Source organism: Pipistrellus kuhlii, unplaced genomic scaffold (genome assembly GCF_014108245.1).
Source record: "Pipistrellus kuhlii isolate mPipKuh1 unplaced genomic scaffold, mPipKuh1.p scaffold_m20_p_8, whole genome shotgun sequence".
Classification (NCBI taxonomy): Eukaryota; Metazoa; Chordata; class Mammalia; order Chiroptera; family Vespertilionidae; genus Pipistrellus; species Pipistrellus kuhlii.
Genome location: NW_023425584.1, coordinates 5,169,229 through 5,230,176, shown reverse-complemented (window position 1 = coordinate 5,230,176; position 60,948 = coordinate 5,169,229). Strand labels below are relative to the sequence as shown.

General features: G+C 48.9%; 2 protein-coding genes across 2 annotated transcripts; one reads left to right on the top strand and one right to left on the bottom strand.

Moving 5' to 3' along the window:
- Window positions 1-1,849: 1,849 nt before the first annotated feature.
- Window positions 1,850-8,405, top strand: CUNH5orf58 (chromosome unknown C5orf58 homolog). Its single transcript, XM_036424306.2, has 3 exons — window positions 1,850-2,132; window positions 3,363-3,456; window positions 8,189-8,405. The coding sequence occupies exons 1-3, from the start codon at window positions 2,124-2,126 to the stop codon at window positions 8,338-8,340; spliced, it is 255 nt and encodes an 84-aa protein (XP_036280199.1). The 5' UTR covers window positions 1,850-2,123; the 3' UTR covers window positions 8,341-8,405.
- Window positions 8,406-11,240: 2,835 nt separating this feature from the next.
- On the bottom strand, window positions 11,241-49,713 carry LCP2 (lymphocyte cytosolic protein 2). The gene is made up of 21 exons (XM_036424305.2): window positions 49,387-49,713; window positions 44,821-44,883; window positions 40,777-40,823; window positions 33,596-33,664; window positions 33,104-33,135; window positions 32,520-32,560; window positions 30,214-30,409; window positions 28,134-28,231; window positions 26,695-26,761; window positions 26,526-26,609; window positions 23,675-23,699; window positions 23,535-23,555; window positions 23,338-23,445; window positions 21,949-21,979; window positions 19,682-19,694; window positions 18,857-18,986; window positions 17,418-17,473; window positions 16,190-16,284; window positions 15,548-15,625; window positions 13,762-13,917; window positions 11,241-11,967 (listed from the first exon to the last, which is right to left on the bottom strand). Exons 1-21 carry the CDS (start codon window positions 49,462-49,464, stop codon window positions 11,845-11,847), a joined length of 1,611 nt encoding a protein of 536 aa, XP_036280198.1. The 5' UTR covers window positions 49,465-49,713; the 3' UTR covers window positions 11,241-11,844.
- Between the last annotated feature and the right edge of the window lie 11,235 nt (window positions 49,714-60,948).

Below are 60,948 nucleotides of genomic sequence, written 5' to 3'. Positions count from 1 at the left end.
TGGTGTGTGTGATAGTGAGGCTTGGAGAAGACAAAGACATGTATCAAAGCCGATACTGCAGGTCTGAGCTCCTCATCAAGTCGAAGGCATGTCCTGGGGGCACCACGCAAAGTCTCAGAGTTGGCCCCAAAGGCGGTGGTGGCAGAGACTCCTCTTGGAATCCAGCAAAGAAGGCCGGAATCCCAACGTCTCTATTTGTCAAGAAACCAGTGAACATATCTCAACTCATCTGTGCTCTTTGCTCATCCATAAAAATTTATAGGAACGATGACAGCACACATTTATTGGGCACATCATCTGCCAAGCCCCGTTGATGCATTCTCTCTCTTAACCCTCAAAAGACCACTAGACGGCAGTTACTATCTGGGTATGACAGATGAGGACATTTGGACTCTGAATGATTATCGCGCTTCCCAGCCACTTTATAGCTAAACAAGCGATGGAGTAGGATTCAAACTCCAGCACTTTCAGTCCAGAGTCTGTCCTTTTAACCGCCCTCCTAAGCTGTGGATATTAAATGCAGAGGAGGTTTGTAAAGCACCTAGCACAGTGCAGGGCACATAGAAGGGAGGGGTGTCAGCACCTTCCTGCCCGCCCTCTCTGCGCACACCACAGCGCCAGCCACTTTCAGCCTGGCATCTAGAGCTTGCTCCTTGGTCAGGCCATTCCTCAGACAGGACAGTCTCCCAGGAGATGGGAGGTAGAGACCAGGCTGGGGTGGAGGGAAACATGGTGTGAGGCTCATTTTTCTTTTTCTTTTTTTTAATTTACATTCCTTCCTCATTTTAAATTCCTTCCCCACCCGCCCCCTATATTTTTGTATAATCTCTCCTCCCCTCCCCCTCCCCAACCTGAAGGTAACGGAAAACGTTACTACTTCTTGCCTGGGACTACAACTCCCAGAATGCATCAGGCAGAGAAGCTGGCCAATCAGGAAGCCCTCTCCCTTTCAGGGCCGCTCGCCCCACCCCTCTAGGGGTCAGAGCCGCAGTGACCCTGGGCCTGGTGGGCTGTGAGGTGTGCCAGGTTGTGGGCAGGCCAGGGTTCCCGGGTTTTAGGTCACCCTAATCCGGTGTGGGGCTTGGGGCCGGGACGGTGGAGGCTGTTGAAATGTCCAGGCTAACCTAGGGTCCATCTTCAGGGCCGGGACTAGTGTCCATGGCGGCGGAGCCCCTGGTGGGTGGTTGCGTGGGGTAGGGTGGTTGGCGGCCCAGACCGGCAGGGCCAGGGGTTGTCCGCAGGGTCACGTGAAGGCGGTTCACGGGGTCCCTGTTGTCCCCATCCGTTTGCCTAGGGCTCCCAAAAGCCAGGGGTCCTCGAGGGTGTCAGTTGGGCCGAGAAGCAGAAGGAAGAGGGGGAGGGGGAGGGGGAGGGGGAGGAGTAGGTGGTGGTTAGAATGCAGGTGCGGGCCTAAGTGTGTCTGCCTCCAGCCAAGGGATTGGTACCTGTGTGTAGGTGTCTGGCCTCATCACACGCTTCCCTCTGCCGAGTCCTGTCTCCACCTCCCACCTCCTGGGAAGACTGCCCACTTCTCCTGACAGGAATGGCCTGACAAGCTCCCAGGGAGGCTGAGGCAGCCCCGCCTCCATCCAGTGAAGCGGGGTCTCCTCGCAGTTCTGCACGCTGACCCCACCCATCGACCCACCCATGGGTCAACTTTCTTGGGCATTTCACTGTCCATTTAGTGAAATCTAGTTCCTCCTTGTTCTTTTTTTTTTTCTTTTTTTTCAATTTACACTCATTCTTCACTTTTAAAGTTAATTTCACTACCCCCAACCACCCCCTATGTTTTTGTATAATCTCTCCTTTCCCCCTCGGACCCGAATCCTTCGGTTTGCCATCCCCAAGATACAGCTGCCATTCCAGCTGTGGCACGCAGGGGCTTGTGGGTGGATGCCACGTGTGTTTTATTCGTTGTCCTGAAAACTAAAATGTTGCTTCCTTTGCAGTGGCTCTGCAGTGAGCGTGAGGAATCGGATAAATCCCTCTGACTCAGGGAAAGGAGGAGGCAAAGAAATAACTGTTTTCAAAGACCTCTAACCGCCCACCTTGCAACGTTGCTGGCGTGGGGTGTGCTGACTGCTGACTGCGGCTTCTTTTTCAAGTGTTTTTGAGAGATTTGAATGGCTCAGGTTAGTTTGGTTTCCAGTGACCCACCTACGTTTTTGTTTCTGGCTCAATTCTTTAAATATATGTGCTGCATACATAACAGTAACATGTTGATTTATGGATTTCACTCAACCAATATTCAGAGGTGGAATTAGGTTGCCCTGATTTCCTTTGCTAAGATAAAAGTAATTATTTTGCTGTCCTCTTAGTCAATGAATTATAATTGAATCTTATTTTGAATTTTACTATCTCTTTAAAAAAAATTTCCGGGGATCTTGTCACTCAAGAATAAGTTAGAAAAAATAAGAAGTTAGAAGAAGATAGTGACTTCCATGTAAACAATGATGGCTCAGGTGTCAAGGAGTTTATGAGTGTGTAGGCTTGCTGAGAAGGGGATGTCTGTATTTCCCCTTTAAGGGCTCCATCTTGTGGAAATGGTTTGATTAAAGAAGAAACTTCATCCTAAGATTTCCAGTTAGAGGTGTTTTGAGTTGAGAAAATCTATAATAAAAGTGTAATATGCTAATTAGACCAGACAGTCGAACGACCTTCTGGACGTCATTCGAGATGTCCTTCCAGATGAAACCGAAGCAGCAGGGGCCGAGGCAGAGGTGGTTAGGGGTGATCAGGCAGGCAGGCAAGCAGTTATGGGCAATCAGGCAGGCAGGCAGAGGGTTAGGGGCAATCAGGCAGGCAGAGGGGTTAGGAGCAATCAGGTAGGCAGGCAGGTGGTTAGGGGGAGATCAGGCAGGCAGGCAAATGGTTAGGGGGGATCAGACAGGCAGGCAAAGTGGTTAGGGGCAATCAGGCAGGCAGAATGATTAGGGGAGATCAGTCAGGCACAATGGTTAAGGGCAATTAGGCAGGCGAGTGGTTAGGGGTGATCAGGCAGGCAGGAAGGCAAGCGGTTAGGAGCCAGCAGTCCCAGATTGCAGAGAACCGTGCAGGATGGAGCCTAAACCAGCAGACAGACATCCCTCTAAGGGTCCCTGATTGCAAGAGGGTGCAGGTCGGACTGAGCGACGCCCCCCCCCCTTCCCTGAACAAATTTCATACACTGGACCTCTAGTATTAGCATAATAAGTTGATATCTTTTTATGTTAGAATTCTAACTATTTATAAAGACTACTATTTCACAATTACTTGTTCTGAAATAATAGGTTTTCCTTTTAGAAGTATTAAAAATTTAAGTATTTTAATAACATATAAATGTGTCTGATTTTATACTGTTTTTATTTCTCTTTTAAAATCAGATGTTGAACAGTGATGTTTCTGACCATGGGCTAAATGTGGAAGCCATAATTAAAAATATTAATACAATTTCTTTGGAGTTGAAGAAGATGAAAGGTAAGTATGGAATCACTAAAATAAAATGTTTGCATGTCATTGTTATAAAATAAATAGTAGAGCCATTTTGGCTTCTGATGGGGTGTTAGTGACCTTTGCCCACTATTTAGGACTTTTTTGTTTAAGAAATGCTTACATTATAGTGTGAACTAGATCTCTAAAGATGAATTATGTTTAAGCATTGAACTTGGAGTTAGCTGGCTTGAATTCCCATCCTTGACACTAACAAGCTTATGATAGTCTAACCTCTCTAAATTACTGCCTTTTTTCCTTTCAACAAACTATTAAATGACAGTGTCACATTCTACAAAATTCAGTGTCTTTATCCATTAATCCTTTCTAAGCCCCTAAGGTTCCTTACAAATTAAAAATTAGAAGTGTGTTTGATTCTGTGAGTTAAGGGCTCTTCATTTTAAACAGACTCATAGAGTTGGATTCGACCTCACAGGGCACAATGTTTGGGCACTCACCTCACAGACATGTCCTGTTTTAGCCCAGGCATGTGAAATTTCCATGACTGAGCATTTCTGGGGGTAGTCTTTCCCTGACCAAACTTTCCCCGTGTCAGGGAACTCCCTGTCCCACCAGTCACCCTGTTCCATTTTAAGATTGCTGCTCCTTATGGACTAGCTGCAACCTGTTCCCCATTCCTTCACCTGCTGGTCCTACTTCTAACCATGAAAACTACATAAATTATGTAGTTCTTTTCACAACTCTTGGATATTTGAAGGCAGCCTTTTGTCAGTTATGAGGCCTTCAGCTACATGTGAAAAAATACCAACTTATCATGCTTATATCTAAAGAAAAGAACAAGAAGATCCAAGGTGGGGCAGCCGAGAATGGATTCAGTTTTAGAAACTTCATCGGATACTAGGTTCCTTCTCTTTTTTCTCTGTTATATTCACTCTGCTCATTACTCCTCATGGTCATTACCTGTAGACTTGGCCAGACACTGCCTCTACCTCTTCTCTTTACATAAGCCTTTCCCAGATCCCGCCAGCACATTTCCCCTTTTCTGTCATTGACCAGATATGCATCAAAGGCAACTGTCGGCAGCAGCTGCTGCTGCCAAGGGGTAGGGGTCTGCCAAGACCAGTGTGGACCAGTCAGAACTTCCTGCTGAGGCTGAGGAGGAGAGGACGGGCACACGTGGAGGCAGAGTGTGCCACCAAGAAGAGGAGGAAGGTGGCTGTTAGTTAGGACCAGATAGTGAGTCTGTTATGCTATTTCCACCTGTTCCTCCCAGAGCAGCATCTCCCACACTTTGCTCTGTGAACCCTGCTGTCCTAAGAGATGCTAATAGATGGGTGCAGTAGCAGCGGATTCCACAGTCTTCCGGGACTTAAGTTTGGGAAGTGCAAAATGCTCTGTATTTCACAAATTTACAGTATACATTAGCAAAGGCACCGAGGAGTCCGATGTAAAGAAGTCTGGTTAGCTTTGTTTAATTCATTCTAAAACCAATCTCAATTTACAGCGAGGATTATCTTCTAACATGTAAATATGCTGAAAACTCCCATTGGTTCACTTGTCCTCCCTGAATGGACTATAAGACCTTTTGAGACCAGGCCCCAGCCCATCCAATCTCTCGTCTCGTTATTTCCCCCCTGCATGTACTGTGCTCCTCCCATGCTGAACTGTGTGCATCTCTACACACGTGTGCTTTTTTTTAAAAAAAAAAAAATCTGTGTTTTAACACATGCATCTCCTTCTGAAATGCCCACTGCTGCACCCCCACTTCCACCCCCCAGGTTAGCTGCTATTTACTACACTGTGTTAGTCAAGACTAAGTAGGTTGGAAAACTTCCTTTAAGCCAGCGTGTTACCTCTTCTACTTTTTCATACCATCTACCACACTGTGTTGTAATTGCATGTTTACTTCCTTTCCCTGTCCCTGCTCAACTGGAAGCTTTTAAAGGTATTCCTAGCAGTTAACAGTGCCTTGATATAATGGTTCATGGAAAATGTTTACTTAATGAACAATTGGTTCTGGGTGCTTGCACTTTTAAAAAATTCTTCCCACACTTGATTATCTAACTGTTGTAGATAATCCTTTCATGAGGTAAATTAGAAATAATAAACAATGATATGCATGTCCTGAAAAGTTGTGGGGTAGGTCAGACAGCTAGGATACAAGGGCTTAATGTAGACCTGTAGGACGGTAGGCTTCTGGTAAACATTGAAGATTAAATAAACACTCTGTTTACCCTACTCTCCCCCCAAATAATAATGTCAATAAATAATCATAACATTTACCATAATCCAGATATCTTTCTAAAAGCTTTATATAAGTGGTAGGAAATATTACCATTGGCATTTATAGGTACAGAAACAGACATGGAGACATTAACTAACTTTCCCGAGGACAGATATCTAATCATTGGTAGACATGAGAGTTAAAGTGATGTCATACAGACAAAAATTAATAAGACAAAGAGCTCTCAAAAAGTGTTAACTACAAACAGAGGTATTTAAACCCTGAAGTCCAAAAATCGAAACTGTGAACTGGCTGGGTAAAGCAAAGAAATAGCCCAAAGACAACACACGGTTGTACCAGGATCCTCTGGAAGTAGTGGGGGAGGGAGGAGGAGGGGGAGCTAAGAACAGGGGACTGGTTAAATGTTTAAGAAGTCATAAGCCCCTAAGGTCGTCTCCTCTACAGCACCGGGCAGCTGTTTCTCTGTGACAGAGATGCGAGGCTTATTCCATGAGAGGGTAAAACCAGGGTCCCTGGCCTGCAGCCACTGGTCACAAGCCAAGGGGGAAAGTACTGTACTAAAAATGAGGGTATTAAGGCCAAATTGACCTCTAGCTTTCTCTTGCCACTTGCCTATAAAACACCAGAAGCCTGATTTATACCCTTGAGCAGATTTTTCATCCAGGAATATGACCACCCTAAGAGAAAAGACCTAAAAAGACTGATAGCACAGGTTTCCCCATGAGCCACCCAATCAGACCAGCCTACAATATCGCCTACCATGGCCTTTATAGTCTTTATAGTACCATGGCCTCAAATATGAGAAAACAGATGTGGCACAGACATATGAGGAAAGCATCTACTATAAAAAATAGAGACAATAAATAGATTCAATCAAGGAGGAAGAAAAACAAATTATGAAGGGAAATAAGAACTCCAAGAAACTATAATATCCACAGAGGAGATGCTATGTCTATGAAAAGGAATATGAAACTACAAAAAATATTTAGAGAACAGAGGGAGTTCTTGGAAATTAAAAATGCTATAATAGAAATAGACTCTGTAGAGGGTTAAAGATAAAAATGAAGAAAATACCCTAGAATATAAAGAAAAGAAAAAGTTTTAGGGGGGATATGACAAACCAGGCAAAATGAAGTCCAATATCCAGTAAATAGGAGTGTTAGAACATAGACAATGGACAAGGAGAAATTCATTAAAGAAACAGTCTGAGGAACTCCTCCAGAGTTGAAGGGTATGAGTTTTTACAGTGAAACAGCCCAACATAATGGGTGAAAATCAGTGCACACCAAAATACGGTACTGAGGCTTCAAAACACTGGGAGAACAAAAGATCCTCCAAGCTTCTAAAGAGAAACGAGAAGCCTGAAATATCTCAATAGTGACACTGGGAGCTGGAAGAAAATGCAAAAGCACCCTTGGACATCTGAAGAAACATGATTTCCAACCTATATTTCTCTATTCGGTGTAGAGAGAGAACTTCTCAGACATAGTTTTCCCCCTCAGGAAGTTACTAAGGTTGTATTCCACCCAACAAGGATGCAGACCAAACAGAGAAAGAAGTGAGATTCTGGAGAAAGGATGCTCCACATGAGGGAGGATGAAGGGAGTCCCTAGGATAATGGTGAAGGGAGCTCCCAGGATGCGAGCTGTGCAGTGGTCCAGGAGGGCCTTGGTCCAGTCTAGAACAGGTCAGAAGGCTCTGGAGAGGAGAGACTTTCAACTGAAGAATAGGTAAGCGTTTGTACTAGGAGAGGAGATTTACCCAACTGGAGGGCATTTGAGATATGTTCATGTGATTAAGCAATGAAAAAAGAAATTAACTGTGGCTGGGTGATAACTTAAAGGAAGGGAAATATCATAAGACTCAACTGTGAAGAATATTTATATAATGAAAAAATTTAAGCATTAAATACTGAGAAAAAATTGTATTCAAGTATATTGGAGATGGCATGAATAAAAAGTTATCTCTTAATCTTCTGTAATCAGAAGCAGATAGGTAATACTTGTAATCTTGTTATTTAGAAATATGGAGGTAATTCCAGCCCCCACCTCAAAAGAAAAAAGAAAAAACTATAGAACTCCACAGACACAAAACAACAAAAGCAAAAAACAAAATGAGCTCCAAAAGTTAGAAGTGATTGCTTTTGGGAGGTAAAGCTGTTAGTTGTGTAACATGCCTTATAGACCTATTTGATTCTTTATACTATGTGCATGAAGAACACACAAAATTGATTAGTTTAAAAAGTGTAAATAAAATTTGCATAAATCAACTTGCAGTTCAGTAAGATAGCTGACAATTTGGGCTAAAAAGCCCTTCTAGTAAACTTTTGTCATGCTTATTTTATAGTATAGAAATTTGACTTGAAGTTACAATAAGCACACCTAAATTGTGGTTTGATCAATAATTACTTAAAAGAAAACTAAATCAAGAATTGGGCAATAGCTACTGAAAGCAACAATAGTTGTCTAGGACTTGTGTGCTACAATATGATCCCTTCTGTTATGTTTTACACAGAGCACTCCCAGTTACTGCTTTGTGACCTTACTCTACATTTTAATCACCCTGTGAAGACGGATGACTTCAAGGAAACAGAAAGAAGCAAGCCCCTCTTTGAAGAGTTTAAACTATCAGATGTATCCCTTGCTTCTAGCCGTTTTTCTTCCTAATTTCTTACTTATCTGTTGTGAATTTATAACTGTATGTAGTGTTGAATTAACAAGTATCTTGGAGAACTGAGTTTACTAATATATTTAATATAATAAAATAAACTGAGTTACAAATAATCATTTTATGTTCCTGAAGGCTGTGGCATTATTGTTTTAATATTTCAAAGAATGGCTAATCTGTTTCACTAATGGCAAGGGTATGACATGGGAAATTGGCCATGTGACTCTCATCATTTACCTTATGCTTGATCTTGGCTCAGGCTGAAGGAGGGTCACTAAATTATAAATGGGTGGTATGAATTTATGTTAATAAGATGTCTCCTGGTAGCAGGTGCCCAAAACAACTCAAGCTAACTGAAGCATGTATTGGATCATGTGACTTGGAAATCCATGGTGGGAGTAGATGTCAAGGACTCTGGTAATTTACCAGATGTCTCTGTCCTGGTTCTGTTTCTGTGCATCAGTCTCATCCTCTCCTGTTATGGACTGATTTCCTCCACAAGACAAAGGAGGGTAGAGGCATGGCAGCAGACAACTCCAGGTATGCAGACCACTCCGGGTGTGCAAATCCCTGAAGGAGAGAGACCCTCTAACTCAGCCTTTGTGTTTAGCATTCCAGGGAAGGATGCCAGCTTTGATTAAGATTCTTATTCCTAAGCAACGTCCTAAGCAACTGTGATTGGCGAGGCTGGGTCACATGCCAGGTCTGTGGCCAAAGGAGGAGAGGCCCTACCAGAACAGTGGAGTTGCCGTTGCCTGAAGAAGGGGAGGAAGAATGCTAGTCATGAAAACATCAGGTACTCACCGCTGATTTCAGTCATAGCCATGGGATAGCTTTTAGTTTTATACTATCTTTACTCTAAACTTCCTTACTTTGTCCCTTTCCACCAAAGAAGTCTTAAAATAATAGGTTTTGGTTTATCATGTAAACATGATTCACTACCAAACAGTTGCTTTAAAATCTACCATGTCCTTCATTTTAGACTAGAGGCCTAATTTGTGCATGGGTGGGGTCCACCCCACCTGCCCTGATGGGGGCTGATCAGGGCCAGACCAGCGGGGCGGAGGGGACACAGGAGGTCGGCGGGCCCCGTCCCAAATAGGGGGGCCAATTGAGGGCAGGGCTGCTGGAGGGGAAGGGCTGCAGACAGTTGGCTGGCTGGCCCTGCCCTCAATCAGGATGGGAGGCCAATTGGGGGTGGGGCCAGCCAGGAGGAGGGGCCATGGGAGGCTGTGGGGGGCCGAATAGGACCCCAATTGGGCAGGTTGGCCGCTATGAGTCATAGCAACTGGTAGTTCCGGTCATTTTAGTCTTTCTGGCATTCTAGTCGCTTGGCTTTTATATCTATAACTATATATCGATATCTCTATCTATATATATAAAAGCCAAGTGACCAAATTACAGAATGACCAGAACAACTGGTGGCTATGATGTGCACTGCGGCAGCCAACTAGCCCAATCAGGAGCAGGGCCGACTAGCCAACCACCCATAGCCCCTCCCCCTGATGGCCCCACCCCTGCTGACCTTCAGTGATTCTAAGTAAATGTTCTCCAGCCTTCATAGACCAGGAACCTGAATGATGAGTGATTGGGAGGAAAACTGCTCATGGTCTGGACCATCAGTCAGGTGTCCAGGAGAGGTGCCCAGCACAACCACCATCTTCCTGCATTCTCTCTCCACTGCTTACTACTACAGAGGGCAGCCACATAACACCATCGCCTCTCCTTAGAGGGCTTGTCAGCAGGAAACTAAACCACATTACCTGTCTAGGGAGAGGCTTACAAACCGAAGCTGTAAATGTCCCTGACACTAAAGTGCCTTTGAAGCTTCAACTCATCCAAAAGCCAATAGCAAATGTGAATACACCCTGAAAAAGTCTTTGACTCTAATAACTACCCCCAGCCGGCCTTACCCCCAATCGCCCTCCCACCTCACCCCACCAATGCATGAATTCATGCACCAGGACTCTAGTTTTTTAATATAAAGGATAGATAGATTACTATGAAGCAAGACACAAAGTCAGCTCACTCCATAATAGAACTTATATGGTTGCTAGACGCATTCAGTATTTAACACAAAGCAGGCACTGAATAAATGCTTGTTGAATAGCCTATTGAATAAACATGTAAATAAGTGCAGGTCTTTCAGCTTTAAAACTCTCATGTTCTGGTCCCTAAATTGAGAACTTTGGCTTGTAAGGACGATGTTTTGAGAAACATCATTTTTATCATCATTGGTTAAAAGTATGCACACACTCATCGTAACAAAGTGTCAGCTTTAACCCGGCGACCCTCTTAATCCCTTCTATGTTCTATTAGCTCATGAAATGAAGTTGCAAGATATTCTTTGCCACTCGGAAAACATGTAGATTAAGCAGAGAAGCAAACAATTTTTCTTAGTACAGGTTGTGGAAGAATAACCAAGGGTCCAAAAGGCAAAACTTGAAGAACCACTGAATGCCAGGTTTTTGTTTTGCAAAATGCCTACTGCTTGTTAAGTGAGATATGTTAGCAAAGGAAAGAGCTGCATTCCTTTGCAGAATTTATAAAGCTCTTATGGGAAGGATGAGGGAAAGGTCTTTATGACAGTTGGCAGGGGGATAAGAAGAGGTGGAAGAAAGTTTATCTGGCCAGAAATTTTTCTGTGTATATTCATTGCTTTTTTATCTTCCTTGGAAGACTTTGGTAAAATTTACAACCAAATCCTTGACATCTGTTCCTACCATTTACTTCCAAGTCACCCAATGACCCAATACATGCTTCTTTATACTTAAATCCAAATGTATTTGATTTAAAATGTTTTCTTTTTGTATTTGTAGCTTAAGTTTGCGTTAAAACAAAAATATAATAGTACAGACCAAACAGTAACGTCAATAAAGTTGTTTTAGGAACCCAAAAGTAAAGCAAAAGGCAAATTAATTTTAATCCCAGGAAGTTATTCCAACATGCATTTATCTTTTCATAAAAAAAGTATACAAAAATCCCCCCAACAAAAAAAAAAAAACACCAAATAAGAAAGGATGAAATATTTTTGAAGCCTTTTAAATTATTGCTGCTAAGAAAGTTAATTTTAGTAATTTTCAAATTACTAGTATACATATAAAAACTCATGGTTGTCACTGACTAACAAAGTTTGGCTATCAAAAAATCAGTTTTATGTGATAACAAAAGCTATTATTGTTTAAATGTTTTGAAACTTGCCCCAAGTTACTTTTGTAGCTGTGGGAACTACTGTACTTACTTTGAAACAGGTATCAAAAAATGCACATTATTTGTACAAATCATTACAGTGCACGACTACAGTGCCAGTGTGCACATTATCACTCATGCACTTCACAAACACTGAAGAAGAATAAATAAATTATAGGATACATGACAGTCTTCATTTCAAACATTTTGTTAAGCGAAAGGACCAAACCCTCGTGTTCATGCTGAGGGGTTCAATTCAGTCCTAAGTGTTTGTCCAGAACAGTAAGGGCAGGTTCGCCTGCTGGGCTAATGTGCTACAGGCCACCCGCCGAATGGGTTAATGTGCACTGGTATCTGGAACCTCGGTTTTTCCCATCGATGAGCAGGAGCGGCATTTTCCGGAAGTAGTCGATAATATCTGACACAGACAGAAAGTCCTGAAAGATTGGAAACAGGGAGATAAATCAACCCTGGAGCAGTTAGCATGAATTTCACCCTCAGTTTTTTAATCTGCATAATATCCTACCTTTTGAAGTGAGGATTTTTATTTTTTTAATGTAAAATTTGACAAATGTTTTAACAATTTCTGCTGTAGGACTTTGAAAAAATGATTTCTCACCAACATCCAACAATATACTATGATGAAAGATTATATATACACTGAGTGGCCAGATTATTATGATCTCTGAACACTTAATAATCTGGCCACTCAGTGTATATGCTATATAATTAAAAGCTAATATGCAAGTTGTCCCCTCAACCAGGAGTTTGACCATCAGGCCAGCAGGCCGGCCAACTGCCCATGTCCCCTCCCCCTGGCCAAGCTGGCCAGACTCCATCCATGCATGAATTCATGGACTGGGTTTCATTCATTCATACACACACACACACACACACACACACACACAGACACACACACACACATATACATATACTGAATGACCAGATTATTGTGTTCAGAGATCATAATAATCTGGCCACTCAGTGTACATATACATATATGTATATATATGACTAATTTTTTTAAACTTCATACAGGGGATCACATATAGAGGGGTCTAATTATGATGCCTTTGCCTTTGCCTCTCTTGGTGTTTTTGATTTTGGTTTCTGAGTCCCATATCTCAATCATTAATATGTGAGGAGGTATAGGAATCATGAAGCCACTGTCCCTCGTATCTGGAGGGACATCTGCAAAATGGCACAATACTCCATTCACGATCTCTCTGCTGCCTGCCCACTGCCACCCCACACTCCCCAGGGCTCTGTAGCAAAGGCTTTGCATTCAGTGCCTGGATCACCCTATCCCGGATGGCCAGGCTGGGAAAACCCCATCCATCCTTCTAGGTGGGTCAGAAGTCACCCAGGTATCCCGACAGGACCATGCACTTCCTCTAAGACCACTCTCCTAGGCACCTCCCTCGGGGCAGCTGTGATTCAAATGTTTGTCCAAAATCATGTGGGGTGGGGGAGGTTTCCTACTCATTTACATGATTGTAACTTGAACATATTTGGAGCGAAATGGCTGTTTCTCAGTCTGGGAATGTTGGGTTCGGCTGATCCCCTGTCCTGGAACTTTGAACTTAAAGAGCATGCTGGGAGCAGTAAATTTAGCTGTTACTTTCCTTCGCAAAAAGCAGCTCTGAAAGGCTTTCCTCATAACCTGATTACCACCCAAAAAGTGACTGGTATAAACCTCGGCTGAACACAGGAAGATGTCTTCGGCAATTTGGCCACCTTCATTGGCCACACCTCCAGCTTTAGTAGGAAATGAACCAACTATCTAAATAATCACCACAACAAAAATTATCTTTTTCCCTTTCCCATTTGTTGATTTAAAAATACAGCCTTATAAATACTCTGAGATCCTACATGGAAATTAGGTGGCAAAGATGACGGAGAAAGGACTTGCCTTTGACACCATTACAACTGGATCTCTCTTGAAAAATTTAAATGTTTACATATACTTTCTGATTTCAAGAGTTGCACGTGTGACTTTAGATTATTTGGAATAAAAGGTAAAAAAAAATATTCCTGTGGTACAGGTGTGGCTACTGTTAATATTTTGTTTTATTTCCTTTCAGTAAATGAAGGGCTTCATGAACACGATTTAACTAAAGCTGCCATACAGCACGGACCCGCAACGAAAGTTACAGCGAAGTTCCATTCGGTAGGCATGCAGGGAGGCAGAATAGGAGAATCAGGGTACATTTGGCAGCCGAGGTCCTTACCTCCTTCCCTCGGAGCCCAGTGCCCAGCATGTAAACTTGGCTTTCCTCCACGTAGCGGATCTGGACGTTGTAGACCTTGTCCTTGTATAACACCATGAGGACGTACGGGTTGCTTGCTGTTTTCTTGGAGCTGTCTCTCACCAGAAAAGTGCCATCCTGAAAGGAAACATGCGTGTGGGGAAGGGAATAGTAAGTCAACGGGGGGCCGAGCCAAGCTGGTGAACATTCAGGTCCCAAACTGTTAAATCCCGGGAATGGTTATGGGGAAGGACAGCAGAGAAAGGTCTAAACGCGGGGCAAATTGTTAAAAATCGTGACTGTCCCGCCAAAAGCGGGACGTTTGGTCACCTTAGTCTCTAAGTCAACCTCTGCAGTCTCTGATGGAAAGGAATGCCCTCTCGGGAATAAAAGGAATAAAACACATAGGCGTGTGAGTGGCTCCAGGGCCAGGTGAGATAAGGTCTTGATTGGGCAACAAAGGATACCGCTCCCGACTCCTGGGAGCTAATTTTCTTGCCCTTCTTCCCTCAGCCAAAGTCAGAAAAAAAGACCCAAACGCCTGGAAATTCACACACTGTTTTAAACTTCCTGACCTCCAGGAGGAGTGTTTGGTCCCTGACCCAAACTGCACGATCGCCCCCCCGCCCCCCCCAACTGCCCTCCCTGGCAGGCCTGGTCCCTCCCCACTGTGCTTATATTTTTTTCCTGATATTTCCTAAACCAGTGTTGGGATTCATTCTGTACTTTAAATTTTTATTCCATAAATTATTGCTAATATGAATACTGTAAAGATAATGATATTAATTAGAATTAATCAGTAAGAAGGCACTTAAGCTACTTTCTCTTCGTGTACTGAATCAGGATGGCTTTATAGAGCCATCCGTCTGCATTAATGGCTTTCCCTCGTGCTTTTCATTCCAAGTTAATGAGTGAATTTCGGTCAGAACATCTCCGTTGAAAAAAATATAGCCTTGGATCAGTGATTTAGAGGCTTGACTTCACTCTAGAATCCCCTGGAGAGATTTGGAGACCCCGTGCACACACAGCGCCCCTGATTAAATTCAGTCCGAACCTCTCCAGGTGAGAGCCAAGAAGCAGGGTTTTAAAAAGCTCCCCTCCCCCCCGCCCCGGGCGATCTGCAGGTGCAGTTAAGGTTGAGAACCCTTGTTGTGGACCCGAGAGGTGAAAGAGGCAGCGTCTTCGCTTTCTCCTCTCTGATTCCTGTAGATTTAAGGTTAAGTTAGCACCGGATGACATCTGGTCAAGACCTGACACCATTAAAGGGCAACTGGACACTTCCAGAGGAAAGGGGCTGGCTGTGACATCTTCCCGTCCGTGTGAATGGCCACGGAGCCTGAAGAGTGAGCTTGAACCAGTAAGATGCTGGAACTTTGGGGGAGAGTCTTTGGACACTGTATGAAGTTTAAAACAGTGTGTGAATTTCCAGGCGTTTGGGTCTTTTTTTCTGACTTTGGCTGAGGGAAGAAGGACAAGAAAATTAGCTCCCAGGAGTCGGGAGCGGTATGATTCCTAGATAAGTTGGGCCTTTTTGAGGATAAAATCTGCGATTCTGCCAGCCCAGTGCGGCCTTCATGGAGGTTTTTCCCGGGGCCCCAGTGTCACTGGGACGCTGCTGCGGGGTGGGAAGTCAGCACTAGCAGGTTCTTCGATGTAACAGCTTGGGCCTAGCAGAATCCCTATGCCGTAAGTGGTACTCGGTAAAAGCCAGTCCCCTTCCTCTCCTGCCATTGATATTTATACTTAAAAATGAACTTCAGCACAGTACCTGGTTTATCCTTCTAAGAGCAGCTTCTGCCTCTGGTCGGGTAATATAAGAAACGTACCACTCTTCACTTAATGAATTCTGAAAATGTAATTTTTAAAAATACAGAATAAATTGTGCAGTTACATAAGTAAGTACAAAGAAAGGCCTCCAAGTAATAATTTTCATAAATCACCACCTCCATTCCATGAGGTTTGAAACGTTTGTTTTCTCAATTTAATATAGAATCACTCAGATAAGGCTAAATAGAAGGTATTTCCTGCAAACTGCTTTTTATCATGACACTGGTTTCAAAGGTATCTGCAAATAAGCATTTCTTATATAATGGAATCTCTAATCAGGAAAAATATAGATGTAATAATTTCTTCAGTTTAATAGAATAATGGACTTAATGAAAAAACTGAATTAACAAGCATTTAAGGTCACAAACTAGAAAACAGATGAAAAATAGGATTATGGTACTCCTTGTTAAGTGCAAAACACATTTGCCATTGGAAAAGTCTTTAAGAACACAAAGGAAAGAGAATATATATTTTCACCTGGATCCTCCCTTTTAATTATTTTCACTTCAAAACAAATTAAGGCCATGCCCAGCCGTGACATGGCTGGGAGGAAAATGAAATGAAAACATATGTGTGTCTTTACCTGTTCTTCCCCCGGGGACGGTGGCCGGGGTTTGGTTGGAACCGGCAAGGAAAAGTTCCTGCCTTCCGACCGGAGCGGCGGTCTGTTGCCAGGACCTTCAAAGGCACAGCATTTGGAAGTTAACTTACTGCAAACCCTGGTTCCCTCTGTCATAACACCCCTCCCCCCAAATGCTCTTGCAGTTGCTTCCAGCAACTAACATTTCAGGAAACCTAGTTCAACAACAGTTTCCACCTGCTCAAAACCACCAGGGCCGCTGGCATTGCTCTGTAGCCGGGCACTGGAATTTCATAGTACCACGATTCTTGTGACTTCTTAAATGTGTGTTACATAACATGAAGTGACTAGCTCCATTGGGGAAAAAGTCAGAGGCATCCCAATGCGATCGCCAGAAAGAATATTCAAGAGGCAAATCGTTCATAGACTCCAGGCCCTCACTGGCCAGACTGGATTCCCGGCCACCAGGTGGTGACAAGGCAGGACTGACGATAGTTTCGTTCTCACATGTTCACAAAGAGAAATGTCAGTTGCCCAAGACAAGATGAAATTACGTTGCGAATATTAGCTTTTAGAACCAGAGTTTGCTCCCTGCTGCTCACTCTCTTTGAACCCCTGGAGGAGATATTACTTAAAAGGCACAGCCTCGCCCTAGCTGGTTTGGCTCAGTGGCTAACACGTCGGCCTGCAGACCAAAGGATTCTGGGTTCGAATCGGGTCAAGGGCACATGCCCGGTTGCAGTAGGGGGCATGCAGGAGGCAGTTGATAAGTGATTCTCATTATTGATGTTTCTATCTCTCTCTCCCGCTCCCTTTCTCTCTGAATCAATAAAAATGTATTTTTTTTAAAAAGGGCACAGCTTCACCCAGGCTTACCGAATTGGAATTTGGGGGTTGGGTTCTCTTAATCTGTGTTTTAAACATGTTTGTCAATTTATAAGTCAAGTGTAGGTAGATTCATTGTGGAAACAAACTCCAGAGAAAGCCAAGTACTAGCTGAGCCCGGGATTAAAACAGCAGGCCGGGGAGGTCAGCTTGGGAAGGTCAAAGGTCAAGGCCGCCTTCGGGAGGAGGTGTGTGCTTCCCGCAGCCTAGGTCACTGCAGACACCAATTTAAGTGCTGAATGAGGAAATCCGGTGCCTTTAGGAACCAACAGAACCCAGAGGCTCTCGGTGACCCTGTCCTGAGGGCGTGCTGCCTGGAGTAGGCCCCTGGGCCCAGACCACTCACCTTGGGAGAAGTAGGGCGGCAGGGAGGCGCTCTGGCTCTGCGGGAAGCTGCTGCTGTGGAGAGAGAACACATTCGGCTAGGGGAGGAGGGGCCAGAGGGAGGCTGCATGAGGGAGACAGACCTCTAACCTCCTTCCCTGTGATCACCTCCCAACCAGCCCTGAAACCACGGGAGCCGGGCCCGAGAAGGACCAGGGCACACGCATCTCACCACCATCCAAAGTCTAGCAAGCTTCGCCAGCCGCCAGACAAAACCAAGGAAACTGTGAGTAAGCGCATTTACAAGGGACTCCGTATTTACAAGTGGCTGCAGTTTGGGGCTTTTGAGTTTGGGGAATGGCAGAGTCCTTGGGGAGACGGCCTGTCATGGTTAGGGAAATACAGAAATGGGCATGGAGTTGGGGAGCAGGGGACCCCCAGGGCCTAACAGTGGACAATGAAAGGGTGGGTGGGTGAAGAACAGAGACCAGGCAGTGCTGTAGCACACGGAAAGGGATTCTGGGAACCCTAAATGCCATCTATCCACGCTGCACGGCCATGCCTCCACCCATTAGCCCAAACCTTCTGTCCAGGTCTGCTCTGCTCAGCAAGCTCCTGGGAGTGGTGTTTTGTAAGAATGGAGGTGAGGGCAGGGGTCCGTGTGGGGTGGACAGTGTGGGAAATGGCAGGTGTGGCAGAGGAAGAGGCACAGCTGGAAGGGGAAGAAGCAGCAGCAAATCAGAGCAAGAGGCACCCAAGGAAGATTAAAAGAAGTGAGAATCCTTCCAGATATTTGGGGGAGGTGGGGAGGAGCGTGCCGATGGTTGAGTTTTCTCCCGAATTTAGAGTGGGACTGGGCCTCTCCCTTTGGATATTAAAGGAGGGAGTGAGCCCCAAGGGCCGGAGGTCTTGGGGGACACCAAGAGGCATCCTGTGGGCTTGCTGAGGGAGAAACGACCCAAGGCTTTTTCCTGTTCATGCCTGTGGCCGGCCTCCTGGTGGGCCCTGAGCTACGCACTCCTATTGAGAGACAGGACCTGGGGGAGGAGCCTGCACAGTGAACTCTCCGCACCGCCAAGTTCACGGTAGGCTTTCTCCATCTCCCATTCAAGGTGCAGGGTGAGCTTCAATAACGGGCTTCTTGAGTGGTCCTGTGTTTGTTTTACCTCACAAAGTGAAAATATTCCTTATTTCCTGCCAAGGAGTCCGATCTCTGGGGTGAACATCAGGCATTCTGTTCTGTACCTCTCTGACCCTGAGCACAGACTCAGAGGACACAGTGGATTAAGATGTGTGGCTCTTTGTGATCAGCTTGGGTTTGGTTCTTAAGACCCAAAATGTTCTGACCCTACTGTACACTGGCTCATTCATCTCGCCTCACATTAGCTCGGCCTCAGGGCACATTAGCTCTGTCTCAGGGGACCCAGGTGTTAAGTAAGATCCTAAGGACATTGCACAAACCTCTCTGAGAACGCTCCAAACGCATGTCCCGATGGGAGGGAGGGCTTGGGCGATGGTTTGTTGGATCTTGAAGGAAATGTGTTGGAGCTCATGGGGAGGAGACTTGGCTGGGGCAGAGGTCTCTGATGCACTGTGGGAAAGGAGAAAAAAGTAAAGCTGATAATCAGGATCCAAGTGTCATAGAACATTCCAGAACTGCTCCCCCATTAGAAACAACTAGTCCAAAGAGAGATACAAAAACCCAAGGAAGATGAAATGCAATTGGGAAGTGGTTGGTAGGATGGGACCCCACCTTCCAAAGACTGTCTAAAGCCTTTTCACCTTGGCATGCATTTTAAAATGCTGCCATTCTATATCATCCTCTGTAATACACATTTTCCTTTTCTTTCTTTTCTGAAATGCTAAGTTGGTAGAAAATTATCAGTCAGGAACCATATGCATTTTAGAAATGATTCACAAGTTTTGTTTTGTTTTAGGAAAGCCAGATTTCCTGCTGTCTCATCCTTCTGCAGGTGGTGGTCCTTTATCCATATGCATGCGAGGGCACAATAGAAATATTTCCATCAAACCATACGTGCCATTTTTCTCGCACTGTACAGTTAATTAATTTGCACCGATACACATGAACTTAATTGTTCTCTTTGGTAATCCAGCCAAACAATTCCATTTTATTATAGCCATGCAGTGTGCCACATGATATATGTCCATTTAATACTAATTTAACAAATGTAATGGACTTGATGGTGTTTCTGGACTAAATAATTTCATTTGAATGCCTGAGCAGAAAAATGAAGGGATGAGTTATAAGTTGTAAGATGAACTTACCATCATCTTCATCCTGGTGAAGGGAAGGAAAAACATATATTAGTCTATCATCAAGGCGATTCCTCAATCACATAAATGGCTCTACTTCACATTAGCAGTGAGCGACTCTATAATGAATATATTGTAGGGAGTAGAACCAGTTAAGTGGTTTATGATTCCTTAACACAAACTGGCATCAAAGGACACTCCACCCGGAGTCTCTCACTATACATTTAGCATCAGATAGGCACTGAGGTGCCTCAAAGGGCCCAAAGACACAGTAATGACTACATGTCCCCAGTGATCATACGTGACCTTTCATCCAACTTCCTCAGCAATCCATCAAGGATTTAACATTCCCGTTTACAATGGAAACCAGCCACTCAGGAGGGACTCCTAACTTGCCAAGGAATTGTGACAGAACTGGATTCAACTCTGCATGTGTCTAACCCAGTGGTCGGCAAACTCAGTGGCAAACTCAGTGGTCCACAGAGCCAAACATCAAGAGGACAACGATTGAAATTCCCTTTGAGAGCCAAATTTTTTAAACTTAAACTTCTTCTAATGCCACTTCTAAAAAATAGATTTGCTCAGGCCATAGTATTTTGTGGAAGAGCCACACTCAAGGGGCCAAAGAGCCGCAGTTTGCCGACCACTGGTCTAAGCCAAAGCTCAGCTTTCTTTTGGGCTCTACTGTGCAATGGCCACTCCCGTTAAGAGCAGCTGCCACTTAGTTGTGATGCAGCTTACCCGGTGCGTCCCCACCGCTCAGCACATTGACCTGCAGGGCAGCCTGTGAGATGAGCAAGGGGGAGGCGAGAGCTCTCCTCCTCAGATGAGAAATGACGGGAGAGGTAACAGCTATATATGTTGCCACCGACTAGACCGAAACTGGCAACTTGGACTTGTTTTGTTTGAAAGTGTTGTGAGCTTTACATTAGTTATTATTTTTGCCTCGTATATGAGGAGTGCTCAGTAAACGTTAGCTCTCACTAGTCTACCACCGAGATTAAGGCAAGAAGGATCATAGCCAGAATCACTCATCCCACGTGGCCAACTGAGAGCCCTCACACGGGGCTGCAGAGCTAACGCACATGGGCTCAGTGAGTCCCCACAGTGAAAGCTCTCTTCAGCATGTCTGCAACCAGATCCAGTCCCAGGTTCTCGTGACCAGAGACTGTGAACCTCAGGAATGAGATGTTACCCTCACTTTCCACCTTCCCTCCGCTTGTCCCTCTGGCTCCTGGGCTCCATGGGCACTGCCACCCACCTGCCTTTGCTGGGACGTTCTGAGGCTGGGCTGCAAACCCATTTTTCTTAGGGTGACACTATCCTGGGCCCTCCCCAGCATTCAATGGCCAGCACAAATGTCACCTCTAAGAGGTGAAGGAGAGAAAGTGACCCCTGACTCCTTGACCCTCATGAGTCACTTTCTCCCCTTCACCTCTGCAGCTCATCCCATGATCCTACACTGTTTAGCATGTTGACTGTGGGTTTGCCTGCCTCCATCACGTCTTACCACTTCATCCGAACCAGCACACCATCTAGCACAGAGCTTCAGAACAGCAGGCACTGTTCTGACTAGGGGCAGGTGTGTGATAGCCTGCAGAAGGCTTATTGGCTACAGGACTCAGATGCTGCCTACTTATTCGCTTATAACATGCAATGAGCCTGTCACCCCCTCTGAGCTTCAGTTTGCTCTTATAAGAGAAACCATGATTGCTAACGGGGTCAGTAAATGCAAAGCATGTGTTAAACCGGGTGACCAATTTTCCTGACTTGCCTGGGCCACGAGACTTTCATTGCTAAAACTGGGCAAGTCCCAGGCACCCAGCTGGTCCACCAGATGTAGCTAGCTTGCTAACATGCACACAGTAGGTATTCAATAAATGCTGTCTCCCCTCCTTTGCAGGTTGTGCAGGCATTAAAGGGAAAAGAGAGGACTTAGAAACTCTGCTGCAAGGCCCAGCCTCTCGGCCATCCCTCCCTTCATTCCCCCTTCTACCCACTGCCCTTCACCTGCTATTTGCCCCCAGGGTTGGGGCTGGTAATCACCCAGCCACCCGGCAGCCCTCAGAGGGGCCTGAGCTACTGCAGTGCACCTGGTGGAGGTGGCAGGCGGGGCAGATGGAGGCCCCAACAGGCACAGGACTCTGGAGCCCGCCGTGTGTAGGCTTGTCTCTGGGCTGGGCTCCAAGGAAGGCAGGGACAGAGGGACCCACACCTCCGTGGAGCCCGCACCAGCTTCCCCTGTGCCAGGCCTTCACCGAATGGCATTGTGTACTTACATTCTCTCTCCTGTCTGGTACCCGGGAATGCCTGGAATGAATTGGGGCAAAGAAAGAGAAATGAGACTGAAGTTTCAAAGACCCGGCCTCAGAATACAGATCGTTTCACTTGATGTAATAATGAGAAATCAAGCCCATCGAGCCGTGACAAAATAGGAAACAAAAAAATCCCAACACCCAGCAGAAAAGCGGGGAGAGGCCCTGGGGGGAGGTCTGGTGACTGAGCTCCGTCATGCTGCCAGCTGAGCGAGGCAGCCCTGTATTCTGTTCAGCTCCTGCAGCAAATAATTACAAGTGAAAGAAGAGTCTAGCCAGCAAACTAACTCTTTAGTAGCTATTAAATCTTATTGAATAGATGTTTTACCAAGCAAATGAGAGCCATTGGAGCTCAATTTCCCCTTCGCTGATGCTGGTAAAAGTCCACCCCAAGCCCACCCTTCGGGGAAAGAAAGGCAGTTGAAAAACACTGCTGCTCTGGGGCTTTGCCCAGACGCGCAGCCAGCCCAGCAGGCTTGGTGGCAGCTGTGGTGGAGCTGTGACAGGCAGCTGTGAGCCTGGGCCTGCATCCCCATCGCACCCGCTCCCTCCAGAGGGACGCGGAGAAGGGGGCGGCATTGACCTAGTAGGCGTTCAATGTGAGGGCTGGAAGCTTCACCTGCCACGTCTCCCTGTGTGTGTTTAAAATTCCGATATTTTGTTCATTATGATACTTTCCCCCATTCATTTTGATCTTTTAAAATATTCCATGTAAATGTTAACTTGATCCCTGAGGTTTGGGGGTGTCCCCCAGCCCTGGGCCGGATTGAAGCCTCACACTGGCCGAGCCAGCGTCAGAGTTACAACTGTTATTCAGATAAACGGAAGCCTTGGCTTTGTTCTTAGTTAAGTAGTAAGGTTGGGCCTGACCCTTTGGTAAATAGGCCCCCAGAACTTTCTAGCAAAGTGAACAACGTGAGAGCAGACCTCAGGATTCTGCTGTTATAAAATGAGGAAGACACTTTCAGTGGCTGACACCCCCTTCCCCGCCCCCTGCATTATCTCTTCCTGCTGCCTGTATGGAAAACTGCAACGCCAGGCGGGTCCATTCCCATGCCCTGTGGTGGCAGCAAAATGCAGCCACACATGTGACCGGTTGAGGACAAGGTCCCATAAACAGCAGTCACCATCCCCGCCCCCCCCCTCCCCCCCGATGAAGCATCTCTCCACCCCTTTCTTGGCTGCATTGCCATTTTCTTCAAAGGGACCCAGGACCTTGCATCCAGCCTAAGCAGCCCTAGCCCTCCCTCAGCCACAGCGGCAAACAGGATGCGGGTCCCAGTAAAGCTACCACTAGGCAAGGGGCGGGGCATCCTCAGAGAATGACAAGCTCAAGCAACAGAGGACACTTACTTGGGCACCGGTGGCTTCTTCCCGGGCAGGGGGCTACTCCTGTCGTGTCTCTCCGTGGTCGGTGGTAAAGGAGGCTTTGGGATCTTGGGTAAATGGTCCCCGAGAGGCCTGCAGAGTTGAGAGAAAGGATGTGTGAGACCCAAACCAGAGTCCCCAGGGAGACCGATTCCCTCCCGCAGACACCACAGGGCACTCACCTTCCTGCTGGGGTCGGGGGCGGCTGCAAGACAGGAGGGGAGACACGTGAGTGGCCTCAGCACTTTTCAAAGAATAAAGTCAAGATACAAAATGCAAGAAAAACAAAAACAAACACAACCAAACAGGAAAACAGCTCACCTTGTCAGAAAGCACTGGTTTCTTTCCTGTAAATGACAAAAAGCAGACGGGCCTTGAGTTCTGGCCTTCACCAGCAAAGCATCAGGCATTGAAACATAGTTTGATGAAATAGAACTGAGTCCCATGACAGGGGTGGGGTGGGTGTCAGGGCGGGGGGGGGGGGGTGATGGAGGGGGAGAGAAGGAGCTGCTTGGGTTCGAGCCGTGAAGAACCATAGACCTTAGATCTGATTTTTACAGGCTCAGAGAAATTAAGTGACTTGCCCAGGGTCACACAGCGTTGTGGACATACAAACAGTATCCTGGGTTCTGTGCTTCTCGTCCAGTTTATCTTAGGTAACGGGTGATGAAAGGATCGAATGTCTTTTGGGGTTTTATCCCTCTTTCATTGGTCAAGAGGTTCTTGGGATAAAGCCTAAGGTTATATTTGTATCTGAAATAAACCCATTTGCCCTGAAGGGGTTAATTTTTCTCTACCCCTTTGGTACCGTTGACATTATATAAAATATTAATTATATTCCTTGTTTCTGGGAAGATTTTTAACTTGGGGAAGAGGGTTTCTGACAGTTCTCCTGGTGGGCTGCAAATCATTTGGTTTTGGTTTTGGTTTTGGTTTTTGGTTGGCTGGTCTTTCTTCCTTTCTTTTCCTCTTTCTTCCTTTCTTTTTCTCCCACTTTTCTCATGCAGCAGATAACCCGCAGGCTCCCTGAGGAAGTGAGGACTCTGCATTGCAAAGTTATTCACAGCGTTTTCCACTTTATTCTGTCTGAAGTGCCCTATATCTTCAATGTAATACAACACTGACTCAACTGGATTCAAGCAGATCTAGAAGTAAAGGCGCCAAGACCTTGAGCAAGTTCTTTAAGGTCTTTGTGTCTCAATTTCCTCACCTGGAAAATGGGCTTGTGGGTGAAAGCACACAGGTTTGCTAGGGGTCAGGTGACACTCTATGCGGAGTCAGGTGCTTGGTCCCTGTCAGCTGAGCTTCCTCCCTCCCTCCCACCGTCCTGCGCAGAGACCACCCTGAGGTTGACAGTGAAATAATCCACCTGGAGTTGTGTTTTTACAGGATTTATTCTCTAGATGCTGAGGACAGCCAGGCCCACAGTAGGGCTAAGGATCTTGTCTGACTGGGAAGGACTCCCTGCCTAGTAGGGGAGCGTTTCGGTGGTATAAAAATAAGTTTGTCATTCATAAAACTTTTTGAAGGTGAAAACTCTACTTTAGAGGGATAACTATAAAACTTCTATTTTTAGGCCTGAATAGATTTTCTCTTTTTAAAAAAAAAAAAAAATCCCTTATTTATGCGTATTCTCTGGGCATTTTGGGAATCTCCTGTGAAGAGTCTAAGTTTTGTAAGAGGTTAGTTCTCCCAAAACATCATGGACAAGTGAGTCACTCCAAGGGCAGAGCTGTCAAGACAAGGTCACTGCCAAGAGAAAAAGGAAATCTTTTAAAAGGCCAGGTTAGCTCGGAGGTGACTGAGACCTGATGGCAGTGTTCCACTCTGCAAAGCTTTGGGACAGCACCCCGTCCCGCATGAGCCAGCAGAGCCAGGAGCCCTTTAAGAAAAGCAGCAGCAAGCAGCAAGCAGCAGCCTCGAGGCCAGGAAGTGATGGAGAAGGCGAATGCCTTGTTCAGAGTGCAGTGAAGGAAGGGAGGAAGGGCCCGGGAGGGGCCTGGCCTCCAGCCTCCTTATTAACCCTCCCAGCCAGGGCCTCAGTCCTTGCCCAGGACTCTGGTCCACAGGAGGAAAAGCTAGCATCTTCAATGGCAGGAGGAGGTGGTGGAAGAGAGCATCACTTTGAAATTGGAAAGATGTGGGTTCAAATCTTGTACCCAGTTAATCACATTTAAGGATGCTATTCAACCTCTCCAAGCCTCAGTTTCATCATCTGCATGGACAGGGGGAAATAATATACCCCCTTTGTTGGGTTAATTTGAGAGTAGAGATAATGTAGGTGAAATACTACGGCAGGTAAAGCACTGGGCCCATAGTAGGTGCTCAGTAAATGGTAGCTACGTTTTAGAACACATGTGTCAAACACAAGGCCCGCGGGCCAAATCCATCCCGCCAGGCCTTGCAATGTGGCCCGCACCGCGCTGTCATCACTGCACTCCGCTGCATTTCCATCACAATGACAGTTTATGACTGTTCAGTAAACCATTCGGCCCGCGATTTAGGCTGGATTTTAGATTTTGGCCCCTTCTCTGATTGAGTTCGACACCCCTATTTTAGAATTAAGTTGAAAATAGCTTCATGTGGAGGTAGCTGCAGTCCAAGACCACCCTGGGTCAGTTTGGGTGGAAAACTACCCACAGTTTGGTCAACTGCACACAAACAACAACAAAAGTAGCCCTGCCATCTAACTAACATGTTAGAGTTTTCTAAAGCATCTTCTCTGAATAGAACACACACCTTACAAATAAGGAGGTAGCTATGGAAAGGTTAGGGAGCTGCTGAATAGCAACCAAGATGGCTGATGACAGGCCTCTCAGCCCAGTTCCTCCCTCTGCACCCCAGTGTCCCCTGCACCGCCTTCGGGAGGACAGTGAGATGAGTGTACACAGAAGGCCCCGGGGAGAGGCAGGCCCAGCACAGGGCAAAGGGCAGGAGCTTGGCTTCAGGCTGATCTGGGTTTGGGTCTCCCCCTGGTAGCTGAGCGATCTTGGGAAGTTACCTCTTTGTGCCTCGGTTTCCTCATCTGTAAAATGAGGATGTTCTAGTAGCCCCCACTTCGTAGTGTCATGGTGTTTGTTAGTTAAATGAGTTGGTGTGTGTGAAAGGCATGCAATAAGCACTCTGTAAAGGCTGCCCATCGTTATTATGCATCCAGGATGAATGATACCGACCTAGTGTGAGGGGTTCTCTGTCAAACGGAGCTAACGAGCGATCGAGGGTAGGCTTGGTGCTTCTGTCTATGGAAGGAGGTGGGACTGGAAGGGAAAAGAAGGAAAACAATTACAAGAAGAATGGTTGGCTGGGGGCAGGGCATGGCGGGCCAGAGAGAGCGGCACTCACTCTTTGCTGGTTTGGGGGTTCTACTTCTGCTAGGCTCTTCGTGGTTGGGCTGGGGTATGGGGAGTGGCTGTTTGGAAAAGAAAAACAAAAACACACAAATGTTAAGAAGTATTTGCAACACATTAGCAGTTCCTGGTGGCTTGATCTCCCCAGATATGTCCGAATTTGTTCACTTCTCCCCATTTCTATATTCCACCCTCAATCTTAATCTCTGATCCCTGACTGGACAGTAGCCTGCCATGGGAGCCCCCTGTTCTGCCCTGTCTCCCCCAAAGCGACTCCTGCATGGCAGCGGAGTAAGTGAGCTGCTCCCTGATAAGCCTGCTAGTGGATTCCGCTCAATGTTACCTCCATCCATCACCGCATTCCTGGGTCTTCTGTCTCCCTAACCTCAAATTACTGCTCCCATTGTCTTGTTTATGCATCTACTTACTTTTTTATTATTTGTACCCCCTGACTAAATCAAAACTTAATGAAAGCAGGGACTTCATTTGTCTTATTCATGCTCACTCTCTTCCCAGCAGCTAGAATGCTGCTGGACACACAGTAGCAGCTCAGTAAATAGCTGTTGATTGATTGAGGGAATTCTGCATCCCAACAGCGGAGTTCACAGCCTTCAGATTTCAAAAATAAAGTGAATTCCGGTCTGTGAGCCCCCTTCGCAAGGAAACTGCACAAGCAGGAGGGAGCCAACCCTCAGGAGGGAGGTCCTGACTGTGGTGTGCGCTTGATTTTGAGCTTTGGGGCCAATATGTCCTCTCCCTCCCTCTAACCCTCACACTTTGGCACTTGCCAGAGCTGTTAGAGTGCTGAGATCCCTCATGCAGAGAACACATTTCTTGATATTGACTTATTATCCTGAACTTCTCGGGGTCTCTCTTCTCGGGATCCCTCTGGGACTCAGAAAGGCTCCCAGGACCTGAGACTGTAAGTTTGGAGAAAGAGGAAAGGGAGCTGTCTTTCTTTCCATCTGGTTTACTGTTCATAAACCTTACAGTCTCCAGGCCTTTGCCCGTGGAATTTCTGGCATTGGCCAGCAGGTGGCGCACATCTTTTTTGCAGGAGAGAGAAGGGGACCTGGGACTCTTGGAATACCAGTAGGTGTCATTGAGTATATTTTACAGTTTTCACTTACTTCAAAAGTGAGAGACTTTTTGTTATACAATTAGTTTAAATTGTTTATGATAAAAAATAAAATACCAATAAGCATTATAACAATAAGCAATAAGATAAAAATCACTAGTATTTCACTCCACCCCAAAAAACCCACACACATATACACAACCCTGTGAGTTCGTGAGTATGCATTTCCCCAGCCTACATACAATCCTGTCTTACTGGTGGGGAGTAGATGAAGATGTTTATCGACTTCTGTTCTCTCTGGCAGAGGAGATCTTTGGGAGGGACAGAGAGGGCCAGAGAAGAGTGAGGAGGCCTACCGGGTGGCTCCGGCCTGCTGGTGGGGGAGGGAGGGCAGCCATCGGTCTCTGCGGCGGCACAGGCGGCTGCTGTGGGGACTTCCCGGAGAGGGGCCGGTCTGGGAAACACAAGCACAGTGAAATGAAAGGAGAAATGCTAAAGCAAGGCGAGGGTGGGCCACACTCAGGGGTTCCCAGAAACAGATCCTGCACCCAGTTCTGTGCATCTCGGGGCTCCAGGAGCCCGAGGTCCCACACAATTCCGCCAGCACAGGCCGTGGAAGGGGAGAGAAGGGGACCTGGGACTCTTGGAAGTATTTGCAACACATTAGCAGTTCCTGGTGGCTTTATCTCCCCAAATATGTCCGAACGTGTGTGTGCTAGTATGTGTGTCAGATTCTCCACCCTGGATGTGTCCATCCCAGGGTTTCCAGGGTGGAGAATCTGACACACATACTAGCACACACAGAGACACGCCCTGCTGCCTGGGCAGGGTGAAATGGGCACTCACGGCTCATGGAGATCCTATGGGGGTTCCCTTCCTCGCCCTCACAAATGCTCTGGGCTCTTCTGCCCCCTCCTACTTCCTCTCTGGCTTATCTCTTCCCTTAAAGGGAGGAGCTGGTCTTCAGTGCCTGTTTCCCAATCACAGATTCTTAACTGGTCTGGACTTGCCCAGGAGAGCAGCTCGCATCTTTCTGGTCACTACAGAAGTCTCCCTGAGCCAGGCGTGCAGGCTGACATCGGCCCCACCCCTCCAACAGGGAAAGGCCAGGCCCGAACTGCCAGTGCCGGCCTCCTTACACTTTGGGCTCTGGGTGCCTCTCTCGTCTCACCCTCACCCCTGCCCTTGAGAAGCATTGCTTGTCCATGGAGAATGGGGCTTAGAACGTAGGCAAGCCAGGTCCGAGCTCATGCCACTCCACCCACACCGGCCATCTTTCAGCTTCTCTGAGAGGCCACGCTCCTACTAACCCCAGGACCTTTGCACAGCCATTTCTACTGCTTAGCATGCTCTTCCTTTCCCACAACTACCCTCACTTAGCCTCACCCCTACTCATCCTTTAACTTTCAGTTTAACTATCACATCCCCAGGGAATCAAACCCAGACTAGGCATATACGCCAACCTCATCTCCCACACTTGTCTTCTGAGTATATATCATGTTTTAATTAAACCATTTTATGATTTCATTCATTCGATGTTGCCTCAGCCACTGGACTATGAATTCTTTAGGGTGAGGACTGTCTTGTTCACTCTGTATCTTCATAACTGACACATACGAGGTACTCAACAAATTAGTTATCTGTTTCTTCGCTGGGCCTGTTTCCCTATATATAATAAGAAGGTTGATAATTGTTGCTCTTATCACATAGAATGCTTAAAAAGACAAAGTAAAATATTGACATCAAGTTTATGAAAGGGCTTTAAAATTCCAAGTGTGATATAGCTAAAGAATTGGTGATATTAATTTTTTGTGATACTGACAATCAACTTTCTGGGTTACTCCTTGAGATTCTGTTCTACATGCCTATTTTCTGTCATCATCTCTCCTCCAACATATCCCTGAGAGGCAAGGGCTATGTCTTCTTCCCTGATAATGCCAACGTTCAGCATTTAGAATGGTGTCTGGACCATAGTAGGAGGTCAGTGATTTTTATTGAATGAATGCGTGAATGAATGAATAAGAAATGGGCTGACAGAAATAGATAGTGAAAATCTTTAAAATTTGAAGTGTTGCTCAAACCCCACTCAACATGGTTATGTTAATTCTGACAGCCTGTGGGTAGCTGTGTCACATAACTATGACTTAGTCAAAAAATATGGAGAAACAGGACACAGCGAGTTATTCCTGCCACGTGCCCTCAAGTGGCAGTTCAAGGCCGGTGTCAGCCATCACAGGCAATGATGGCTCTGCAATATGAACAGTCCCCACAGCAAACCTACGTGGACGTATTGTTACTAGCCTGTCTCACAGCTGAGGAAACCGAAACCCAGAGAGGTGGAGCCACTTGCCCAAAGCCGCGTGGGCGCCCAGTGGGGGCCGGGGGCCGGGGGCCGGGGGCTGGGGCCAGGGCCGGGGTGGACTGCAGGGCCCTTACCGATGTACATGGAGTTGGAGTTGGAGAAGGGCTTGGCAGGCAGGATGGAGTTCTGCAGGGCTTCCTCGTCATTGGAGGGCGGCGGCTCGTAGTCGGCATCGTCTTCCGTGGGCGCCTGGTCCTCCTCGTTGGGGGACTCGTAGTCACCATCATCCTCCGCGTCATGGTCATTGGGACTCTCGTAGTCATCATCATCCTGCCCACGGGGACGGGGACAGCGCAGGCTGTAGAGGCTCCTCGGCACTCAGCGCGCCTATGTCTCCTCTCTCTGCCCAGCCTCACAGTGGTAAGTTACTCCCATTTTACAGATGAGAGCACTGAGGGCGGGGAGGACAGTCTGACAGGGCCAGCAAGTCATGACCTTGAGACTTCCATCAAGGCCTTCAGGCCATGAGGGCAGTGCATTTTCCTCTGCACCGTTTTGCTCAATGGAGGTAAGCAGATAAAAGGAGGACTCTGGAATGGAGGGGCGGAGACCTGGCTCTGTTTTGAGTAAATAGTTTTTACTCCAGGCGTCACCCAGAGGAAGACTAGATGCCAAGCTCACTGACCATCCCGTTCATTGGCCGTGGGTGCTGTGCTCACAAAGTGTGTTCTCATTACAGCCCTGAGCGGCGCTGAGGGCCACACTGATGGGAAGGCAGAGAGCAACGCCTGTGAGTCAGAGTGAGGGGTGTGCTATGTCTGAGAGTGTTTAGGGGAGTCACACTGCGCTGTTCATGTTGGCTGAGGGCTGCACGAATAGAAACAGGCCGTTACTCATGACCTCTGACCCCGGGTTGGAAGCCGCTTCATTGGAAAGACCCTGAGCTTTAAGTTTTGTTGCGTTTCACTTGTGCTGCTTTGTGAGTGTCAGGAAAGTCAGCTTAGGGGTGGGGTGGTTGCCATGAAGCCGTCCCTGGACCAGGACAGTCACAGGAATGACGTCCCAAGAAGAGGGGCCACCAGCAGCCGCCCAGTGGAATGGCTGGTCACTCTCCTGCCAAAGTCAAGGGCAGTCAATGCACCCAGGGCATTTCTCTGAGTTCAGGGCAAAGCAGCAAGGGGAGGTGGCCGCTCGGTGAGCAAAGCTACGGAGTTAAAACCCAGAAATCCTGGCAGCTTTGCCGGGTGGCGTGAGGAAGACCAAACTGTTCAACTGAAAGATTATTGTGTGAATTTTTGACTTGAGGAGCATTTAAAAATATATGTTGGAAGGCAAAGTGAGGACTGAGTGACTGCCTGGACTCCAAAAAAGGCCTGTCCTGTCTCAGTGTTTCTTTATCGTAAGAGCCGAGTTGGAAGATGGGGGGAGGAACGAACCTGTGACAACCAGGACTTCAGAACGATGGTGTCAGCCCTCTCCAGCCCAGGCTGCCTGTGCCCTGGCCCCATGGGGGGGCCCTTGGTTCTCTCAGCCTGCCCTCCCAGGCCCACTGCTCCTGACTTCCCACCAGGCCTCCCCCAGAGGCCTTTGCCACGATTATGTCTCCCAGAGATTTGTGGGTGTTTGTTCTTGTTCATACTCTGCCCTGTGCCTGTTACCGTGTGCCTGCCTTGTGCTGTGAAATGCTCACACATTCAGGTTCTTTACCCCCACCCCGCCCCCTAGTGCCCTGTGGTGCTAATCTGGCCACTCAGTCAGTGTATATCCCATATAATAAAAGGCTAATATACAAATTGTCCCCTCCATCAGGAGTTCGACCAGCAGGCAGGCCAGCCAACCGGACCCCACCCATGCATGAATACATGCACAGGGCCTCATACACACACACACACACACACACACACACACACTGAGTGGCCAGATGATTATGCATTCAAAGATCATAATAATCTGGCCACTCAGTGTATATTGGATATGAGGGGTGAGGGTGTGCAGATCTCATCAGAACCTCAAAGGGATCACTGTGATTCCTCAACTATAAAACCAACGAGCCAGAACCTTCCCTGAGGTCTTTTCATGGCTAAAGGTTGATCCTAAAATTCCCTTCCTATCGCTTCACCAGGGGGGACTTGTGTGCATGAGAAAAGCTCCATTCAAGCTGCTCTAAAGCAGGGGAGGGGTGGGGAGGCCCTGCCGTGGGTGCCAATGGTGGGTAACGGTGTGGGTTACACTGTACGGGCCAAGTTCGGCCCAGCGTCTGGGTTTGTAAGAGAAGCTGGGGTGCTGCCACGTGGATGGCAGACGAAGGGCTGGCAGGGAGTTACTCTCCGGTCTCCCCACGTTCCCTGACGGTGGCGGGTACACTGGCCTCTATGAGAGGCCTGCCCTTCACTACAGAGGCGCTCTGGCACCTGCTGGGAGGGCAGCCAGCCATACTCACAAAGGACGACCAGCCCCCGTTCTCCTCCTCCTCGTGGCTTTCTGTGGAAGGAGACAATGCCTCATTAATACCAAAGAAGGCGCTAGAAAGAAAGTGAAAGCAGCTCTCCCTTTGGGTGCCTCCCCCATCAGTGCCCTGTCCCTGGACTCCTTCCCACCTGACACCCCCTGAGTGCTAGTCCTGAGGGCAGCCGGCTCTCCACCTCCCGTGTGCCAGCCACCGAGAGCGCTTTCAAGTCGCCGATGTAACCACTGGGAGATGTTTTAGAGGCTCAGGGGCATGGGGCTGGCTCCACGCAGTGCCCAGCCAAAGCCTATGTTCTCCCCCCACCCCCATTCCTCACTGTCTCTCTGCAGAGGGTCCCTGCTGAGCAGGGCCACAAGCCAAGCACCTTGTATAGTGACATCTCTCCTGCCCTCAATCGGGACCCAAACCCTTTTCTGGGTCAGAACTGGCTAACAGGCAAATGAACAAGGTCACCGGCATGTCACCCAGGAGCCCTAGGAACCAGCAGATGGACTGAAGTCCTCCCCCCCACCGCACCCCCACCCCCAAAGCCATCTCTCTTTCCCCGAGACCTTTACCTATTTCCTCGGGAAACCGGTGGACTTGGGGTCTGCAAAGGCAAACAGCGTTGCATTAATGGCCTTACTGAGTTCAGGAGGCTCCCCGTTTCCTACACCCGGCCCTGCAGGAGGACTTCCCAGTGGAGAGTATGTCTCACCACCCAGGACTGATGTTCTTGTCGCTTGGCAACCAGAGCCGGACAGCCCCAAATTCTAGAAACCACCAAAGCCACACGGGTGGGGCCACGGACAGCTCATGACTGCCTGTCTGTCTCGGAGAAGTTTTGTTGACATCCCAGACCCGGGGTGCAGGGTAAAGAGTGGGAACACCCCCACTCCCTTCCCCCCCACCCCCCTGGCCCCCGCACCGACCTGGAACCAGCTTCCAGACTCTGGGACTGAAGGGACACTGATCAAACACTGGGCTGAACCAGCTCTGCGCCTCCCATTTAAGGCCCAACTTGGGTAGGAAAACCCTCGCCCTCCCTCCAGCCCACGGGGCCCACTCACTTGCGGGGTGCAAAGATGCTCCTCCGCTCCTCATTCTTGTTGATGTCTTGACTTAACTTACTGAGAATCCTGCAAGATAAAGGGACAGAGAAGGTGACCAAACCATCTGCCCCAGCCTTCCCACTCAACCCATCCGACCACACGTCTGGACCAGCCTCCCCCAGCCTCCTCCTCGGCCTCCAGCCAGTCCCCTAGGCGGCTCCTCTCCTCACTTTCCCCCAGAGCTGGTCGCCTACATGCCCTGGCAGCCCTTCTCCTGCCCAGGAGCCCTCTGTCTGGCTCAGCCTCCTCAGTCTATCCCCGAGCCCTCCATAAAGACATGTCAGCTCACACCCGGCCCCCTTCTCCGGTGTCCTCAGCCATATGACATGGAGATAATCGCCGTGTATGGATGCTATCACATGAGCCTTCCTGGCTCAGGTGCTCTGACTCCTGGTGCCTCGCAGTGATGCCTGGCTTCTAGGAAGCCTGAATCATCTCGGAGAGGATTGTATAGCGCTTGACAGGGGTTGTTCATTACCCCGGATCTCCTTCATTTTCCTCTGCCTGCCTCCCCACTCGGTGACATGGGTTCTAATCTCAGAGAGGTATTCCCGGTCAAGGAGGAGCCTGCGGGGTGGGAGTGGGAGTGGGAGTGGAAGACTCCCTCCACCACCCATGCCCTAAAGCTAACCATGGCCAGGACCCTTGGAGATATTCTAGATCCTGGGAGCTGTGAACCAGAAAATCCCCACCCGCCAGGACAGAAGGGCCTTCTCCGGCAGGACGCACACAAGCAGGCCCTGGCCATAAGGGTATAGGCGTCCATTCCTTGGGCTCTAACAAACCCCCAGGACACGGTACCCCAGCCTCCCTTCAGACCCACTGCTGAGACCACAGAAGTGAACTGGCTCTGAGTTTCCAAGGGGCTGGGGGAACTGGGAGGAGCCTTGGAGATAATCTGGTCTAACATTTTAGAGATGGCCCAGACAAAGGCAGCGACAGGCCACCTGTGGGTTAGTGACGAAGGCCACCCCTCTCCCCACAACACAGGAGCAGGGCTCCCCAGTTTCCAGGCCAGCACACCCCGCACACCACTTCCTGTGTTCACACCCATCAGCGGTGAGCACTATGCACTGTGCCCATCTGAGAATGACCCCGGAGCTACAGGCCTCCTGTGAAGTGACTGTCTCCAGGTAACAAGCCCAGCCCAGAAAAATATAACTATGTTAGAAAGGCAGTGCTCAGCACCCTCCACTTCCTGCTCAGCACCCTCCACGTCCTGCTTCCCTCCTGACCAGCAACCCTCCAGACCCCAGATCCATGCTTTTCCAGACTCCCAGCACTGCTGCCCAAACCCTCCTCCCTCATTAGATTGATAGCTAAACTAATTGTGATCAAGGCAATGGGGACTTCTGAGGACAGAAGGGGAGGGCAGTGCTTAATCCCGTGTCCAGTTGGGATTTCACACTTCACTGACTACCCGGAGGGGAAGACCTCTAAAACACCTGGGGCTTCCCAGTGGCCTTCTGATTATCACCTGGGACATGTGTCACCTGGGACACGGCTCCTTTGTTTCCTTTAAGTGATTGTTTTGAGTAGCTAAGGGCCCCTCTCCTCCCTCTGAGGTGGAGGATGGGAGGATTCCAGAGAGGGAATCCGGGCAGGGAGACCTGGTGGTGTCCAGCCTGCGGCCAGGTTGGAGGTACCTCCTCCATTCAACAATGTGCCAGGAGCTGGCTCAGGGCACCTCAGTGCACAAAACAAAGCTCCCTGCCATCCAGGAGGTTCCATGCTAATTCAGAGAGAAGACAATGCACAATGAACATTTAAGGAAGTGAAAGCTAGGTGAGACCTGTGTATACAAACATGCCATGGGGGGTGGGGCGGGAATGGGACGGGCACAGGGTGCAGCGCAGTTGAGAAGGAGCAGGCCTCCTGCTGAGATGACATTTTAGCAGTGACCTGAGGAAGGTGGGGCGGCCCACCTCACCGCCCCCACCTGGTCCTGCAGAGCCTGGCTGGGCTCTGACTCATGGGGCTGCTTTGATCCTAGAAGGACCTCCTGCTCTGCGAGGCGGAGGTGTCACTTCTCACCAGTATCTTCAGCAGCCAGGCTGGAGGCTAAGGAAGGAAATGCCAAACCACAGGCCCCAGCAGAAGAGAAGCTAAGAGCTGAGAGAGCAGAGCAGGGCCTGCCCTTCTGGTTTGCAGCAAAACCTGGGCTCTTGGGGTCCTCCTCCTTTGGTAGGCCTCAGAGGACACCTTCCTAGCCACCTGGGACCACGCTTGGGAGTGAGGGGACAGGGCAGGAAGGCAGTGGCTTCCTCTGTGTGCAAACTTTTGTAAGTTGCCCTCCACTCCCACACACCCAGAGGACCAAGTGACAGCGAGTGGCCGGAGGTGACTCATTCCCCCTCCTTCCCACAAACCTCACGCCTCACTCAGAGCCAGGGAGCGAAGCGGAGGGGGCTGGGCAGCCGGTAGACATAGTTCTCTTTTCTGTCTCATTTTTAGGGGTTCGCTGGCTGAGGAAGAGGGGCTGAACCTTCCAGTAGGAAGCTAGGCCATTGCAACAGGTGACACCCTGCCGTGACCTGTGCCAGCCCAGTTGCACCCCTGCTCACTGCGTGGTAGAGGCCAGTCTGGCATTTCCTTATCATGCCCATGGGCAAAGCCCACCCTGTAACCACAGGCAAGGCGTTGGCCCTCCCTGTGGATTTAAATATAAAACTTCCAATATGGGTTTTTAAATAACCTCCCAACAGGCATCAGCAGACTTTATCACGCACTCTACCGGCTTACCCAGCTCCTGCTCAGCTGTGTGTTGGTTTTGGACTAGGCCCTCTAGAAGGAGGCTCCATTTTCCTATTTGAAACCTGTCCCCCATTCTAGAATTTGGGGTGTCTCTCTCTGGGAGACACTGTTCTGAGAGACCAACAACATCTGCAGACAGAGAAAGCCCTTCTCACCAGCATGCATGTTCTGACAAAAACCCCGCTTAATACTGACTTTTTAATCAGGGGAGGGGGGAGGAAGTAGATTCAGAGAAGTGCAATCGGGTTTCAGTCTGTTGCACATAAACAAATTCTCCTTCTCAGACCTTTTGGGTAATGAGCAGGGCAAATGGACCTATGGGCAAGGGATGGGAATGAGTAAGTGGTGACTATGGATATGAGTCAGGAATGGCACCAAGCCCCTTATGCGGACTGTCTCCCTGAAAATCCACTGCTCATGAGGGTATGCTCTTTCCCCCTCTGTAGAAGAGGAAGCCGAGGCCAGAGTGTTGAAGTGACTGCCCCAGCTCGGAGGAGGCAGAGCCGGCTTTCGAACCTGGCTCTCCCTGGCTCCAAAGTCCACGCCTTTCTATTCCTTAACACACACACACACACACACACACACACACACACACACACACCCTTACCAGGATAGGATAATTAGTGAAACTTTGATATCATGCTCATGAGGATTTTGCATAGAATAATAAGAACAGCTGACCCTTCTTCCATGCATTTTATTATTTCCCCATTATTTCCTCTAACGTTCCTACTGATCCTTTGAGGTAGGCTCTCTCTACACTTTCCCCTCCTTTGGACTTTAATTCCACATCTATTAGGCTACTGGAAGTTTCCTACAGCTCCTTGGTACTCTTTATTGTTTTATTTTAATAAAACAATGCATTTTATTTTGGGTAGTTTCCATTGCTGGTTCTTCATGTTTACTAATATTTCTTCTGCAGTGTCTGATCTGCTGTTAATCCCAAGCAATGCATGTCTCATCCCAGACATTATCGTTTTTATCTCTAGAAGGTTCTCTTTGGGTCCTTTTGTATTTCTCAAGCCTCAACTTAACTTTCTGAACGTATGGACCACAGTTATATTGCCCTTGTCTACTATCCATGTCAGTTATGGGTCAGTCTCAATGCTTCATTTTTCTCCTCATTTTAGGTCAGACTTTTCTGCTGATTTGTGTATCCATTCATTTCTGATTTGATGTTTGACCTTGTGAACTGTACTTTGTTGGGTGATGGATGTTTTTGTATTCTGATAAGTATTTCCGAGCTTTGTGTGTGTGTTTTGTTTTGTTTTGCTTTTCCAGTCTTGCTGTTAAGACTCACTAGGTAGGGACAGACATTTTTTAGACTAGGGCTAACCACCCCCCATGACTGAGGCAAGGCCTTCTATTGTTAAAGAATCACTGTCCCCAATGACTGTGAATCGGAGGTTTCTCTAGTCTGACCAGTAGACACAGGCACCATGTCCGGCCCCGTGGCTAGAGGCTATTCCCTCTAATGTTGGGTGGTTCTTTTCAGGACGTCTCCATATGTGCCTGCTCCAATGGAAGCTCTGCTGCAGAGGGACCCTGCAGTCCTCCAGGGCATTTCCTCAGGGCAGCTCTCTCTTCTCTCATCCGAATTCAGTGAACCCTTGCCTTCTGGACCCTTAGCCCTGTCCCCTCAACTCAATGAGTTCAGCAGACTCCACCCGTGTCCCCTGCCATGGCCTGGAGACTCCCTCAAAGAAAGCAGGGAGCAATCATGGAGACCACCACCACCACATTCACTTTCCATCTCTCATTGTCTGATGTCCCATGTCTAAAAATTGCTGTTTTGTGTATTTTGTCTAGTTATTTGGTTATTTCAGGTGGGAGTGTAAATCTGGTCTCATCACTTTTTATTGGTCAGAAAGCAAAAGTTTCCATTCATAAGCTAGAAATGACTAGAGCACCTTAGGGGTTGGTGGGGACTGCAGTGAACTGGGGAGAACACCCCCCTATCTAAACAGGGCAGTAGACACTCAGATCCAGCTGACTCTCCCACATTATAACATGAGCCCAGGGTTACTGAAGCTTCTGTTTCTAAAGAAGCCAGATTTTATGAAACATACTTTGATTTTAAAACCCTGTGTAGATCAAACCTACCTTGCCTGCAGGCTGGCTCTGGCTGACCAGCCAGCAATTCTGACCCCTGTGTGTTAAATTCTCTTCTTTACATCGAACCATGGTATTTTTTCTACAGCATTATATTTGCACAAGCATAGAAACATTCTGTCTGCACCCTCCAATACAGTAGTCAACTGTTCCATGTGGCCATCAGCCACCAAAATGTGGTTAGTATCTGAGGAACTAAATTTTCCATTTCATTTACATTTACAGAGCTGCTATATGTAGTTAGAGAAAACCCTTGGGAAGAATAAACATTCTTCAACAACACTTGCCCATGGAGACAGGTAGCACCAAAGGCAAATCCTTATCCCTTTTTTCCTTCATCCTTTCCGATGAGGGAAACCTGAGAGTCCTGTTTCCTTTAATTGATCTTCTCTAGCAGTCGTACTTCCAAGAGACCTCCCCGGCCTCCTCCTCCATTGCCCTACTTCCCTCTTATTAGTATGAGCTCTGAGACCCTTGGAGCAAGAGATAGGACCTCAGAGAATGTCCAGAGTCTGGTCTCAAACTTGTGTCCCCCAGACGAAATCTAGCTCATAGGTATGATTACTTAGACTTTCACAATATTTAACAATATCTGAGCCAACATTTAAAAATTGAGATAAATAAAGCCAAGCTATCTAGCTACTTTTGGTAAAGTCAGAGATTGAACATTCTTGGGTACACATTATTGGAGCTGAGTATCTGCTGCTCTCTGTGGGTGGAGAATATAATTTTGATTTGCCACAATCTCCACCACTCCCTAATGTTCACCACCAATGAGGCTTTGAGTTGATTACCTCATTTATCATCATAATTGTGCTATTATTTTTCTTACAGAGAATAAATATGTCTGCATACCCATGTCTTATTCATATGTGGTGAAATGATCTCAGCTGGCATGGCTCAGTGGTTGAACATAGACCTATGAACCAGGAGGTCATGGTTGGATTCCTGGTCAGGGCATATGGCTGGGTTTTGGGCTCAATCCCCAGTGGAGGCATATAGGAGGCAGCTAGCTGATCAATTATTCTCTCTCATTATGGATATTTCTCTCTCTCTCTCCCCCTTCCCTTCTTCTCTGAAACCAATATTTAAAACACACATACACAGGCACACAAAGGTAAAATAAAATAAAATTAAAATAAAAAAATAAAATAAAAATAAAAAAATCAATAGGGATTTGCATTTTTCAACCTGGTCATTTTACACATTTGTATTAACTGCTTAGCTCCTGGAAGCATCAGAGGCTGTGGGACCCTAAATAGAGGGATGGAACGCACACACAGTACACTAGGCCAGTGGTCGGCAAACTCATTAGTCAACAGAACCAAATATCAACAGTACAACGATTGAATTTTCTTTTGAGAGCCAAAAACTGACTTCTGCGCATGGGCCACGAAGTTTCAATCACACTGTTCGTGCGCTCCCACACATCGTATTTTGTGGAAGAGCCACACTAAAGGGGCCAAAGAGCCGCATGTGGCTCGAGAGCCACAGTTTGCCAACTACAGTGCTAGGCACACTGGGCTTCTCATGTCAGCACCCATGTCAGACTTCAGTAATGGATCATGTGGCCTTCCCCGGGAACTCTTCTCAACGCCGTGCCCTCCCTGCCATGTTCCCAAGCAGTCAGCACTGACAGACTAAAGCACATGTGTCAAACACAAGGCCCGCGGGCCAAATTCGTCCCGCCAGGCCTTGCAATGTGGCCCGCACCGCGCTGTCATCACTGCACTCCGCTGCGTTTCCATCACAATGACAGTTTATGACTGTTCAGTAAACCATTTGGCCCGCGATTTAGGCTGGATTTTAGATTTTGGTCCCTTCTCTGATTGAGTTCGACACCCCTAGACTAAAGGATGCTCTTCCTCATTCTTCACACTGAGCTCATTCTCTCCTTTCACTGAGCTCAAAACTGGGTCCAGAAAACTTAAGCAATCATGGAGTCTGTGATGACACCACAATGAAACCTCGGGTCACTTGACTGGCAGTGTTTCCACAGGCCCATGCCGCCCGCTGGGAAGAGAGGAAATGGAGACATGGCACAGGGTAGGCTAGTCTTTGGCAACAGCAGACAGTGTGCCTGCTGGGCTGCAGGGGCTACTTGCTTTTCCCAAGGCGCCCTGGAACTCCTCCCCCCACCCCCTGCCCTTGCCTGCACTCCTTTTCCTGTTTCAAACCAACAGGGAGACATCACTGACTCGGCTCCTCCTGAATTACTCCCCATTCCAACCTCTGTTTCCCAAACCACCCAACGAATTGGGGGGGATACTTACGGTACCGAGAGCTTAGGGAACTTCTGAATATCATTTTCTGTCAGGTTCTGAAATGAAGACACAGGCAGGTTACAACCCGCAGGCAGGGCTCTAGAATCAGGTGTGAGACAATAGGGAGTGGTGGGGACTGCAGCACACTGAAGAGTACACCGCCCACCCAGTCAAAGTGGGATGCTTCTAGATGCTGCAGAAAGGTCTGTGGGCCTGGTGTTCCTGGGTCTACCTTTTTCAAAGGGAACGCCACTTCCTGAGTTCTCTTGACAAATAATCTTGACTTAAATGCTATGAAAGCTGAGCTGTGGACCAAAGAGAATTTGTTTGGTGGGCTGAATCTGTCATGTGGTGACCTCTTCCCATCTGAGGCCCTTCCCCGGACTTCAGGGCCCCTCAATCTCTGTAGGAGCTAAGCAGCTGTGAGAAGCCCACTCGGAGAAGGAATCTGGGCCTCCTACCATCATTGCACCCCAAATGCCTCTCTCACCAGGCTTACTGACAGAGTTCTCTAGATGTGGGGACGTGACAACGAGGCTTTCCTGAGGAAACTGAGAAGGAAAGAAGGAAGAAATAATATTTGTGATGAACCGGCCCTCTGCCTTATAGCACCTTGATTAATCTTGACATCCACCCTGTATTGTAGGAACTGCCAGAGTCTCCATTTTGTAGATGAACTGAGGCTTGGGGGTTTAAGGGAATTTCAGCTTGTGGGCGATAGAGCATCTGTGGTCAATGTTCTTCCCATCAGCTTCCATCCTCCCAAGTCCAAGCTTTTTGAGGGCCCAGGGGCTTAAGTTGGAAGGGAGGAGGGGGAGAGAAGGTGGCTGAAAGGGCGGAGGAGAGGCAGGGGTGCCATATTGGGATCAGAAGAGGGTGGGCACACTTTCTGTAGAACCAAAGGGGCCCCACTGGCATGCCAACTGAGGCCAGAGCCTGGGCAGGAGCTCTGGGGTCAGGCAGGCCCCTCCTCAGACCTGCAGACAGGCTGGGGCAGGCATCTGCCAAGATTCTTGAGAAAAATCAGGCTTTCCATTAAACTTCTTAACTTCTCTTCATCTTCGTCAATATCACTGAGCAGTGGCATCTCCTCCGCCAAACCCCACCCCGCCCAGGGATGTACCAGGCCTTATGTCCCGAGTGTGGTATGTAGAGGGGAGGGCCTCCTTGGTGGCTGGCCACCCCCTTCGGGTTTGCTAAGCCGGTCAGGTCAGGTCAGATGCTGAGGGAACTCCAGGGAGAGAGTGAAGGAGGAGGTGCAGGTGAGCGTGGCTGGAGAGAGAGCAGCAGATGTTAAGGAAGAGCCAGCCCTTCGGAACAGGGCCAGAAGCTGGGAGGAGAGGGGTTTACTGGGCAGTCTGCTGTATGATGTAATCTCCTCCCCCACCTCCTTCAAATGCCTCCAGCAAACCCTGGGCTATTTGTGCAATGACTCAGAGTGAGACTTGTGGCTTTGGGGAATGTGACTCTGTGCTGAGTGTATCCTCAGGAGGGGCAGGAGAGAGGGGAAAGCTGCAGAATGGCCCCATGTGGAGGGACAACATGCCCAAATGACATTGATGCTTAGCTGCCCCATGCACATTCTCTCCTCCTTATTGACAGGACCTGCATTTCGTTCAGGGCAACAGACATGTCCTGTTCAAAATACGTAATACGTAATACGTAATACCCTAGACACTCTTGCAGATGGCTGAGGTCATAGGACTCAGTATGACCGAAGAGATAATTGAGGTCTACTGGGCGGAGCTTCTAGAAGTTTCCTGCAAACAAGGAGGATGCATTCTCCAAGCACTTTTGCACTTGTACTCTTTGCCCCTCCCCCTTCCTCCTGCCTGGAATGCAGATGGGATGCCTGGAGGCGGAGTAGCCCTCTTGCTGCCCTGAGGACAGAAGCCACAGGCTCTTCCCATGAGCGGATGGGGCCTGGGTCCTCAGTGACTTCCTTCAGCAGCTCACCAGCCACGAGTGCCTGCCTCTAGACGTCTTACCACGTGAGAGAGATAAACCCCGATGCGTCTGAGCCACGGTGATTATGTTCCTGTTACATGCAGTCACACACCTCCCTAAGCACACCTCTTCCTTTTCTCCAAACTTCTGGAAGGAGAAGGTGGACGTAAACGTGGCCAGAGACAGAGCAGCAACTGTTAGGGAAGAGGGAGCCCTTCAGCGCAGGGCCAGGAGCTGGGAGAAGAGACAAGGTCTCTCCCTTCTCACAAGGAAACAAAGCGGTAGCAGAACAGACCCGAGAAACATGGCAGCTCCTATGCTGCAGAAAAATAAAGGAAAGAAGGAGGGATGGGAAGGAAGGAAGGAAGGAAGGAAGGAAGGAAGGAAGGAAGGAAGGGAGGGAGGGAGGGAGGGAGGGAGGGAGGGAGGGAGGGAGGGAGGGAGGGAGGGAGGAAGGAAGGAAGGAAGGAAGGAAGGAAGGAAGGAAGGAAGGAAGGAAGGAGGGAAAGAAGGAAGGAAGAAAAGGAAAAGTGGCTCAGATACCACTTCTCCATCCAGGGAACAACCGGTTCTAACAGGCCTCAAACTCCCATGGGGAGTGTTGGGAGACCCACAGGCTGGAAGGACCATCACCCGGTCCCACGTGCTCGTTCACAGAAGAGGGAGCTAGGGCACGCTCAGCGGGCAGTGTTTATTCAAGGTGTGCCAGGGCATCAGGACCATCCTCCCAGCTATCTCACCCCTTTCCCACTCAGCCCCAAAAGGTCTCTGTTCTCGGTGCTAAAGGTGCCAGAAGGGAACATTTGGGTTTAGCAGTAATCTTCAAGAGCAATAACAACAAAACTCCAGGCATTCTATTGGGGGAAAGCTCAGTATGGAGAAATAGCATTGTTAAAAACACATACGGTATTAGGCTGCATTAAAATGTGCACTTGAGTCCAATTGCTAAGTGTGTGCATTCACACAAGTCCCATCACACCCCTGTGCATTATTCCTCAACTGCAAACGAGGTGATGGGAGCCCGCCTCAAGATCCCTGTCTGCACTAAGACTAGCCTCTGGAAGGCAGAAGTCACATCTTAACCATCCCTGTATACCCAGCACAGGGAATGGTCTGATGTGTAAGAAGAACTCAGGGAAATGCTTGTCAGATGAAGGGATGGGTCAACGAATGAAATGATGTACGTGGGACTGTGAATAGACACGTCCTACATGACACAAGAAAGCAAAACTCAGAACCATAGGGACAGAAGTCTGGTCTCAGCATGAGACTTTGGTGCTTCCAGAAAGGGGCCAATGACTAAAGGTAGCAGTGAGCTCACCGTCACTGAAGGGATTGAAGAAGATTGGAGGTGCACTTGTATAGTCGGGTCTCTCTTACCCAATTGGCAAAGGTGTCATTTCAGGGGAAATGCTCAGACCATACCCCAACCAGCACCCACTGCCTCCGTCCCCACCATCAGATCTGCATCCCTTCCATTCAAAGGCTTAGTCCTTAATATACAAAATGGTATGCAACATCATGGAGTGGAGAGAGCCATGATGGTATGCAACATCATGGAGTGGAGAAAGCCATATCCCATGTGTTTAATTGGCACAAGACTGTGAATTTAGTAGCAAGAAATAGAGATGTAATTGAAATAATGAGGGTGATCCCATTCTATCCCATTCCATGAGCATGTACCCCAGAATGAGAGATTGGGGAAAAAGACTCCTTCTGTTCTCCCAGATGGCCTTTTCTCCCTTGGACTTGGATTTCTCAAAGTGTGGGTGGTATTTGAATAGATTTTCAAGGTGTGTGTGTGTGTGTGTGTGTGTGTGTGTGTGTGGTTTTAACTATGTTGGGTTTCTTCTTTATACTTTGGCTTTGGAATAGACCTTGGCATCAGTGAAAGATGTAGGAAGTACTCTACATAGGAGGATCCTGAGTGGTGATGAGAGAGGAGTTCATACAAAACCTCTGAGGAAGTCAAAAGGTTGTCTGGGGTCCGGCAGACAGGCATTGATCCTGAGCATCCTCAAGGACAGGTAGACCAGCTGACCCTGCAGCCATCAGCTAAAGCACAGAACAGCTCCAGCCTCCATGTGTCGGACCAGCAGCACTTACCAAAAACCGTGGCCCATCGATGTGATGCTTCTTCACGGCCTTCTCACAGTCCTTGTAGTTCAGCTACGAAGAGGAGAGGAAGGTGCTGTGAGTGGCAGGCTCATGCCATTGGTTCCCCTCCCTTGCCTGGCCCAGAAGCTCAGCAATTTGTGGTACTTGTGGCTAGCCAGACTCCCCGCTCCCTCCCCTGTCTAACAGAGGGCCCGTCCCCACCTCACCCCTGCTTTCACTAATCCCGTGGGACTCTGCGAAATGGAGAACTTGCCTCGGTCTAAAGCTCTGGGGCCAACCCCTAAGAAAGAGGGCTCCTTCCAAGCTACTCTGCTCCTCGGGCAAGTGGAGAGGATCAGGAAGAAGGAAATAAATAGCCCCTATTGTCTCGCCACCAAAGACAAGCTCTTGGATATGGCCCTGTGTTTCCTTCCACGCCTTCACTCCAAGTACCTTCTAAACATAACTGAGGTTATAACTTATTTTCAATCTTGTGAGCCTGACTTTTTCTCAAAATTACCCTCAGGCGATATAAGCACTGCCTCATGTATTGCAAATTTATTTTAAACATTAGTTTCATTGATCCCTTGTTGCTAAACATTTAGATTGTTTACCAAACTGCTGCATCAATAATGGTAAGAGCAACTGCTGAAAATTATCCAATGCTTGCTCGATGGCAGGCATTGTTTAGTATTTAAACCAATCTTAGTCATTTTATTTTATTTTTAAAAAATATATTTTATTGATATTGTACAGAGAGAAAGGGAGATGGATAGAGAGTCAGAAACATCAATGAGAGAGAAACATTGATCAGCTGTCTCCTGCATACCCGCCACTGGAGATGTGTCTGCAATCAAGGTACGTGCCCTTGACCAGAATTGAACCTTGGACCTTTCAGTCCGCAGGCCGACACTCTATGCACTGAGCCAACTGGTCAGGGATAATCTTAATTATTTTATCCTGGCCTTCTCCAGTGAAGAGCCAAAGGCACAGAGTCAAGTAACCTGTAGGTAGCTCCCTAGGAAGTAGGTGACAGAGGTGACAATCAGGCTTCCGGTCAAGCTTTTAATGTCAGGAATGGTCCCGTATTTGTTAATAACATTATAATTTAGCCTTAAGTAAAGTGAACAAATTTAAGTGCAACTTAATACACCATCTAAATCTTATCAAAGGACATCACAGCCATTTCTTTTGCATCCATTTTCGTTTTCTTCTACTTAACACATTGCGGGTGGATCACGAGCATTTTCGTGTTTTCATATTACACGGTGTTTTACATAAATGTTAAAGGCACACTTTAAAATTAAAATACCCACTGTATTTTGAAGTTATTACACGTTCTTACAAGCTAATAACTTTTTAAAGTATGGTACTTTGTAAAATGTTTTTTGCACTCGTTCAATAGAAACTTATCTGGCTACTGGGTAAAGCTAGCAATAAAACTAGTGGGTGCAATGTGTTAAGAGAAACTGTTTAAGGTAGATTCTCAGAATAGAGTCATAGGATTAACAAGAGATGATTATTTTGAGGGTCTCGGTTGCTTTCCTAAAGAGTCACATCCATCAACAATCCTTTCAGGTGTCCGTGTTACCTTGTCCGCAACAGCATATGAATTCGCATCGGGACTATCTTTAAGCTGATGTGTAGGGATGGAGTATTTAAGGTGAAATGTTTGTCCTTGAGAATCTTAGGTTCTCCTTACAACTGTGTCCCAGTTGGTGGCCGCCTTCTTTGGGCACAGGTTTAACATGGTGACCTTTTCTTATGGCCAACAAGACGAAGAAGAAAGTAAGCACATTTGTTGTAACCTCTTGGCTTGGAAGGGTAGGATGAATGTTAGAAAGCTCAGAAAAGGCTGATTTAGAGGTCAGTGTGGAAAGCACGCAGCATCCCTCTTATCTACATGCTCTGAGCTATAAGTGGTTCTTAGAAGAGTCAGTTGCCTTTAATTTATCATTTTCACTGTCATCATTGTCAGATGAACCTCTGATTTTGCAAAACCCTGACAGTCTTGATAGACAGACAGCCTTGCAGACTGAGGCCTGCCTGGGAGTTTGATTCTGATATTCTAACAATATCTGGGCTTGGGGGCTAGAATCTATATTTTTACCAAATACTTAGGTGGCATTTATGAGCACCCAGTGTGAGTTGGCATTGAGCTAGAGCAGGTACCTGGTGCAGCAAACAGGACAACCGAGGCCCAGAGAGGCCTGATTCTGGGGCCTAACATCACGCAGTGAGCTGGGGACATTTCTGGGACTGGACTCACAGCTCTGAGCCAGTGCCTTTTCTAATGCATGGCCCAAGTCAAACGGAGCTGGAGGGAGGGATTAAAGAAGTACAAACCATGGCTAAGTCCTCCTCCGAAGCTTGCATTCCAGGATGAGCTACTTTGTAGCTGAGACAATAAGACACAAGAACCTGCCAGTCTGCCTGGGCCTGGGCACCCAGCTGGGGGCCGGCAACTAGAGCAGGAAAAATGGAAGCTCGATCGTCAGTCACCCCCTCTCTGCTGAATGCCTCACATGCGTTACTTCCTTTAATTCTCCCAACAATCCCATGAGGTTAGTAACTGTTAGAATCTCTATTAGACTGATGAGGAAACTGAGGCACAGAGAGGTCAAGTTACGAAGGCAAGGTCACCCAGCTAGCAAGTGGCACAATCAGAATTCAAACCGAGGCATGTCTGACTCCAGAGCTGGCTGGGAGGTGTCTCTAAGCAGGCCCTGATATCACTGCTTCATTAGAAATTGTGCCTGCCAGTCAGGGTTTTCAATAGCAGATTTGATGGTTAAGATCCATCCCCATTTTGTATTTTCTTTCAGGGGGACTGAAGTGCTTAGGATCTGAAGGGTCTTTATCTGTGTCTCTGGGGGACTTCCAGGTCACAGGGGCCCTGCAGTCTCCCCATTCCCCCCTTCCGTCCTTTTATGCAGGAGCTGTGGACTTGACCGGGGTGTGGAATTTCCAAGCAGAAAGCTCTCCCTCTCCCCAGCTCAGGCAGAGACCTCTCCCTGAACCACCCGGGCCTGCGGTCCATCTCCCTGGGCCAAGGAGACTGACCATGAGTCCTTCTGTGTCTGGGCTGGGTGTGCATTCTTCTTCTCCCATTGGAGCTGGAGTCTGTCTGTGCCTCCCAGCCGGTCCCCTGGTTTCCCTAATTCTCAACCCTTCTCCCCTTTCGTTATTGAGCCGACATGCTGCTTGATAGAAATCTTGGCAAATTTCACCAGTTGCCCTGTTTCATTTGGTCTACATTTAAAAAAACATTTAGAATAACCTTCAGAAGTCAGTTTTCCCAACTGTCTTTGCAACCACAATGCTGAAACCTAAGGCGAGAGGACCTTTCAGAGGGAAGAACGGAAAGGAGATGCCCAAAAAGCAGCAACAGCAGGGCTCGTGGGCTGTGTCTCCATCATGCCACACCTGATTTAACATTTTCAGACTGTTCTTCCTGAGGTCGGGAAAGTACACACCTGGGGGGGGTGGGGAGGGGGGGTGTCACACAGACCCCAGGGTTGGCTGTGTGATCTCGGGAGCTTGTGCTACCCCAGGAAAAACAGAGCGAGGGCTTAAATTATCTCTAAGGCCTTGGCTTTAAAATCTCATCTGTAGTGTGCGTAGTGTCAACTGAATGTGAGGCCAGCCTCCCCAGTGCAGGTGCCAAAAGGTCAAATGTCCCTCACAAGACACCGTATCCCTTGGACAGGGAGAGAATATCCCTAACTGAGTCACATGGCTTGGGATCTGCCCAAACCACTATGCGACCTGTGGTCCCACCAGCAGATGACGAAGCATGGAGCTCTTCGAGCATCTCCAATGCTCCAGCAGGACAAGGACATTCTGGTCTCAGCTCTGCCGTAGCTCACTTCTGACCCTTCTGCAGGAGCCTCAGTTTCCCTAGCTGTAACCTGGGCCCCTATCCGTTCTCTAACCTACCTGGCAAGACTCTCCTAAAGCTCCAAGGAGAGGCTGTCTCTCATAAAGGGCCAAGGAGCTCTCCTTCGGGGCGATGAACAAGGACTGCCGCCTCAGGCCTTGCTCATCACGGCCTTTCCCTCCCCCCGCCCAGGGCACCACTTCTCTCTTTCTAATAAGGAGCCTCACCTCACTGGGGGTTAGAGCAGTTCTGTATCTCAGAGCTCGGACTCTGAAACCAGACAGGCGACAGACCGGAATCCTGACTCTGTCACATGTAGTCCCTGGGGCTTTGGGCCATTGAACCTCCCTGAACTAATTTTTTGCAGCTGAGCCAGGGGACAGACCCCCGTTAAACAGTCCTGGAGTGGAGAGTGTGAACTGAGACAGTGCCTGGAGAGCACAAACTCAAGCCCTGGCACATAGTAGGTACACATTCAATGGAGGACCTCCCTCCTCCCCAGATCTTATTGCGGGAGCACCCGGTGGTGTAGGCATATCTAATGGTACTTGCTCAACTGGTGAGGTGACTGCAAGGCTAGAAGTTCGCTGCTATCTTTCATGCCTCTTGCATTCTGCCTGGACCCCACTTTCAAGCCTCTGTCCACCCCCCTCCAGGGCTCTGCCAGCCCCCCACCACCAAAGAGCAAGGCTCACCTTCCTGAAATAGTCTGCGAGGCTGTCGGGGTCCCAGCCCATGACCTCGGAGCGGAAGGGCACGTTTCTCAAGGCCATGGCTGCTCTCCGGGGAGGACGCTCACAGGCTGAGCATGGGTGCAGCACCCATGGACGGAGAACAGTCCAGAGCGCGGGGGTGTCCTTGGCTCTCCCCACGCCCAGTTACCCTCTGGAGCAGCCTTGTCAGAGCCAACGTCTTTTCTGCCGCAGCCAGATCCCAGAAAGCAACGCTTCCTCCGCGAACAAATATGGTCTCTTCTCAGAAAACGACTCAGCAAGTTTCCTTTACCACTTCCTCTGCTGGGCACTAAATAAGTAAACAAGGAAGCCAGCTCCCCGCTGGAGAGGCCCAGCAGGCCAAGGCTGGTAATTCCCCACGGCCGGCCGCCCAGCCCCATAGGAGTGGCATGAAGGGGCCTTGGACCCCAGTGTGAGTCCAAGTACTTTTCTGTTAAAACTCCTGGCTCATCTGTCTGCACCACATTCCTGCCCGCCTGGGTCTTTGCAGATGAGAATCTATTTTGACAGTTGACCTAAAATATAGACACTCTCCCACATCAGTGAACTGCCAGGGGAAGCAGCAGGGCCTTTTCGTGTTTTCCAACCACCCCTCGGTCTCTCTAGCAGGGGTGGGGAACGTCCGGCCCGCGGGCCGTGTAAGGCCGGAGAAATCATTTGGTCTGACCCCACCAAGGTATCAGGGGTGAGCTCATTAAATGTTTGGCCAAATATAGCAGGCTAGTCTTTGAGTTGATAATTTGGTACGTCCCATGAATGATGGTATGCATATACAAAAGGCCCTCAGCAGAAAAAATAAGGTTCCCCACCCCTGCAAGGATAACATTGAGATGTCCTCAGCTGCCCCCTGAGAGTTAGCGCCAGCGGGTTCTCTGTGAGTGAGTGGGCGAGTCTGGACCCAGCACTGAGAAAGAGGCTGCATGAGCCATGTAAGGCAGACTAGGCTTGATTTTCCGTGTGATGGTTTCCATGCCACGCAATGTGGATGAGGACTTAAGATCTTGGAATCTCAGTGTCCATGTCTGTAAAGCTGGAAAACAGAGGCATTGCTTCATGAGCACATGAAACTTACATGCATGTAACTAGACTCACTTAAAGGCAAAAAATTAAAAGATTGGTATTGATGCTGCCATATATTCTATTCACTATTTTTTCCTCTGTATATTCCATCCAAAGGACATATTCTCTGGAGTGGCCTTGAGACAGGGAGGGGAATCTCTGTTTCTGTAGATGTTTTCAGACTCTGTGCATTTCCCACAGTCTGAGAGCTTTGTTGGCAAATGTATTTAAGCTACATCGCAGCCTCTAAACACAAGTTTATAGCTTCGTCTCTACGTGCATGTGCGTGCGAGCACACACACACACACACACACACACAGCCATCAGCTCCGATGAGGAGGAGAGAACCAGCTCTGTTGCACTTCCCAAGTGACGACACACTGTCCCCGAGGCGCTGCCTTCCCCAGCTTTTCCAGGGGGAGCTGCCGCCAGGCACCGTTTCCATCCATGCAGATCCCAAGGGCCCTGGCGGGCATCCTGTGATGCACCAGCCTCCCAGGTCACGCTGAGCTTCGGTGACATCTGCATTTCCTCCCAGGCCTGGCACCTGAGCTGGCATCATCATCATCTCACAGGGAGCGGGGCTTCCATCAAGGCAGCCCAGGCCCAGTGCTCCTCACCGGGCCTGGACCTGAGAGCTCACAGTCACTGGCTGTGCTCTGCAGAAGCCACGGTGAGAGAGGTTGCCTTGCTTTTCAAATCCCTGGAAGAGCAGCCATTTGAAAAGAGGGAGGGAGAGAGGGAAGGAGGAAGGGAGAGAGAGAGAGAAAGAGAGAGAGAGAGAGAGAGAGAGAGAGAGAGAGAGAGAGAGAGAGAGAGAGAGAGAGATTACTTCCAAGTATAGTGATCAAAAAAGATTCCGTAGAATGAGTTGCAATTTACACAGGGCCTTGAAAGGTGGAATAGAGGGAGGACATTGTGTGTGTGTGTGTGTGTGTGTGTGTGTGTGTGTGTTGGGGCGTACTTCATGAGCAAATAAAACACTCTGTACCTGGGAAAAGGAACATTCAAGATCATCCTTAGAAGTAGAAGCACTATTTTTAATAATGTTCACCCCCCAATCAGGAGAATAAAAATCTGCAAACATTAGAAAGAAGATATGGCTAAGTATTAGGCTTTGGGGGAAGAATTGTCCGATAAATGTGGCCGAGATGGACAACCAAGGAGCCCGCGCAGCAGAGGGCACAGTAGTCAGGAAAGCTGGTGACCGTGGTGGTGGTGCTGAGAAGCACCAGGAGCCCCTCCTCGGTGCCGGGAGGGCTGAGGACTTGGCACTGGTTCTCTTATTGGCACTGGTTCTCTTATTGGAATGTTGGCACAATTATGCCTCCATTGCAGAAGGGGAACCAAGGCTCCAAGAGGTAAAGCTACTGGCCACCAACCCCTCTGAGTCCACCTTCCTTTACCTCTGTGCCACGTAGGCCCCAGATGTTACATAAACTGCCCAAGACGGAGGAGGGATCCAAACCCAGCTCTGTCTCAGGAGCCTGCGTGGCTTCCACTCTACCGCCTGCCTCCATGGAGAGCAGTGTAGGTGGTCAATGGTGACAAGCTAAGAGAGGATACGGCCCTCTCCATGAGGCAGGCCTCTGGCACCCCTCCCCATAGGGCCCCATGCCCACCGCTCAGAAAGGACAGCTGGGCAGGCGGGAGTAGGTGACACAGGGGAAGCTGCTTGCTTCTGGCCTGGAGCCTCTCCTCTTCCCTCTCCTCGGGGATTTCCCAATGCTCACAAGTTTCACATCTCCTGTCTCTGGCCAGAGGGTTCCAGAAAGCCCAGGGGCAGGGCCAGTTAGTCCTGGGAGAGTTACGGGTAGAGGGCCCAGAGGACCAGCGTGACCCTGTGCAGGCTGGCTCGTTGGCCCAGCCTCAGGCTTCACATCTGTAAAATGGGCAGGAACAGTCGCAGTCTCTGCATACAACCCAAGGCAGATGGGATGCTGCAGCGGGAAGGCTGGGCCAACTCACATCCATCCTCTAAAGAACATCAGTCTTAGCCTCAAACATGAAGCAGAGCAGAGCAGGAAACAGCTGTGGCCTGAGGTGGGGTGGGGAAACCAAGTCCCCTAGTCCTCTCTCTCCCAGCCAAGTAAAGGAGCCCAGACTCATAAATAAGCTAACTGATGGTTAGCAGAGGCCTTCTTAGGCTTTGGAACCTGCAGCTCAGGGTCCCATAGACCCAAGCACAGTAGCAGCAGCATCATGGGAGGTCACAGGGACAGGCACCTTAGAAGTGCATCAGGGCTGCCAGAACTTGTTTGGCACAGTGGATAGAGCATCGGCCTGTGGACTGAAGGGTCCTGGGTTCGATTCCGGTCAAGGGCATGTACCTTGGTTGCGGTACATCCCAGTAGGGGGTGTGCAAGAGGCAGCTGATCGATGATTCTCTCTCATCAACATGGGGGACCGCAGAGAACGCGTCCCCGTGGGCTTCCCCCAGCCTCTCCCGTTGCTGTTGGATCTTCCTCTGGGCCTCTGCGGGTTTGCCTGCAGAGGGGACGAGGACGGTCACCTCACAGAGAGGGGACTGTTTTCCTCCCATTCTCTGAGGCTGGCCATGGAAGCACCATCTATCCAGAATCCTCTGGATGGCAAAGCTGCACCCACAGGGGAGAAGGGGCCCTGGCTGCGCCCTGGCAGGTCCGCTCCACACACCAGTGGCCACACATGAAGGCACAGAATTGCTGTCAGCCTCAGAGCGGTGTGCCCCGAGGGGTGGGCCTGCCATGCGCCTGGAGTCTGTGAGGTGGCAGGTGGAGGAGGGCCTCATGCCAGCCACACTGCCCTGTCTCCTGGCTGCCACCAACACGCTTCTCCCTCCCACATTGGACAGTGCTCCCCTCCCCGCCCCCCGTCCTGGGACAAGCACGACAGAGGATGAACCAGTTGCCTCAGGCCAGACTTTGAGGAGCAATATTTTCCACTTCCTCAGGGTTAACAATTTCAATCTTCTCAAAAAAAACACACAACGTATGTTTTTCATCCCCTCTCTCTCTTCTGTTTGAACTGAGGCACAGCCGAAGCTCAGGGTGGGCGGGTGGGAGGAAGTGCTTATTTGGACTTCCTGCCAAGCCTCCCTCCTTGCCTGCCCTGGTTCTGACTTGGGCAGCGGATCCTCTGCTCCCAGGGAAAGCCCCAGGCCCGAGAGGGTGGGTGGGGTGTCGGCAGGGGGCAGCAAGGGGGAGACAGGCTTCTCAGTTGACAAAAGAGGAGAAGGCTTGGTCCCTCCTCCTCTTCCTCCTCCTCCTCCTCCTCCTCCTCCTCCTCCTCCTCCTCCTCCTCCTCCTCCTCCTTCTCTAGGTGGGCTAGCTGGAGAAGGCAGCGGGGTGGGAAGGGAGGGAAAGTGCAAGTAAGCAAAAACAATGTTCCCTGCAGCGCAGAGAAGCGACTGTGGCCTCCTCCAGCTGCACCTCCTTGGGGCCCCAAAGCGCCTGTGCACCCCCAAGATGAGGCTGAGGTCTGACCAGCAAGCCCAGCAGTCCAGCGTGGATCCCGCTCTTCCTGCCTCTTAGACGAGTGATCCTCACAACAGCCCTGCGTGTGGGCCTGCGTTAGACAGCGGTGCCCCAGGCCTACAGATGCCCAGACGCAATGCACTTGCCCGAGTTCCCGCAGCTCCGACGTGTGGGCTAGGGTGCCACTCGTGGCCGGGGGCTTTCCGTCTGCTCTACTCGTATGACTTGTCCCTTCCTCTTGGCTTGTCACTGAGCGGATGACTTGGGGTCCGGACTTTTCTGCCTCACCTGTGGCCTGGTGCTGTGGCCCGTGCCCCCGTGGCCATGGAGCTCCCGCTGTGGGCTGCACTCCCTGCCTTGAGAATGTCCGTGCCCTGCCCGCCAGTGTTGCCCTGACCCTGCGGACTTCTGACCCGGACAGAATGCCTCTCCCAATACACTGTCCAGGAGGGCCCCTTGCTGGGCTCACCAGCTCCTTAGGCCTCACAGCATGTGAGCGTCAGGCCTTTCCCGTGAGTGTGTGGCTGGCAGTGTGGAGGGAATGGGGGACAAAGACAATGAGTCCCCTAGAAGGATCGGGGTAGGGGTCCGGGGAGAAGAGGAAGCATCTAGAAAACACGTCATTTGTCTCCCCAACCCCTCCAGGAGGCCTCAAGGGTTTGGGGAAAACGAATGCTAGATTCTCATACCCGTTACATCCTGTAAACCTTCTGAGTGCTTCGTGAAAAGGAGGTGGAAGCATGCATCCCCGGGTCACAGATCACAGAGAGAAGCTTGGGAGGAAAAAATGCTCATCCTAGGGCCAGCAGATCACCAGGGGCGGAACGCACAGTGTGAAAGCAGACCTGTCTGACACTGAGACGCTTTCCACTGAGAGAGGCGGTTTCTAAGGAGGAAATGCCACTGGGTGTCTACCCGGTCTTTACCCAGAACAGCTGTGCCACACTTACTAGGCTGTAAAAGAAGGCATGTTTTGCCTTTGAGTTTTCATTAAATAATGAATCTTGTGTTTTCTTTAATTAAAACTTAAAAGTAAAAACAGGTCCTGGCCTGTGTGGCTCTCAGCTGAGTGCCATCCCAGGCACTGAAATGTCTCTGGTTTGACTCCCAGTCAGGGCCCATACCCAGGTTGAGGGCTGGATCCCCAGTCTGGGTGTTTGGGAGGCAACCGATGGATGTTTCTCTCTCTAAAATCAATTTGAAAAACACATTTAAGAAGAGATTTTAAGCCCTAACTGGTTTGGCTCAGTGGATAGAGTGTCGACCTGTGGACTGAAGAGTCCCAGGTTCAATTCTGGTCAAGGACACATGCCCAGGTTGCTGGCTCAATCCCCAGAGGGGGTATGCAGGAGGCAGTAAATCAATGATTCTCTCTCATCATTGGTGTTTCTCTCTCTCTCTGTCTCTCCCTTTCTCTCTGAAATCAATAATATATATAATATATGCTAGAGGCCTGGTGCATGAAAATTCTGCCCCCTCTCACAGTCTGAGAACCCTCAGGGGCAGGAGGCAACCCAGTGATGAGGGGAAAGTGATGCCCCCATCACACCTCTGCTGCTGCCACTGCCGGCATCTCAAGCCTCGGCCAGCCCTAGGTGGCTGGGCAGCTGACATCTGAGGCTTGCCTGTGCCTCAGGCCGGCTCTGGGAGGACTAGGAGACTCCAGAGGCAGGTGCACAGAGCAGCCAGGCCCATGCCTGGCCATGTGGCCCCACCTGCCATCCTGGCAGGGTTGAGGGAACAGGTTGAGGGGTGCTGCCATCTTTGAGGGTGTGATGGTCAATTAGCATATTCTCTCCTTATTGGCTGTGGGTGCCACCATCTTTGAGGGTGTGATGGTCAATTAGCATATTCCCTCTTTATTAGATAGAATAATTTTTTAAAAGATCTTTTAAAAAGCCAGTGTAGCAATTCTATTACAGAATTGGTGGTGCAGGCTCACTGAGTTGAAACCCTCAAATGTACACTGCAAGTAGGGAGCCACCCACTCTGGGGGATGGCTCAGCTGGGTCAGGCTGAGTGGGGATGGGAGGCCAGGGTGGGAAGGAGAGTCATACAAGGGGGGGAAAAGGCCAGCCCTCATTCCTCCCAGTCTAGGTCCCTGAGGAAGCCTGCCTGCTCTGCTGTCTGACTAATTAAAACCATCCTTGAGGTGTGGGAATACCCCTGTATCCTTCTAATAAGTGACCTTATGACTTGGTTGGCAGAGTTAGGTTCTGTCCCTTGCAACCTGTCTGAGTCTGTTCAGGCTGCTGTAACAAAATACCACAGGCCAGGCAGCCGATAAACAGCAGACATTTATTTCTGCCAGTTCTGGAAGGCGGAAGCCCAAGATCAGGCTGCCAGCAGGGTCGTGTTCTGGTGATCATTTATGCTATCAGCCAAGCTGGGACTTTTTGAAAGTGGAAGGTGCCCATTAATGATGTGCCAGGTCAGCAGGCATAGTCTGGGGCCATCCCTGGCAAATGGGGACATACAGGCACTCGAATCACACAGTTCTCACCAGAATTATTCTGGGGATGTGGCCAGTCTTCTCCTTCAAGATCTCATCTGCCCGCTAACACAGAATTCCCCATCCTCACCCATCCTGGTACATGGCTACTCTATTTAGCAAAAAATCAGAATCTCCTTTGCCAGAGGCAGGGGCCCCAAATGTAACTCAGGAGGGGGCATGTTTGAGCACATAGACACCAGCCCAGCGGCTGCTGATTCGCAGCTTTCGTGATGGGTTTCCTCTGAGCAGTGCCATGCCTGGCCCTTACTGGAACTGGAGGGCTGCTTTTCCTTAAACCAGGGAGGCCCACAGGTTCACATGTCTAAATTTAATGTGTGAGGAGCCAAGAGGCGCGGCCGGTGTGGCTCAGTGGTTGAGCGTCAACCCATGAACCAGGAGGTGATGGTTCAATTCCAGGTCAGGGCACATGCCTGGGTCGTGGCGGGCGTGCAGAAGTCAGCTGGTCAGTGATGTTCTCTCATTATTAATGTTTCTACCTCTCTTACTCTCTTTGAAATCAACAACAAAAAATATAGATTTAAAAAGCCAAAAGAGAAATGCCGGATTCTCACAACCAGCCTCTCTCCCTCCTCCTCACCTCCACCGAAGTTCCTATCTGTTATTGAGCCTCAGGCCCTCTTGCAAGCATCTACACCCCCGATTGCCAGCGCGATGGCCTAGGACCTCTCTTGTGGGTGACTGTAAGGGCAGCAATCCCCTGAGCTGAAGCATCCTCTGCCAGAGGCCCTTTGTCCCGTGTCAGTGGCCTCCTGTGTGAACCTGGGAACTCAGAGGGACTCAGGGTCATTCTGGAGACCTGGCCCAGCTTCTCTTCCCAAGTGCAACTCCTCAGACAATCCAAACCACAGACAACTCTCTCTTTCTAAAGATAGAACCTATAGGAGTCGAGACTCAGACTCTGGAGTCAGAATCACATGTTCCAATCCCAATTCGGTTACACTTCCGCTGTGTGACCTTGGTTGATTCTTTGTGTTACAGTTTCCAGAGGGGGATAAGGCAGTGTCATTTTCACTCTTGTGAGCATATCTACCTTGTTCATGCTTCCCCAGGGACTAGCCCAGATGAGCAGTTAGTTCCTCATTGCTGTGGGCTCCCTGGGTGGCATATAACACCGAGCTCCCCTCTTCCATATCACATGTGGCTGGGAATCAATTGTCTATTCCAGTGGTCGGCAAACTCATTGGCCAACAGAGCCAAATATCAACAGTTCAACAATTGAAATTTCTTTGGAGAGCCAAATTTTTTAAACTTAAACTTCTTCTAATGCCACTTCTTCAAAATAGACTCGCCCAGGCCGTGGTATTTTGAGGAAGAGCCACACTCAAGGGGCCAAAGAGCCGCATTTATCTCATGAGCCGCGGTTTGCCAACCACTAGGCTACACCACTCTGTAACATTTCTCATGTAGAATTACAGCAAAAGACAGAGCTAAAGAGAAGAAAAAAGTGGCAGCCTCCCGAAGAATTACGTAGAGGCACTGCGACTTCACAGGCTCATAAGCCAGGGGCAAATGCAAGTGAGTGAAGCAAGCCTGGTAGGAAAAACAGTCTAGGATGACGACAGATGGCAACTTATGGGCATCCATCAGGAAGGCGATAAAGAGGTGGGGGGACTGGGACAAACAGGGAGCAGTCCAGCCGACTGATGCCATATTGAAATGAGGGCTGCTAGTGCAAGAAAGGGGCCCCGTGTGCCAGATGTTGGCTTATAAGTAACTAAAAAGCTAGATTTTATGTTAACACGCGCACACACACACACACACACACACACACACAGGAAATGCCATCAATGTTGTAACCAAAAATCTGTGGATGTGTTTGGTTACATGGCAAAGGGGAATTGAGGTTCCTATCATGCTGGCCTTAAACCGGAGAGATTATCTTGCAATGTCCGAGTGGGCCCAGTAGAACCACCAGGTCCTTATCCATGGGAGAGGGAGGCAGAGAGCCAATAGGAGACGTGGATAAGGAAGAAAGGCTCAGAGAGGCGCACCCGTTGCTGGTTTGAAGAAGAGGCCACAAGCCAAGGAATGTGAGTGGCCTCCGGCAGCTGGGAAAGGCGGGGACCCAGATTCTCCCACGGAGCCTTCAGGAAAGAACGCAGCCTCTAATTTAGCATCGTGAGGCCTGGGTCAGGTTTCGGACCTCTAGAAGTGTAAGCGGATGGATCTGTGCTGTTTTGCGTTACTAGTTTATGGTAATTCAATACAGCAGCAACAGAAAACAAAGATATCAAATACATTTTACAAAAAGCCAGGTGAGCCAAACAAACCACGTGTTGGATGTGGGGAGTACCTTTGAGCCACTTCCGATGTAGAATCACTGAATGACACGATTTTTTAAGTTGGAAGGATTTCCACGGCCTAATCGGGGTCTTGGAGGTGACCACAACCACATAGGTGTGACACGCCAGGCACTTCGATTCCGAGAACAGGACTCATGCCACCGTCTGAGCATCCGCAGAAGGCAAAAGCAGCTGAGCTAATGTTGGGTAGGTCTCTGTCAGTGTGACATTCCCATTATAAGCACTTATGCCTTACAGAAACACACCACCCAGGGCCAGGAGGAGAGAAAGGTGCAGCCATTTAAGTACTGGGGACCATTTTGCCTATTGTTCTAACTAAAAAGACAAAAACAACAACAACAACAACAACAAAAAGATGCAGGGTGAGCTCAAGAAGGCCAACTGCAGGTGCTGTCGTAAGAACGCAAACCCCCGTGCAGGAACAAACTTCCTTGTTGGTGTAAGGTATCGTGTTCAGCCCTTCCTCTGTCATGGCAGTTACTTGGCTGGCCACTTCCCAGGCTGATGTTCCCGTTTCTCAAGCTAGTCACACTTTATTTCTTTCGTTTCGGTTTATTTCGTGTGTGTGTGTGTGTGTGTGTGTGTGTGTGTGCGCGCCTATAACTTCTGAGGCTCTGTCCTGTTCCCCCAGAGAGACCTGCCAGGAGTGCGAACATGAATGGACGTGTCTTCATTCAGCACCATCGCTGGCATGGTGTTCTGAGCCCTGGTCCTAAGCACGTGGCACAGTACGATAGTGCAGATTGAGAGTTGAACCCCTGGAAACAGTGGCTTGTGTCTATGGGGTGATCAAGTCCCCTGCCAGGAACTGATCATTGTCTCACAAATAGAAAGATGTTAAAGGCTGGTCAACCTTTAAGCTCTGAAAGGTCAGAGCCAACCACTCCCTATCTAATTGAGACAATAATGGTAACTGAAGCAACTTCCCCACCAAATAATAATGTAAACCCTTACTGATAAGATAATCTGCCTGTTACTGGAATTGCCTGCCTAAGGGCAATGGGTGTATCCCAAACCTGAATAAAAGGGATGGCACAAAGCGAAGCGTAGTCTCCCTACTAGAGGCGGGCTTCCACCTGGCCCCCAATATTCCCAAATTAATACTTTTCTAGTCTCTTTCATTTGTGTGTGGCCTTTCCAGAACCTGAACCCTGAACTGGAATCCTGAACCATGCGGGACCTGAAAGGGGTTCCCACAGTCCCCTAAAGGGGCCGCTCGTAGTGTCCGTGAGCCTTGGCTGTGCTGTGTCGACCACAGTGCTCCTTTTCCACCAACCTCTCCCCCAGAATCTGACTGAAAGCCCTTACCTCAGGGGTGTTCCCTTCAGTTCGCCACAGTGCCTGTTCCTCCCCACTACCTCACACCACCCCCTCCACTCATTTATATTTAAGCCAAGCCCCCAAAGGAGTTTGAGTTTGTGACAACTGAGCCTTATCCAAGTCCCACATTCAACTCCACTCGCTTATTCATTCACCCAGCAACTAGATATTGAGCACCTACTATGTGCCAAGAATGTTACAGGTCACAGGGATTCACGGGTGAACAACAGATGAAGCGCCTTGTCTTGTTGGAGCCTCGGAATGATGCTGGTAATGGCAATGAAGGTGCACTGAGTCCAGTGAACAAGGCACAGTGAACAAGCACTGAGTGCTGCGTCCCTAGCACACACCAGAGGCCTGGAAACTATTTCTGAATCAATGAGTGAATGATACAGAGAAGGAAGAAGAACAGCTGATACTTGAGAACACTGAAGCCCAGAGGGGGGAAGTCATTGGCTTAAAGCCACACAGCAGCGAGTGGCAGAGCCTGTTCAAGAGCCTCAGCCTCCCGACCACGGTCCTGTGCTCCCCACCACCTCAGGGAAGCGTCCCCTGTCTCCCCGGAGCTCCCGGTGTTCACGCATCGCTTTTCCCTGGACCCAGCCGCGTCTTTACTCTCTTCCCCATGTTCTCCAGAATGCACTCTTCTGTCTGCCTGAACTCTCCCTCTTTCTGCAGGCCCAGCTCAACTGCAATATCCGGAGCGCCGTCTGCACCACGTGAAAGAAATGGAACAGGAAGCCACGACGCCCAGCCTGGTTTCCCTAAGAGGGCAGTCTGCGCAGTGAGATGCCAAGGTGCTGCTTGGGCTGGTGGGCGAGGAGGTGAGCTAAGCATCCTCTCCCAAACATGCACCTTATTGAGCAATGAT

Excerpts from the sequence above, each read along its gene's own strand:
- CUNH5orf58 (XM_036424306.2), top strand. Across the intron at positions 3,457-8,188 it reads GGAGTTGAAGAAGATGAAAG|AGCACTCCCAGTTACTGCTT; the intron begins GTAAGTATGGAA and ends TGTTTTACACAG.
- LCP2 (XM_036424305.2), bottom strand. The coding sequence starts at position 49,464 with ATGGCCTTGAGAAACGTGCCCTTCCGCTCCGAGGTCATGGGCTGGGAC. Across the intron at positions 32,561-33,103 it reads CCGGTTTCCCGAGGAAATAG|AAAGCCACGAGGAGGAGGAG; the intron begins GTAAAGGTCTCG and ends CTCCTTCCACAG. Across the intron at positions 26,610-26,694 it reads AACCCCCAAACCAGCAAAGA|TCCCACCTCCTTCCATAGAC; the intron begins GTGAGTGCCGCT and ends TTTCCCTTCCAG.